At 52.0% G+C, this 70521-nt stretch overlaps 3 protein-coding genes across 9 annotated transcripts in view; 1 reads left to right on the top strand and 2 right to left on the bottom strand.

The window, feature by feature from the left end:
- Window positions 1-29149, bottom strand: part of LOC145339871 (CUGBP Elav-like family member 3-A) — a 35045-nt gene extending 5896 nt beyond the window's left edge. For 2 of the 3 annotated variants that reach the window (XM_080184404.1, XM_080184406.1), the window contains exons 1-9: window positions 28602-29149; window positions 19433-19515; window positions 12300-12348; window positions 7769-7897; window positions 6861-6940; window positions 5393-5503; window positions 4056-4199; window positions 2496-2634; window positions 1-137 (exon numbers count right to left, since the gene is read on the bottom strand). The exon at window positions 1-137 is cut by the window's left edge and continues 4 nt beyond it. In XM_080184404.1, the coding sequence (XP_080040530.1) occupies window positions 1-137; window positions 2496-2634; window positions 4056-4199; window positions 5393-5503; window positions 6861-6940; window positions 7769-7897; window positions 12300-12348; window positions 19433-19515; window positions 28602-28944 (1215 nt within the window). In that variant the 5' untranslated portion in view covers window positions 28945-29149. The remainder of the gene's footprint in view (window positions 138-2495; window positions 2635-4055; window positions 4200-5392; window positions 5504-6860; window positions 6941-7768; window positions 7898-12299; window positions 12349-19432; window positions 19516-28601) is intronic. The other variant, XM_080184405.1, reaches the window with a different exon arrangement.
- A 7395-nt stretch (window positions 29150-36544) lies between these two features.
- On the bottom strand, window positions 36545-45325 carry riiad1 (regulatory subunit of type II PKA R-subunit domain containing 1). Its single transcript, XM_080184409.1, has 4 exons — window positions 45130-45325; window positions 42492-42568; window positions 38362-38408; window positions 36545-36740 (listed from the first exon to the last, which is right to left on the bottom strand). Exons 1-4 carry the CDS (start codon window positions 45232-45234, stop codon window positions 36661-36663), a joined length of 309 nt encoding a protein of 102 aa, XP_080040535.1. The 5' UTR covers window positions 45235-45325; the 3' UTR covers window positions 36545-36660.
- A 118-nt stretch (window positions 45326-45443) lies between these two features.
- Window positions 45444-70517, top strand: LOC145339872 (uncharacterized). 5 transcript variants are annotated; one of them, XR_013886084.1, is made up of 11 exons: window positions 45444-45860; window positions 55189-55303; window positions 57681-57751; window positions 58434-58455; window positions 59396-59435; window positions 63222-63313; window positions 64443-64496; window positions 65108-65185; window positions 66539-66616; window positions 68604-68690; window positions 70426-70444. XR_013886084.1 is itself a non-coding variant. In XM_080184407.1 (9 exons), the coding sequence occupies exons 2-8, from the start codon at window positions 55225-55227 to the stop codon at window positions 65155-65157; spliced, it is 408 nt and encodes a 135-aa protein (XP_080040533.1). In that variant the 5' UTR covers window positions 45444-45860; window positions 55189-55224; the 3' UTR covers window positions 65158-65185; window positions 68604-68683. The 5 variants fall into 5 exon arrangements, 2 of the variants coding, with proteins under 2 accessions (XP_080040533.1, XP_080040534.1); XR_013886085.1 differs by lacking the exon at window positions 64443-64496; XM_080184407.1 differs by lacking the exons at window positions 66539-66616; window positions 70426-70444 and having other exon boundaries at window positions 68604-68683.
- The last annotated feature ends 4 nt before the right edge of the window (window positions 70518-70521 follow it).

Genomic DNA, 70521 nt, shown 5'->3' with positions numbered 1-70521 from the left:
ATAGGAGTGAACACCATTGGTGTAGATTGCCTCGGAGCTGGTCTGTCCGCTGGACGGAGCCACCATGTGACTGTAGCCATTGACAGTGAGGGAGGGGGCAATGGGGGTACTGGGGATACCCGGGGGGGTGCTGGTCCCTGCAGAACAGAGAGAGGGAGAACATCACACATTCCCCATATTCACCCCATCCATCAGCTCACTGTCACCACATCCCGGGGGCTAGAACCAGCAACAGACCCAACCACCACCCGCCCCCACCCCCATCCTGACACACACACACACACACACACACACACACACACACACACACACACACACACACACACACACACACACACACACAGCGTCCACTCTGACACAGGCAGACACAGACAGAGGGACAGGCAGACAGACAGAGACCACCACCGAAAGAGAAAATGAGGCAAAGGGACATAAAGGGATGGAGCGAACAGGACAGAGGGAGACAGAATGATTGAGAGAAAGAGAATCAGAGAGAGAGATAGAAGGAGACAGAGGGAGCAAGGCAAGAGTCACAGTAAACGACAGAAAAGGACAAGGGACAGGAATCATAGAATCCCAACAGTGCAGGAAGAGACCATTTGACCCATCGAATCTGCACCAACCACAATCCCAACCAGGCCCTACCCCCATAAACACATACATTTACCCCAGCTAGTCCCCCGACACTACAGCAATTTATCACGGCCAATGCACCCTAACCTGCACATCTTTCAGACTGTGGGAGGAAACCGGAGCACCCGGAGGAAACCCACGCAGACACGGGGAGAACATGCAGACTCCACACAGACAGTGGCCCAAGCCGGGAATCGAACCCGGGTCCCTGGCGCTGTGAGACAGCAGTGCTAACCCACTGTGTCACCGTGCTGCTGGGAATCGAACCCGGGTCCCTGGCGCTGTGAGGCAGCAATGCTAACCCACTGTGTCACCGTGCTGCTGGGAATCGAACCCGGGTCCCTGGCGCTGTGAGGCAGCAATGCTAACCCACTGTGTCACCGTGCTGCTGGGAATCGAACCCGGGTCCCTGGCGCTGTGAGACAGCAGTGCTAACCCACTGTGTCACCGTGCTGCTGGGAATCGAACCCGGGTCCCTGGCGCTGTGAGACAGCAGTGCTAACCCACTGTGTCACCGTGCTGCTGGGAATCGAACCCGGGTCCCTGGCGCTGTGAGACAGCAGCGCTAACCCACTGTGTCACCGTGCTGCTGGGAATCGAACCCGGGTCCCTGGCGCTGTGAGACAGCAGCGCTAACCCACTGTGTCACCGTGCTGCTGGGAATCGAACCCGGGTCCCTGACGCTGTGAGACAGCAGCGCTAACCCACTGTGTCACCGTGCTGCTGGGAATCGAACCCGGGTCCCTGGCGCTGTGAGACAGCAGCGCTAACCCACTGTGTCACCGTGCTGCTGGGAATCGAACCCGGGTCCCTGGCGCTGTGAGGCAGCAGCGCTAACCCACTGTGTCACCGTGCTGCTGGGAATCGAACCCGGGTCCCTGGCGCTGTGAGGCAGCAGTGCTAACCCACTGTGTCACCGTGCTGCCGGGAATCGAACCCGGGTCCCTGGCACTGTGAGACAGCAGTGCTAACCCACTGTGTCACCGTGCTGCCGGGAATCGAACCCGGGTCCCTGGCGCTGTGAGACAGCAGTGCTAACCCACTGTGTCACCGTGCTGCCGGGAATCGAACCCGGGTCCCTGGCGCTGTGAGACAGCAGTGCTAACCCACTGTGTCACCGTGCTGCCGGGAATCGAACCCGGGTCCCTGGCGCTGTGAGACAGCAGTGCTAACCCACTGTGTCACCGTGCTGCTGGGAATCGAACCCGGGTCCCTGGCGCTGTGAGGCAGCAGTGCTAACCCACTGTGTCACCGTGCTGCCGGGAATCGAACCCGGGTCCCTGGAGCTGTGAGACAGCAGTGCTAACCCACTGTGTCACCGTGCTGCTGGGAATCGAACCCAGGTCCCTGGCGCTGTGAGACAGCAGTGCTAACCCACTGTGTCACCGTGCTGCTGGGAATCGAACCCGGGTCCCTGGCGCTGTGAGGCAGCAGTGCTAACCCATTGTGCCCACTCCAGAGGAAGGAAGATGACACTTGCCCTTTGGCTCTGAAGCCTCCCACTGGTGAACAGCCTCGCAGTGAATGCTCCCGGTGGGTGCCATTGGGTTTCAGAGACCCTGGAGTGCGTGTGGTAAGGGCTGTGTGATGATGGCACGGAGAGGTCCCACCAAACACCAGCCCGGTCGGGGGTGGGGGGGCAGAGGGATTACCTCAAAGACCCCCCCTCTCCCATCCCACTGGGGTACAAGAACCCCTCTGCCCCCTCAAACCATCCCCCAGGGTACAAGAACCCCTCTGCCCCCTCGAACCACCCCCGCCCCCCCAGGGTACAAGAACCCCTCTGCCCCCTTGTCCCGTCCCCCCAGGGCACCAGGACCTTCCCCCTGCCCCTCTGTTAAGCGACAGACAGGCGGACGTACCTGGCGTTGATGTTAGTGGCGCGGCAATGAGATTTCCAGGGTTGATGGTGGGAACTTGCTGTAGGTGGACCGCAGTGGGCATGGGGTTGAGATAGGTGGTCTGAGCGGTGGCCAGCAGCGTAGCTTGTTGCTGCATCAGCTGTGGGAGCGAGAGAGGCAGGAGTTAGAGAAACGTAGGGCAGGAAGGACCCCTTTGCCCAGAGAGAATGGAGACCCCCACCTTACCCAGGAGGGGAATGGGGTCCGCGCCCCCTGTCCATCCCCAGAACCCACCCTTGGAAAGCAGCGAGATAGGAGCATTAGAGGCAAGAGTAGGCCATTCTGCCCCTCTAACCTCTCCCCCCGCCACTTAGTTAAGACCAACGCTGACCTGTTTGTGACCTTTCCTGACGCACTCCCCTCGAGTCCCTTGTCCATTAGAAATCTCACTCCAATGGCCCACAGCTGGCTGGGGATGAGGGGGGGGGAGAGAATTCCGAGGCATTCCCCATCCAAAACAGAATCATAGAACCCTGCAGTGCAGAAAGAGGCCATTCAGCCCATCGACTCTGCACTGACCCAGGCCCTACTCCCACATCCCTACATATTTTACCCACTAATCCCTCTAACCTACGCACCTTTGGACACTAAGGGACAATTTTACTATGGCCAATCCACCCTAACCTGCACATCTTTCAGACTGTGGGAGGAAACCGGAGCACCCGGAGGAAACCCACGCAGACACGGGGAGAACACGCAGACTCCACACAGACAGTGACCTGAGCCGGGAATCGATCCCAGGACCCTGGAGCTGTGAGGCAGCAGTGCTAACCCACTGTGCCACCGTGCTGCTTGGATCACTGTCTGTGCGGAGACTGCACATTCTCCTCGTGTCTGCGTGGGTTTCCTCCGGGTGCTCCGGTTTCCTCCCACAGTCCAAAGATGTGCAGGTTCGGTGGATTGGCCATGCTAAATTGTCCTTTAGTGTCCTAAGGTGCGTAGGTTAGAGGGAGTAGCGGGTAAAATATGTAGGGATATGGGGGTAGGGCCAAGGTGGGATTGTGGTCAGCGCAGACTTGATGGGCCGAATGGCCTCTTTCTATATATTGCAGGGTTTCGATGATTCTAACTCCTTCCCGTGGGAATGAATTCCACAGGCTCACCGGGTGAAGAAATGTCTCCTCACCTCCGTCCTAAATGGTCTACCCCCAATCCTCAGACTGTGACCCCCTGGTTCTGGACTCCCCCACCATCGGGAACATCCTCCCTGCATCTACCCTGTCTAGTCCTGTTAGAATTGTATAAATCTCTATCAGATCCCCCCTCATTTGTCTGAACTCCAGTGAAAACAATCCTAACCTGGTCAATCTCTCCTCATACATCAGTCCCACCGTCCCAGGAATCAGCATGGTAAACCTTCACTGCATTCCCTCGAGAGCAAGAACATCCTTCCTCAGAAAAGGAGACCAAAACTGCACACAATATTCTAGGTGTGGCTTCACCAAGGCCCCTGTATAATTGTAACAACACATTTTGTCTGGGCCTGGGTTCTCAGACCCGGGGTAGTTCGGGATCACGTACCGCCTGGGTGTACGCGCTGTATGCTCCAAATTGGATGGCCATTGGATTGAACATTCCTAGCTGGTTAGCCACTTGTTGCATCCGACGGAGGGTCCGCTCTTTGTCCGTGTCTGCAAACTTCACCACCAGACTCGAGGATGCCCCCTACAGAGCGAGAGAGGTGGAAAAACTTAGCATGAGGGCGTGACCCCTTCTCCCCTCCTCAGAAACAACAAATCCCCTTCCCGTTCACTCCCATTGTACACAATCCTAATCCCAAACCCCTTCCCGTTCACTCTCATTGTACACAATCCCAATGGATCCAAACCCCTTCCCATTCACTCCCATTGTACACAATCCCAATGGACCCAAACCCCTTCCCATTCACTCCCATTGTACACAATCCCAATGGACCCAAACCCCTTCCCGTTCACTCCCATTGTACACAATCCCAATGGACCCAAACCCGTTCTCGTTCACTCCCACTGTACGCAATCCCAATGGACCCAAACCCCTTCCCATTCACTCCCATTGTACACAATCCCAATGGACCCAAACCCCTTCCCATTCACTCCCATTGTACACAATCCCAATTCCAAATCCCTTCCCGTTCACTCCACTGTACACAATCCCAATGGATCAAACCCCCTTCCCATTCACTCCCATTGTACACAATCCCAATGGACCCAAACCCCTTCCCATTCACTCCCAATGTACACAATCCCAATGGACCCAAACCCCTTCCCATTCACTCCCATTGTACAGAATCCCAGTGGACCCAAACCCCATCCCGTTCACTCCCACTGTACACAATCCCAATGGATCCAAACCCCTTCCCATTCACTCCCATTGTACACAATCCCAATGGACCCAAACCCCTTCCCATTCACTCCCAATGTACACAATCCCAATGGACCCAAACCCCTTCCCATTCACTCCCATTGTACAGAATCCCAGTGGACCCAAACCCCATCCCGTTCACTCCCACTGTACACAATCCCAATGGATCCAAACCCCTTCCCATTCACTCCCATTGTACACAATCCCAATGGATCCAAACCCTTTCCTGTTCACTCCCATTGTACACAATCCCAAACCCCTTCCCGTTCACTCCCATTGTACACAATCCCAATGGACCCAAACCCCTTCCCATTCACTCCCAATGTACACAATCCCAATGGACCCAAACCCCTTCCCATTCGCTCCCAGAGTTCCAATTCCAATTAATCAGTCAGCGTCCAAATGGATAGTGTGTTGTCCGCCCCTGATTTCTGTTCCCCAGTGTGAAAGCTTCCTGTGGAAAGCCAGACAGGGTGAGTCAGGGTCAGCAAGAACAGGTTACCAATCTATCGCCTCACCCCATAGCTACTCCTGTCGGCTGTGCAGGCAACAGGGCTGGCCCCGTTGGATACGTAGTCCACATCCTGAGCTGCCCCGACCTCTAGGCTGACGGAGTGAGATCCGGATGCCTTGCAGGAGGAAGAGAAAATGGGAATAAGCGTCAGTCACAAAACAAGGGAAGAGACACCCCCCCGCCCCCAACCCCTCTCGGCAGAACACATTCCTCTTCCCTTTGGACACCTTGGTCACGTACGTCTCCGTCTTAGCTGAACCTGGAAGGCTCCAGGACTACTTCCCCCTCTAGAAACCTGAGGGGAAGAGGAGGGGGGGGGTTTCGGGCTGGCACTCCCAGTGCCGGGCAAGAGGGGGCACTGCTCTGCCTGAGGTGCCATTTTTTAGGTCGTCATCTAACCAAAGCTTAGTTAACGATGCCACTCTGGCACTGGGAGAGCGAGGGCATCTCCAAGAGATTTTCCTCCCACTATACACAATCCCAATGGATCCAAACCCCCTTCCCATTCACTCCCATTGTACACAATCCCAATGGATCCAAACTCCCTTCCCATTCACTCCCATTGTACACAATCCCAATGGATCCAAACCCCTTCCCATTCACTCCCATTGTACACAATCCCAATGGACCCAAACCCCTTCCCATTCACTCCCATTGTACACAATCCCAATGGACCCAAATCCCTTCCCATTCACTCCCATTGTACACAATCCCAATGGACCCAAATCCCTTCCCGTTCACTCCCATTGTACACAATCCCAATGGACCCAAATCCCTTCCCATTCACTCCCATTGTACACAATCCCAATGGATCCAAACCCCTTCCCATTCACTCCCATTGTACACAATCCCAATGGACCCAAACCCCTTCCCAGTCACGGCCAGAGTTCCAGCTCCAGATAATAAGGGGAGGTGATATCCCAGTGGGGTTATCGCTAGATTATTAATCCAGAAACTCAGCTAACGTTCTGGGGGACCCGGGTTCGAATCCCACCACAGCAGATGGTGGAATTTGAATTCAATAAAAAAAATCTGGGATTAAGAATCTACTGATGACCCATTGTCGGGAAAACCCATCTGGTTCCCTTTAGGGAAGGAAATCTGCCGTCCTTACCCCGGTCTGGCCTACATGTGACTCCAGAGCCACAGCAATGTGGTTGACTCTCAACTACCCCTCCAAGGGGCAACTAGGGATGGGTAATAAATGCTGGACCAGCCAGCGACACCCATGTCCCACGAATGAATAAAAGAAAGGTCTGGGCCATGTGGGGACAGTTTTGTCGGGATTTCTGTGCGTCTCTGGGCTGCAGTTTACCGCACGGTGACCGCGAGGGGCTCCAGGGAAGTATCCAGGCGGTAATGGTAATTTTTAAACTCTAAAACTGTGCATTAGCTGAGCTGATTAGAGGGTCTCCCCCCAGACACACCGGGGCAGCGGGGGGATGGCGGGGGTGGGGGGGATTCTCCCTTACCTGTAACTGTCGGCTCCCGTGCAACGCACTAATGGCAGCCTGCGCTTCCGAATGTGTTTTGAATTTCACAAAGGCACAACCTGGAGAAACGGAGAAAGAGTCAGAATCCGGGGAAAAGCTACAGCCCAAACTCCAAAACACTTCCGAGTTCACTTCCCAGTGCAAGGTGAGGGTATCATTGTGTGTGTGTGTGTGTGTGTGTGTGTGACTGTATCTGTGACTGTGTGTATGGGTGTCACTGGGTGTGTGTGTGTGTGTGTGTGACTGTATCTGTGACTGTGTGTATGGGTGTCACTGGGTGTGTGTGTGACTGTATCTGTGACTGTGTTATGTGTGTATGGATGTCACTGGTTCTGTATGTGCGCACACATGACTGTATCTGTGACTGTGTGTGTGTGTGTGTGTGTGTGCACGTGTGACTGTATCTGTGACTGTGTGTATGTGTGTCACTGGCTGTGTGTGTGTGTGCGCGCACACGTGACTGTATCTGTGACTGTGTGTGTGACTGTATGTGTGTGTGTGTGTGTGTGTGTGTGTTGGCTAAATTGCCCCTTAGTGTACAAAGGTGTGTGGGTTAGATGGATTGGCCGTACTAAATTGCCCCTCGGTGTCAGGAGAATGAGCAGAGCACATACACGGGGTTACAAGGGATGGGGGATTGTGGTCAGGGCAGACTCGATGGGCTGAATGGCCTCCAGTAGCACTGCAGGGATTCTCTGGTGAGGTGCTGTTCCTCCAGTTTGTGTTGGGGTTTGATGCAACATTGCAAAGTGCACCAAGAGAGTTCCTCATTCAGAGGGTCAGTATGGACGTGATGGGCTGAGTGGCCTCGTTCGCTGCTTAATAATTTGTTCAAACTTCTGCAATGATTTAAGACCCTGCCCTGCGATCAGGTCCATTCCTGTTACCTTTACTGGTTCCATCAGGTCCCCGCAGAATCGTGCACTCCTCAATTGTCCCGAAACCCTCAAACAGTTTCCGCACATCCTCGTCCGTCTGTTGCTTCCCAAGCATTCCCACAAAGAGCTTCCGGTCCTCTGGAAAACATGGAGTAGACACTGAGAGAGAGAGTAAAGCTCCCTCTACACTGTCCCCCCCCATCAAACACTCCCAGGACAGGTACAGCACAGGGTTAGATACAGAGTAAAGCTCCCTCTACACTGTCCCCCATCAAACACTCCCAGGACAGGTACAGCACGGGGTTAGATACAGAGTAAAGCTCCCTCTACACTGTCCCCCATCAAACACTCCCAGGACAGGTACAGCACGGGGTTAGATACAGAGTAAAGCTCCCTCTACACTGTCCCCCCATCAAACACTCCCAGGACAGGTACAGCACGGGGTTAGATACAGAGTAAAGCTCCCTCTACACTGTCCCCCCATCAAACACTCCCAGGACAGGTACAGCACGGGGTTAGATACAGAGTAAAGCTCCCTCTACACTGTCCCCCATCAAACACTCCCAGGACAGGTACAGCACGGGGTTAGATACAGAGTAAAGCTCCCTCTACACTGTCCCCCCATCAAACACTCCCAGGACAGGTACAGCACGGGGTTAGATACAGAGTAAAGCTCCCTCTACACTGTCCCCCCATCAAACACTCCCAGGACAGGTACAGCACGGGGTTAGATACAGAGTAAAGCTCCCTCTACACTGTCCATCATGAGACACTCCCAGGACGGGTACAATAATCTCTCCCTGTCTACCCCGTCCCTTACCCTGCCCGAGAGGTACCACCCAGCACCAGCCTCAAGCTGCCTGGTTTGGGTCCTAATAGCCACCCCCACTGGAGTGGCACCACCAACTGAGCTGGTCAGGTCTTAAAAGGGTCTGCAGCAGGTAAGGAAGGGACCAACAAGAGGGAATAACATGCTTGATCTCATCCTTACCAATCTGCCAGCTGCAGATGCATCTGTCCATGAGAGTATCGGTCAGAGTGACCACCGCACAGTCCTTGTGGAGACAAAGTTCCCCCTTTACATTGAGAGTAACCTCCATCATACTGTGTGGCGCTACCACCGTGCCAAATGGGGTAGACTTCGAACCGATCTAACTACTCAAGACTGGGCATCCATGAGGCACTGTGGGCCATCGACAGCAGCAGAACTGTACCTCCAGCACAGTCTGTAACCTCATGGCCCAACATATCCCCCACTCAAACATTACCATCAAGCCAGGGGGTCAGCCCTGGTTCAATGGAGAGTGCGGGATAATCTCTCCCTCAATGTCAACAGAACGAAGGAGATTGTCATCGACTTCGGGAAGCGTAAAGGAGAACATGCCCCTGTCTACATCAACCAAGTAGAAAGAGTTGAGAGCTTCAAGTTTTTAGGTGTCCAGATCACCAACAACCTGTCCTGGTCCCCCCCATGCCGACACTATAGTTAAGAAAGCCCCACCAACGCCTCTACTTTCTCAGAAGACTGAGGAAATTCGACATGTCCGCTACGACTCTCACCAACTTTTACAGATGCCCCATAGAAAGCATCCTTTCTGGTTGTATCACAGCTCGGTCTGGGCTCCTGCTCTGCCCAAGACCGCAAGGAACTACAAAAGGGTCGTAAATGTAGCCCAATCCCATCACACAAACCAGCCTTCCATCCATTGACTCCGTCTACACTTCCCGCTGCCTCGGGGAAAAGCAGCCGGCATAATCAAGGACCCCCCCACACACCCCGGACATTCTCTCTTCCACCTTCTTCCATCGGGAAAAAGATACAAAAGTCTGAGGTCACGTACCGACCGACTCAAGAACAGCTTCTTCCCTGCTGCTGTCAGACTTTTGAATGGACCTACCTCGCATTAAGTTGATCTTTCTCTACACCCTCGCTGTGACTGTAACACTACATTCTGCACCCTCTCCTTTCCTTCTCTATGAACGGTATGCTTTGTCCGTAGAGCGTGCAAGAAACAATACTTTTCACTGTATCCCAATACACGTGACAATAATAAATTAAATCTATGTACCATCTCAGTCTCCTCCAGTGGTCTCAGATCCCAGTCTGCAGCCAGTTCGATTTACTCAATGTGACATCAAGAAACAGTTGGAGGCACTGGATATTGCAAAGGCAGCGAGTCCGGATAACATTCCAGCAATAGTACTGAAGACTTGTGCTCCAGAACATGCTGCTCCCCTGGCCAAGCTCTTCCAGTACAGTTACAACACTGGCATCTACCCAACACTGTGGAAAATTGCCCAGGTATGCCCTGTACACAAAAAGCAGGACAAATCCAACCCGGCCAATTACTGCCCCATCAGTCTATTCTCGATCATCAGTAAAGTGATGGAAGGGGTCATCGACAGTGCTATCAAGCAGCACCTGCTCAGTGACGCCCAGTTTGGGTTTCGCCAGGGGGTCATTCAGCTCCTGACCTCATTACAGCCTTGGTTCAGAGGGGCTGAATTCCAGAGGTGAGGTAAGGGCGACAGCCCTTGACATCAAGGCTGCATTCGACCGAGTGTGGCATCAAGGAGCCCTGGCAGCCGTGTGTACCATCTACAAGCACTGCAGCGACTCACCAAGGCTCCTTCAACAGCACCTTCCAAACCCACCACCACTTCCACAGAACAAAGAAAATTCCAGCACAGGAACAGGCCCTTCGGCCCCTCCAAGCCTGCACCGACCATGCTGCCCCACCTGAACTAAAACCCCCTACCCTTCCGGGGACCAGATCCCTCTATTCCCATCCTATTCATGGATTTGTCCAGACGCCCCTTAAAACTCACTATCGTATCTGCTTCCACTCCCTCCATCGAGAAGGACAAGGGCAGCACATACATGGGAACGCCACCACTTGCAAAGTCCCCTCCGAGCCACTCACCATCCTGACTTAGAGTCGCAGAGGTTTATAGCATGGAAACAGGCCATTTGGCCCAACTTGTCCATGCCAACCTTTTTTTTTAAACCCCTAAGCTAGTCCCAATTGCCCGCATTTGCCCCATGTCCCTCTATACCCATCTCACCCATGTAACTGTCTAAATGTTTTTTAAAAGACAAAATCGTACCCACCTCTACTACTGCCTCTGGCAGCTCGTTCCAGACACTCACCACCCTCTGTGTGAAAAAATTGCCTCTCTGGATCCTTTTGTATCTCTCCCCTCTCACATTAAACCTCTGCCCTCTAGTTTTAGACTCCCCTACCTTTGGGGAAAAGATATTGACTATCTAGCTGATCTGTGCCCCTCATTATTTTATAGACCCCTATAAGATCAGCCCTCAGCCTCCTACGCTCCAGAGAAAAAAATCCCAGTCTAGCCAGCCTCTCCTTATAACTCAATCCATCAAGTCTCGGTAGCATCCTCGTAAATCTTTTCTGCACTCTTTCCAGTTTAATAATATCCTTTCTATAATAGGGTGACCAGAACTGTACACAGTATTCCAAGTGTGGCCTTACCAATGTCTTGTACAACTTTAACAAGACGTCCCAACTCCTGTATTCAATGTTCTGACCGATGAAACCAAGCATGCCGAATGCCTTCTTCACCACTCTGTCCACCTGTGACTCCACTTTCAAGGAGCTATGAATCTGTACCCCTAGATCTCTTTGTTCTGTAACTCTCCCCAGTGCCCTACCATTAACTGAGGAAGTCCTGCCCTGGTTCGATCTGCCAAATGCATCACCTCGCATTTATCTAAATTAAACTCCATCTGCCATTCGTCAGCCCACCAGCCCAATTGATCAAGATCCCGTTGCAATTGGAGATAACTTTCTTCATTGTCCATTATTCCATCATTCTTGGTGTCATCTGCAAACTTATTAACCATGCCTCCTAAATTCTCATCCAAATCATTAATCATCTTGGAAGTACATCGGCCGTTCCTTCCCAGCGGCTGAGTCAAAATCCTGGAATTCCCTCCCTCACGGCATTGTGTGTAAAGCAACAGCACGTGGACTGCAGCAATTCAGGAAGGCAGCTCACCACCACCTTCTCAAGGGGCAACTAGGGATGGGCAATAAATGCTGGGCCCAGCCAGTAAATGAATCAAAAAAAAAACCCCACATAGACAGTGACCCGGGCTGGGAATCGAACCCGGGTCCCTGGTGCTGTGAAGTAGCAGCACTAACCCACTGTGCTGCCTGCGCTGTAATACTCCATGGCTACAAGAACGTCCCCATTAAACACTGGGGCGGGGGGGCCAGGATATTCCAGCCACCCCCACCACAAGGCTGGAAATTTCCACCCAAAGTCAACGGATCTTTGCACGGTCTGCCCGTTTCCCCCCGCCCACCCCCCCACCGGCTACGATTCCCTGGAGGGAACACTCTGCCCCTTCCTCCGAATAATGTCCCTGCTACATGACGCCCTCTTGTCAGAGCTTGGGGCAAGAGAGGCTAGCCCTTCAACTACGAGGGCCCAGTTCCGGGGAGGGGGCCATTCCCTGCTGGAACTTATTCGTGGGGGCACAAAGGGAATAGGGAGGAAAGAAAGCGGTTACCTCCTCGGCCCTCACTGTCCGCTGGCTTCACCTGGATCGGCCGGTTCATCTGCAAGATGAGAGAAAGACGGACATGTCAATGAAAGGAAGGAGAAAGTCATTGATTTCAGGAAGCGTAGAGGAGAACACGCTCTTGTCTACATTAATGGGGACAAAGTAAAAAGGGTTGAGAGCTTCAGGTGTCCAAATCACCAACAACCTGTCCTGGTCCCCCCACGCTGACACTATAGTTAAGAAAGCCCCACCAACGCCTCTACTTTCTCAGAAGACTAAGGAAATTTGGCATGTCCGCTACGACTCTCACCAACTTTTACAGATGCCCCATAGAAAGCATTCTTTCTGGTTGTATCACAGCTCGGTCTGGGCTCCTGCTCTGCCCAAGACCGCAAGGAACTACAAAAGGGTCGTGAATGTAGCCCAATCCCATCACACAAACCAGCCTCCCATCCATTGACTCCGTCTACACTTCCCGCTGCCTCGGGGAAAAGCATAATCATAATCCTTCTCTATGAACAGTATGCTTTGTCTGTATAGCACACAAGAAACAATACTTTTCACTGTATCCCAATACATGTGACAATAATAAATCAAATCAAATCAAATGCTCACATAACTTAATTGCAGTGTTAATGTAAGAATACTTGTGACACTAATAAATAAACTTGAAAAGAAGTTCAGAAAGCTTTCCGCAGACAGGACTGTCCCAGAAATGGGCCACGGCTGACAGCGAGCAGGAAATCGACTGCTGGCAGCTTGTTTCATAGAATCCCTTCAGTGCAGAAGGAGACCATTCAGCCCATCAAGTCTGCATGACCACAATCCCACACAGCCCCTATTTCCAAAGCTGCATGCATTTACCCTAGCTCGTCCCCCTGGACACTAAGGGACAATTTAGCATGGCCAATCCACCCTAACCTGCACATCTTTGGACACTAAGGGGCAATTTAGCATGGCCAATCCACCCTAACCTGCACATCTTTGGACACTAAGGGACAATTTAGCATGGCCAATCCACCCTAACCTGCACATCTTTGGACACTAAGGGGCAATTTAGCACGGCCAATCCACCCTAACCTGCACATCTTTGGACACTAAGGGGCAATTTAGCATGGCCAATCCACCCTAACCTGCACATCTTTGGACACTAAGGGGCAATTTAGCATGGCCAACCCACCCTAACCTGCACATCTTTGGACACTAAGGGGCAATTTAGCATGGCCAATCCACCCTAACCTACACATCTTTGGATACTAAGGGGCAATTTAGGAGGGGCAATCCCCCTAATCTACACGTGTTTTGGACTGTGGGAGGAAACCGGAGCACCCAGAGGAAACCCACGCAGACACGGGGAGAATGTGCAGTCTCCACACAGACAGTAACCCGAGCCGGGAATCAAACCCGGGTCCCTGGTGCTCTGAGGCAGGAGTGCGAACCCACTGTGTGATTCCGGGCTACACCTCTGCCTGAGCTACTTGTCACCTTTCCTGACACACGAGGTTCTATTCGGTCTGATCAGGCTGCAGTCACCATGCGAAGGGCACTATATCAATGCGCAGGTTGTTGGCTGTGAGGTGGAGACAGTTGCTCGGGTGTGTCTCTCGGACAGGCCGTCGGAGACCGTGGACATGCCGCTTTCTAAGGCTCAGAGCAGCTTCTAGCCGCTGCCTTTCTGGACAGTACATAACATCATAAGAAATAGGAGCAGGAGTAGGCCATCCAGCCCCTTAAGCCTGCCCCACCATTCAATAAGATCATGGCTGATCTGAAGTGGATCAGTTCCACTTTCCCACTTTCTCCCCATAACCCTTAATTCCCTTATCTATCAGAAATCTATCTACCCGTGACTTAAATATATTCAACGAGGTAGCCTCCACCACTTCAACGGGCAGAGAATTTGAGGGACTCACCACCCTTTGAGTGAAGAAGTTCCTCCTCAACTCTGTTCTAAACTGCACCCCCCCCCCCATCTTGAGGCTGTGCCCTCTAGTCCTGCTGTCCTTTCTAAGCAGGAAGAATCTCTCTACCTCTACCCTATCCATCCCCTTCATTATCTTATACGTCTCTATAAGATCCTCCCTCATCCTTCTAAACTCCAACGAGTACAGACCCAGTCTATTTAGTCTCTCCTCATAGTCCAACCCCCTCATCTCCGGTATCACCCTGGTGAACCTCCTCTGTACTCCCTCCAAAGCCAATATATCCTTCCGCAAATATGGGGACCAAAACTGCACACAGTACTCCAGCTGCAGCCTCACCAGTGCCCTGTACAGTTGCAGCAAGACCTCCCTGCTTTTATATTCTATCCCCCTCGCTATAAAGGCCAGCAGACCATTCGCCTTCTTGATCACCTGCTGCACCTGCAGACTGGGTTTTTGCGACTCGTGCACAAGGACCCCCAGGTCCCTCTGCACCGTAGCATGTTGTAATTTTTCACCCTTTAAATAATAATCCATCCTACTATTATTTCTACCAAAGTGGATAACCTCACATTTGCCAACGTTATACTCCATCTGCCAGGTCCTCGCCCACTCACTCAGCACTCATCCTCTCCCGGTCTCAGGCTCTCTGTGAGAATACTGACGCATCTGCACCCCGCTCCTAATCCACTTTACTCCAAATTCATCCCAACCCCAATCAGCTTGAAAGCACAGACATCGTCCCCCCAACCCCCTAACAATTCCAGCCCTACTCCCACCCCCCAGTGTTGCCCTTTACCCACCTTGATTTGAGATGGGCAGTGGGAACTCTGAGACTGGTGATCACACGGGGCAGTGCGTGTGTCTCCCCCCCCCCACCGGGGATCAGAGGAGATTCCACAAACTGGGAATCTCAGAGTTAACCTCGCTTCCCACTTCCCAACGGGCTATGATGGAGGCCAGAGGCACCGTGACTGATGTGTGCTGACACTCCCACACAATTTATTTGTTTGCTGTTTAGACTAGGCCACCTGTCCCTTCAAGGACGCGTGCGTGCGAGACAGAGAGAGAGGACTGTTACCTGGAAGACTGGAGTTACCTACAAACCCCACAGTTCAACATCAACCCCTCCATCTCCAATAGACACTGACAAACACAGGGCTGCAGCACAGAGACAGAGAGAGAGACGGACAGAGACGGAGAGAGAGACGGACAGAGACAGAGAGAGAGACGGACAGAGAGTGGGAGAGAGACGGACAGAGACAAAGAGAGAGACGGACAGAGACAGAGAGAGAGACGGACAGAGACAGAGAGAGAGACGGAGATGGACAGAGAGACACAGAGAGGGAGAGAGAGAGACAGAGAATGGCAGAAAAAGAGAGACAGAGCAAGAGGGACAGAGAGAGAGCGAGAGAGAGGGACAGAGAGACAGACAGAGAATGGCAGAAAAAAAGAGAGACACAGAGAGAGAGGGACAGAGAGAGAGAGAGAGGGGGGACAGGGAGAGAGCGACAGAGAGAGAGACAGACAGAGAATGGCAGAAAAAGAGAGACAGAGAGAGAGGGACAGGGAGAGAGAGAGGGAGGGACAGAGAGAGAGAGAAATGTTCTCCCTCAGAGGGTGCTGAGTCTCTGGGACTCTCTCCCTCAGAGGATGGAGGGAGCAGAGAGTCTGTGAATATCTTTAACATGTGACAATAATAAATAAAATCTATGTACTCTATGAACGGTATGCTTTGTCTGTATAGCGCGCAAGAAACAATACTTTTCACTGTATCCAATATATGTGTCAATAATAAATCAAATTAAAATTACAAGGGGGGCACAGGTTCAAGGTGAGAAGGGGGACAGTTTAAGGGAGAGGTGGGGGGGGGAAGTTTTTCACACAGACAGGGATGGGTGCCTGGAACGCGCTGCCAGAGGAAGTGGCGGAAGCAGGACACACTTGCAACAGTTAAATAGAGGCATCTGGATGGGTACATGGATAGGGAGGGAATAGAGGGAGACAGACCGAGGAAGGGCAGAAGGGTTTGTATCATTCAGATGGGCAGAATGGCCAGTGCAGGGTGAGGGGGGAAATCGGAGCCTGATCCTGTGCTGTAACTTGCTTTGTTCTTGGAGCTTTGGTTCAGAGTTAAATAGAGGTGAGAATTAATGGCATTGGCCGTTCGTATCCAGGCGAATTGCTAGCTCTGTCGTTCCACTGAGGTCACCACCCCACTTAACAGAGATTAATGGATTCCCGAAAATAACATCAGGATTATTATCCAGATCCATTAACTGAATTAGTTCGGAGAGACAAGTATTTACCCTGGGCCTGGCCAAGCTAGAACCACAGAGACCTCATGGTGCAGGGAGAGACCATTCGGCCCATCCTGTCTGGGCTGGCTGTGGGGCGGCGCAGTGGGTTAGCGCAGCTGCCTCACAGCACCAGGGACCTGGGTTCGACTCCCGGCCTCGGGTCACTGTCTGTGTGGAGTCTGCACGTTCTCCATGTGTCTGCGTGGGTTTCCTCGGGGTGCTCCAGTTCCCTCCTACAATCCCAAAGATGTGCGGGTTAGGTAGACTGGCCGTGCTAAAATTGCCCCTTGGCGTCCTGAGATGTGTAGGTCAGAGGGATTAACGGGTAAATGTGTGGGGCTGGGGCCTGGGTGGGATTGTGGTCGGTGCAGACTCGATGGGCCAAATGGCCTTTTCTGCACTGTAGGGTTTCTATGATTCTATGACTACACCAGGGACACGGGTTCAATTCCTGGCCCTGGGTGCTTGTCCGCACAGAGCCTGCACATTCTCCCCAAGTCTGTGTGGGTTTCCTCCAGATGCTCTGGTTTCTTCCCATAGTCCTAAAGATGTGCTTAGGTTAGAGAGATTAGTGGGTAAAATATGTAGTTATATGGGGGTAGGACCTGGGTGGGATTGTGGTTGGTGCAGACTCGATGGGCCGAATGGCCTCTTTCTGTACTGTAGGGTTCTATGGTTATGTGCAGGTTAGGGTGGATTGGCCATGCTAGATTGTTCCTTAGTGTCCAAAGATGTACAGGTTAGGGTGGAAGTACAGGTTAGGGTGGATTGGCCATGCTAGATTGTCCCTTAGTGTCCAAAGATGTGCAGGTTAGGGTGGATTGGCCATGCTAAATTGTCCCTTAGTGTCCAAAGATGTACAGGTTAGGGTGGATTGGCCATGCTAAATTGTCCCTTAGTGTCCAAAGATGTACAGGTTAGGGTGGATTGGCCATGCTAAATTGTCCCTTAGTGTCCAAAGATGTGCGGGTTAGGGGGACTGGCCATGCTAAATTCTCCCTCAATTGTGTGGAAGGGTGAGCTGTGAGGAGGACATGGAGATAGATACCTCAGCATGATTTGGACAGACTGAGTGAGTGGGCGTATGCGCGGAAGATGCGGTACAATGCTGGATAAACATGAGATTATCCACTTTGGTTGCAATAATAGGAAGGCAGAATATTACAGGCTCCAGGAGATTATTTCATTGCAGTGTTAACGTAAGCTGACTTGTGACACTAATAAATAACCTTCTTCACAAGATAGAAGCTAGCTGTTTATTTCAATCCCGTTTCCCAGCGCCTGGTCCATAGACACACAGGTTCTCATTGTCCAGATACAGATTCAGGGCAGGACTTACACAGTTAATGGTCGGGCCCTGGGGAGTGTTATTGGACAGAGAGACCTAGGGTTGCAGGGAGATACTTCCTTGAAAGTGGCGTGACAGGTAGACAGGATGGTGAAAAAAGTGTTTCGCACACTTGCCTTCAGCAGTCTGGGCACTGAGTACAGAGTCACACAGGTTTACAGCATGGAAACAGGCCCTTCGGCCCAACTTGTCCATGCCACCCCTTTTTTTTAAACCACTAAGCTAGTCCCGGTTGCCTGCATTTGGCCCATATCCCTCGATACCCATCTTACCCATGTAACTGTCTGAATGCTTTTTAAAAGATAAATTTGTATCTGCCTCTTCCAGACACTCACCGCCCTGTGTGTGAAAAAAATTGCCCCTCTGGACCCTTTTGCATCTGACCTTAAACTTATGCCCAGTCTGAGGGAGGGGGGCACAGAGAGCGAGAGGGAGGGGGGCACAGAGACAGAAAGAGAGAGAGAGGGGGGGACAGAGAGAGAGAGAGAGAGAGAGAGGGGCACAGAGACAGGGGGGGGGGGGACAGAGAGAGAGAGAGAGAGGGGGGGGATACAGAGAGAGAGAGAGGGGGGGCACAGAGAGAGAGAGAGGGGGGGGCACAGAGAGAGAGGGGGGGGCACAGAGACAGAGAGGGGGGGGGACACAGAGACAGAGAGGGGGGGGACACAGAGAGAGAGGGGGGGGGCACAGAGAGAGGGGGGGGGGCACAGAGACAGAGAGAGAGAGAGACAGACAGACGGACAGAGAGAGAGAGGGAGAGAGAGAATTACTGGCACACAGTCAGGATAAATAAACGGCTGCATGTCGGAGTCCTGTGGTTTGGGCTGACGGATGCCAGGCTGATATTAATCAGCTCAGAGTGATTCCCTAACAAATGGGATCTCTGAACATCAGGGAGCAAATCAGCACACACAACACCCACAGCTCACCCAGCTGGAACATTAACCCTCTCTGTCTCTATCCCTCCTGTATCTGGGGAGGGCCAATCCCCCTAACCTACACATCTTTGGACACTAAGGGGCAATTTAGCATGGCCAATCCACCCTAACCTACACATCTTTGGACACTAAGGGGCAATTTAGCATGGCCAATCCACCCTAACCTACACATCTTTGGACACTAAGGGGCAATTTAGCATGGCCAATCCACCCTAACCTACACATCTTTGGACACTAAGGGGCAATTTAGCATGGCCAATCCATCTAACCTACACATCTTTGGACACTAAGGGGCAATTTAGCATGGCCAATCCACCCTAACCTACACATCTTTGGACACTAAGGGACAATTTAGCATGGCCAATCCCCCTAACCTACACATCTTTGGACACTAAGGGGCAATTTAGCATGGCCAATCCACCCTAACCTGAACACCTTTGGACTGTGGCAGGAAGCCGGAGCACCCGGAGGAAACCCACGCAGACACGGGGAGAACGTGCAGACTCCACACAGACGGTGACCTGAGCCGGGAATCGAACCCGGGCCCCTGGTGCTGTGAGGCAGCAGTGCTAACCCACTGTGAGACTAACATATAAAAGGAGTGTAAATGGAATGGGCGACTGGTACTTACCCCAGGCAGTGTCTTCTGTTCATGTAACGCAGTCTGTGCTTTCAATGCTGATTCCCTGGCGCAGTACGTGAGGAAGGCACATCCTTTCAGAGGCAAAAATCACAGAACACCAGGGGGTCAGAACAGGCAAACACAGAACCACAAGACACAGGAGCAGAATTAGGCCACTCGGCCCATCGAGTCTGCTCCCCCATTCAATCATGGCTGATATTTTTCTCACCCCCCCATTCTCCTGCCTTTTCCCCATAACCCCGATCCCCTTATTAATCAGGAACCTATCTATCTCTGTCTTAAAGACACTCAGTGACCCGGCCTCCTCTGCGGCAAAGAGTTCCACAGATTCCCCACTCTCTGGCTGAAGAAATTCCTCCTCATCTCTGTTTTAAAGGATTTCCCTTTAGCCTGAGGTTGTGCCCTCTCTGGTTCTAGTTTTTCCTACTAGTGGAAACATCCTCTCCACATCCACTCTATCCAGGGCCTCGCAGTATCCTGTAAGTTTCAATAAGATCCCCCCCTCATCCTTCTAAACTCCAATGAGTACAGACCCAGAGTCCTCAACCCGTTCCTCATCCGACAAGCTCTTCATTCCAGGGATCATTCTTGTAAACCTCCTCTGGACCCTTTCCAAGGCCCGGCACATCCCTCCTTAGATACGGGGCCCAAATCTGCTCACAATTCTCCCAATGGGGTCTGACCAGAGCCTTATACAGCCTCAGAAGTCCATCCCTGCTCTTGTATTCTAACCCTCTCCACATGAATGCTAACATTGCATTTGCCTTCCTAACTGCTGCCTGAACCTGCACGTTAACATGAAGGGAATCTTGAACAATGATTCCCAAGTCCCTTTGTGTTTCTGATTTCTGAAGCATTTCCCCACTCAGAAAACAGTCTGTTAAAGTTTATTTATTAGCATCACAAGTAAGGCTTACATTAACACTGCAATGAAGTTTCTGTGAAATTCCCTCAGTCATCAATCCTCCTAACCCACACATCTTTGGACTTGGACACTAAGGGGCAATTTAGCACGGCCAATCCACCCTAACCTGCACATCTTTGGACACTAAGGGACAATTTAGCATGGCCAATCCACCCTAACCTGCACATCTTTGGACACTAAGGGGCAATTTAGCATGGCCAATCCACCCTAACCCGCACATCTTTGGACTGTGGGAGGAAACTGGAGCATCTTGGGGGGGGGGGGGGGGGGGGGGTTTGGTGCTGGAGAGACTACCAAGGACACACATCAACCTAGTGCTCCCTCTATCCCACTTCCGGGGGAGTCCAGCCACACATGCCCAGTACCTCTCGGGGGAGGCGACGGCCCAGTGATATTATCGCAAGACTATTAATCCAGAAACTCAGATAATGTTCTGGGGGACCCGGGTTCGAATCCCGCCACGGCAGATGGTGGAATTTAAAGTCAATAAAAGAAATCTGAAATTAAGAATCTACTGATGACCCATTGTTGGTAAAACCCATCTGGTTCCCTTTAGGGAAGGAAATCTGCCGTCCTTACCCCGGTCTGGCCTACATGTGACTCCAGAGCCACATCAATGTGGTTGACTCTCGACTGCCCCTCCAAGGGCAACTAGGGATGGGCAATAAATGCTGGCTAGCCTCGGAGCGAGTCCCACATTCTTCCCCCATTCCCCCCCGTGGGAGCAAATCCCACATTCTCCCTGAATTCGCCCCCGTGGGAGCAAATCTCACATAAGAACATAAGAAATAGGAGCAGGAGTAGGCCATCTAGCCCCTCGAGCCTGCCCCGCCATTCAATAAGATCATGGCTGATCTGTCATGGCTCAGTTCCACATTCCCGCCCTCTCCCCATAACCCTTAATCCCCTTGCCTATCAAAAACCTATCAACCCGCATCTTAAATATATTTAGCGAGGCAGCCTCCACCACTTCAACGGGCAGAGAATTCCAGAGATTCACCACCCTTTGAGTGAAGAAGTTCCTCCTCAACTCCGTTCTAAACCGCCCCCCCTTTATCTTGAGGCTGTGCCCTCTAGTCCTACTGTCCTTTCTGAGCGGGAAGAGTCTCTCCACCTCTATCCTATCCATCCCATTCATCATCTTATATGTCTCAATGAGATCTCCCCTCATTCTTCTAAACTCTAATGAGTACAAGCCTAGTTTATTCAGCCTCTCCTCATAGTTCAACCCCCTCAACTCTGGTATCAGCCTAGTGAACCTCCTCTGCACTCCCTCCAAGGCCAAAATATCCTTGCGTAAGTGCAGCAACCAAAACTGCACACAGTACTCCAGCTGCGGCCTCACCAGTGCCCTATACAGCTGCAGTAAGACCTCCCTACTTTTATATTCAATCCCCCTCGCTATGAAGGCCAGCATCCCATTCGCCTTCCTGACCACCTGCTGCACCTGCAGGCTGAGTTTTTGCGACTCATGCACAAGGACCCCGAGGTCCCTCTGCACCGTCGCATGCTGCAGTTTTTCGCCATGTAATTAATAGTCCTTCCTACTATTATTCCTACCAAAGTGGACAACCTCACATTTGCCAACATTAAATTCCATTTGCCATTTCCTGGCCCATTCGCCCAGCCTATCTAGATCCTTCTGCAGACTCTCCACACCCTCCGCACAATTTGCCGCTCCACCAATCTTGGTGTCATCAGCAAATTTCGACACCATACACTCGGTTCCCTCCTCCAGATCATCTATATAAATGGTGAATAGCTGAGGCCCCAGCACCGACCCCTGGGGCACTCCACTAGTCACCAACCGCCAATCCGAATAGCACCCGTTGACCCCCACTCTCTGCCTCCTATTTGACAGCCAATCCTCTATCCACGCTAACACCCTACCCCCAACTCCATGTCCCCTGACCTTCTGTAATAACCTCTTGTGAGGCACCTTATCAAACGCCTTCTGAAAATCCAGAAACACCACATCCACCGGCTCTCCTCTATCCACTGTAATAGTCACATCCTCATAGAACTCCAATAAACTCGTCAGACACGACTTCCCCTTAACGAAACCATGCTGCGTCTGCTCTATCAAACAATTCTCCTCAAGATGCCTCGCTATTTTCTCCTTGATCATGGATTCTAACATTTTACCTACAACAGACGTTAAACTAACCGGCCTATAATTCCCTGCCTTTTGCCTGCCACCCTTCTTAAACAACGGCGTAACATTAGCCATTTTCCAATCTTCCGGCACTTCCCCGGAATCCAGCGAGGTTTGGAAAATAATCACCAAGGCATCCACTATCACCTCCGCCATTTCTTTCAGAACCCTTGGATGCATTCCATCCGGTCCTGGGGACTTGTCCACAATCAGCCCCTCCAGTCTGTCGAGCACCGCCTCTCTAGTAACAATAATGTCATTCAGGCCCTCCACTCCTACCATCTTTCCATCGCTAACACACGGCAAATTATTCACGTCCTCCTCCGTGAAGACTGAAACAAAAAAGTTATTCAAGACCTCAGCCATTTCCCCATCCCCTACCACTGAGTCCCCCCTCTCATCCTCTAAGGGTCCAACGCTCACCCTAGCCAGCCTCTTCCTTTTTATATATTGATAAAAACTCTTGCTATCCTTTTTTATATTAAGCGCTAGCCCAGCTTCATAGTTCACATTCACCCCGAATTCCCCCCCGTGGGAGTAAATCCCACATTCTCCCCACATTCTCCCCCGTGGGAGTAAATCCCACGTTCTGCCCCACTCCCCCCGTGGGAGTGAGTCCCACATTCTCCCCCAACTCCCCCCGTGGGAGTGAGTCCCACATTCTCCCCACTCTCCTGTGGGACTTGCTCAGAGTTTGAATCCTTCCATAAGGACCCTTCCACTTTCTCTTTTCTGGAGAGGGAGTTGAGAGTTTTCTGATCGTTCTATCCTCTCTGTTCACGTAACCCCGGGCTAGACCTTTTCTGGGTCCACCTCCTCCAGTACCCCAACACACTTTTCATAATACAGAGACCAGAACTGCACACAGTCACCCCAGAGGCCAGAATTTTACACTTAGTTCAGCACACACTGGGATCTAGAACAGAAACAGATCCTGCTGGAAAATCTCTGCGGGTCTGACAGCCGCGATGGAGAGGGAATAGAGCCAATGTTTCAAATCCAGATGACCCTTTCGTTCCTGTAGGAGACCCTCACCCTGGAACCCTCGCTCGCGCAGAGACCCTCACCCTGGAACCCTCGCTCGCGCCGAGACCCTCACCCTGGAACCCTCGCCCGCACCGAGACCCTCACCCTGGAACCCTCGCTCGCGCAGAGACCCTCACCCTGGAACCCTCGCTCGCGCCGAGACCCTCACCCTGGAACCCTCGCTCGCGCAGAGACCCTCACCCTGGAACCCTCGCTCGCGCCGAGACCCTCACCCTGGAACCCTCGCTCGCGCCGAGACCCTCACCCTGGAACCCTCGCTCGCGCCGAGACCCTCACCCTGGAACCCTCGCTCGCGCCGAGACCCTCACCCTGGAACCCTCGCTCGCGCCGAGACCCTCACCCTGGAACCCTCGCTCGCGCCGAGACCCTCACCCTGGAACCCTCGCTCGCGCAGAGACCCTCACCCTGGAACCCTCGCTCGCGCCGAGACCCTCACCCTGGAACCCTCGCTCGCGCCGAGACCCTCACCCTGGAACCCTCGCTCGCGCCGAGACCCTCACCCTGGAACCCTCGCTCGCGCCGAGACCCTCACCCTGGAACCCTCGCTCGCGCAGAGACCCTCACCCTGGAACCCTCGCTCACGCCGAGACCCTCACCCTGGAGCCCTCGCTCGCGCCGAGACCCTCACCCTGGAACCCTCGCTCGCGCAGAGACCCTCACCCTGGAGCCCTCGCTCGCGCCGAGACCCTCACCCTGGAGCCCTCGCTCGCGCCGAGACCCTCACCCTGGAACCCTCGCTCGCGCAGAGACCCTCACCCTGGAACCCTCGCTCGCGCAGAGACCCTCACCCTGGAACCCTCGCTCGCGCAGAGACCCTCACCCTGGAACCCTCGCTCGCGCAGAGACCCTCACCCTGGAACCCTCGCTCGCGCAGAGACCCTCACCCTGGAACCCTCGCTCGCGCAGAGACCCTCACCCTGGAACCCTCGCTCGCGCAGAGACCCTCACCCTGGAACCCTCGCTCGCGCAGAGACCCTCACTCTGGACCTTTTGCTCTGGAACCCTCACTCCCAACGAGACCCTCACTCTGGAACCCTGACTCCCATTGAGACTCTCACTCTGGAAAGGACGGTGGGGGGGGGGGATAGAGGGAAAGGTGGGGGGAACAGGGGAGGAGGGGGGAAAGGGTGGGGAGAGAGGGAATGGTGAAAGGTGGGGGAGAGGTGGAAGGTGGAGGGGGGGGAAGAGAGAGAGAGGGGGAGGGCTAGAGGGAGAGGGGGTGGGAGAAGGGCAAGGGAAGACAGGGAGGGAGAGAGGCAATTAATTGGTCTGGGGATTATCTATCAATAATACTGTACACAAATATAAAGTGTAACACACACAAACAAAACAGGCCAGAGTGGCAATGCATTGGTGGGGTGGGGGTTTTAGAGGAGGGAGGTGGGGGAAGGTGGTGGGTTTAGTGGGATGGTGGAGTGATGTTTAGTGGAGGGATGATGGGGGACGGGTTTTAGTGAGCAGGGGCAGTGGGGGAGGTGAAGGGAGGATGGGGGAGGTGAAGGGAGGATGGGGGAGGTGAAGGGAGGATGGGGGAGGTGAAGGGAGGATGGGGGAGGTGAAGGGAGGATGGGGGAGGTGAAGGGAGGATGGGGGAGGTGAAGGGAGGATGGGGGAGGTGAAGGGAGGATGGGGGAGGTGAAGGGAGGATGGGGGAGGTGAAGGGAGGATGGGGGAGGTGAAGGGAGGATGGGGAGGTGAAGGGAGGATGGGGGAGGTGAAGGGAGGATGGGGGAGGTGAAGGGAGGATGGGGGAGGTGAAGGGAGGATGGGGGAGGTGAAGGGAGGATGGGGGAGGTGAAGGGAGGATGGGGGAGGTGAAGGGAGGATGGGGGAGGTGAAGGGAGGATGGGGGAGGTGAAGGGAGGATGGGGGAGGTGAAGGGAGGATGGGGGAGGTGAAGGGAGGATGGGGGAGGTGAAGGGAGGATGGGGGAGGTGAAGGGAGGATGGGGGAGGTGAAGGGAGGATGGGGGAGGTGAAGGGAGGATGGGGGAGGTGAAGGGAGGATGGGGGTGTTTAGTGGGGAGAGGCGGGTGAGGGGTTTACTGAAGGGAGGATGGGGGGAGGGGTTGTGGGGCTTAGTGAAGGTAGGATGGGGGAGGGAAGGTTAGGGGGAGGGCAGTGGAGGGAGGGCGGTGTCAGTTAATGGGGGAGAATAGGGTTTGGGGTTGGGGGGTTTTGTTGGGGAGGGGGTGGGGAGCTGACCCCAGCTCACTCAGATACTTCTATGGGGCCCGGGGCAGCTCTCTGCGCTGAAGCTGCTCTGTCAGCTCAGTGTAGGGGAAACCACCCCCCCCCCCCAACCCCCCCCCCAGCCTCTGCTCTGTCCCATTCCCATCAGCTGTCCCCCCCCCACCCCTCCCCTAGCAATCCCCAAACCAGCTGAGAGGCTGGAGACGGAGCCAGGCACTGATACATCACCCCCTCCCCACCCCTACCCAATCTGCCACCCCCTCCCCACCTCTCCCACCCCCTTCCCTCCCCTCTCCCCCCTACTCCCTCTCCCCAGCTGCTAGCTCTGAGAGAGAACAAAATTGTTCATGGAACACAGCACATGGGGAAAATGGAATCCCTCTCTCTCCCTGAATCTCTGTCTCTCTCTCTGTCTGTGTCTGCCTCTCCCCTCTCTCTCTGTTCCTCTTTCTCTCTCTCTGTCCCCCTCTCCCTTTCTCAATTTAGTGACACTCACACCTATTTTCCTTTGTGTGTGTGTGTGTGTGTGTGTGTCTGTTCCGAAAATGACTAATCCTGAACGAGGTGTTTTACCATGTGGAAACAAAAGGGAGAGAAAAATAACACAAAACCCCTCCTGCTGGGATCTTACTAAACATTGTGCGTGTGTGTGGGGCTGTTTCAGAGGATGTGCATGTGTGTGGGGCTGTTTCAGAGGATGTGCATGTGTGTGGGGCTGTTTCAGAGGATGTGCGTGTGTGTGGGGCTGTTTCAGAGGATGTGCATGTGTGTGGGGCTGTTTCGGAGGATGTGCATGTGTGTGGGGCTGTTTCAGAGGATGTGCATGTGTGTGGGGCTGTTTCAGAGGATGTGCATGTGTGTGGGGCTGTTTCAGAGGATGTGCGTGTGTGTGGGGCTGTTTCAGAGGATGTGCATGTGTGTGGGGCTGTTTCAGAGGATGTGCATGTGTGTGGGGCTGTTTCAGAGGATGTGCATGTGTGTGGGGCTGTTTCAGAGGATGCTGGAGACACTTCCCCTTCCTCAAGCTGACTGTATTTAATTCCTAATTCACAGAGAACCTCAACTCTTACACACACACACACACAGTGGCCATTTCTGCAAATAAGTATTCTCCTGAACCTGTACACTCACCCTTCTCCCCCCTGCCTATTTCATCATTACAATTTCCAGCCTGGCCCTTCGTCCAAATTGATGTTTAACCAGCCTAACTCTCTCTTCCCCCACCCCCCACCCCAATCCCTATCACAGATGTCCAATTTCTTTGTTCAGATTTTTTTTCCCTTCCAGTTCAAACACCCTTTCCCCTCCCCCCCCCACTGTTTCTACACAGATAGATAACACACAGACCAATTCATTGCCTCTCTAGCCTTTTTTTTGTGTGTTAAACTTTGCATCTGTACACCGTATCATCATAGAATCCCCACAGAGGCCATTCCGCCCATCGGGTCTGCGCCGACCACAATCCCACCCAGGCCCTATCCCCGTAACCCCATGCATTTACCCTAGCTAGTGCCCCTGACACTAAGGGACAATTTAGCATGGCCAATCCACCTAACCTGTACATCATAGTGGCAATACGGTAGCTCAGTGGGTTAGCACTGCTGCCTCACGGCGCCAGGGACCCGGGTTCGATTCCTGGCTCGGATCACTGTCTGTGCGGAGTCTGCACGTTCTCCCCATGTCTGCGTGGGATTCCTCTGGGTGCTCCAGTTTTCTCCCACAGTCCAAAGATGTGCGGGTTAGGGTGGATTGGCCGTGCTAAATTGCACCTAGTGTCGGGGGATAGTACTGTAAAATTGAGGGGTTATGGAAATAGGGCCTGGGTGGGACTGTGGTCGGTGCAGACTCGATGGGCTGAATGGCCTCCTTCTGCACTGTAGGGATTCTATGATTCTATTCCGTGATCTTTGGACACTAAGGGACAATTTAGAATGGCCAATCCACCCAACCTGCACATCTTTCGGACTGTGGGAGGAAACCAGAGCACCCAGAGGAAACCCATGCAAGACACAGGGAGAATGTGCAGACTCCACACAGACATTGACCCGAGGCCGGGAATCGAACCCGGGTCCCTGGCACTGTGATGCAGCAGTGCTAACCAGCTGTGCCACCCTTTTGTACACAGTATTATTGATAGAGAACCCCCTGACCAATTATTGCTTTTCTAGCCTATGTGTGTGTGTGTCCCTTAGACTAATTCATTACCTCTCTAGCGTGTGCGTGTGTGTGTCTGTCTGTCTCTCAGATTAATTCATTACCTCTCTAGCGTGTGTGTGTGTGTGTGTGTGTGTGTCTGTTCCTCAGACTAATTCATTACTGCTCCAGCCTGTGTGTGTGTGTGTCTGTCTCTCAGGTTAATTCATTACCTCTCTAGCCTCTGTGTGTGTGTGTGTGTGTGTGTGTGTGTGTGTGCGTGTGTCTGTCTCTCAGATTAATTCATTACCTCTCTAGCCTGTGTGTGTGTGTGTGTGTGTGTGTGTGTGTGTGTGTGTGTGGGTGTGTGTGTGTCTGTCTGTCAGATTAATTCATTACCTCTCTAGCATGTGTGTGTGTGCGTTTGTGTGCAAGTGTGTGTGTGTCTGTCCCTCAGACTAATTCATTACCTCTCTAGCCTGTGTGTGAGTATGTGCGTGTGAGTGTGTTTTAAAACAGTGCTATCTGAGACAACTCCTTTTCTGTACAGTATCTTATCCACCCCTCCCGTTGCCTTGCTACCACTGTTTGTTAGTAGGGAGGTGGGGTGAAATCCATCTAACTCTTTCTTAATGTGCAATGTCCTTTTCCTCTTGTTATATTTGAAGCTTCCCCCACACATTCCCTCCTTCCCTCTGTCCTTACCTTTGTGCATGCCCGTGTACCTATCCTTCAGCACCGTTAACTCGTAGATCTTCCCGAAGCTCTCGAAGAGGGGCTTGAGGTCTTTCTCCTCTAGGTTGCGGGGGATCTGTCCCACGAAGAGTTTGACCGCGTCCTGGTCCTTCATGGGCTCAGCAGTGGCCAGGACGGGGCTGGCCCTGGGGCTGGGAGGGTGATTATTGATCAGATTATTGATCCTGCTGCTGCTGTTCTGGCTGCCACAGAGGGAGTTGCTGCTGCTGGCGGGAGCCTCTCTGGTGGCCGGGGCTGTGCTGGGAGAGGGGGTGAAGTCTCCTCTCTTCTCTGCAGCCATTCCAGTCAGCATCAGACACCGAGAGAGGGAGGCAGGGAGGAGAGAGAGAGAGAGATACTGACATCACCCGTAACCCTTTCCACTCCGGCTCTGACAAAGACTGGAGCCCTAGCAACAAGACTGCATCCTTTAAACCAGGAATTCCCACTCACCATCACCCGGCTTTCAACACATGGCAATTTCTCAGAATATCAGTTCCAGAGCACAATGTCTGCACACATGAATTCTAGACATGTCAATTTCTGCACATATCAGTTCTAGACATGACAATTTCAGCACACAACGATTTCACACGACAATTTCAGAGCATAATTTCAGCACGTGACAATTTCCTGTACATGACAATTTTAGGCATGACAATTTCAGAGCACAATTTCTGCACACGTGACAATTTCTGATCACAATTTCAGCACGTTCAGAACCTGTCATTTTTAGCACAGGCAGGACATGTCAATTTCCAGTCATGACCACTACACCACGTGAGAATTTTATATGTAACAATTAACATGGTTCAATTTGAAGTGTTAACTAACAATTTCGGTGAGTAGCCCAGACTCAAGGGATGCAGCAATTTAGAAACGATTCCCAAAAACAACACAGGCGCCAATCTCAAATTTCCAAAATAAGCTTGGAATTAAAAAGACTCCCTTTGCAATACATTCACTAATTGGACACGTGCACACGCCACTTAGCGCACACCTCACTGGGAAATCACCCCTCTGCCTGTTTGTGACAACTTGAGGAGGGCAATGTGGAAAAAAAAACCAGGCAGAGCACGGGCAGGGTTGGCGTCGGAGGCAATGGAGGGGGATTGAAGCAGTTAAAGCTTTCAGCATGGAGAAAAGACAGGAAAGATCAAGCTGTACACTTGAGCTTGGTAATGAACCCTGCCGCCTGGGACAACAGCCCTCCCCAGGTCCCAGGACAGCTGCACGGGTTTCGTCTCCAAGCCGGCATCTGGCATTTTAAACAAAAAAAAATAACTTCTAATTGCATTTCTCCCATCAGTTCTCCCCACACGCAATGTCAAAACAGCAGTGCACTCTCTCCAGCAGTTAGAACAGAACATTTACACTCGCAGTTTACACAGACTGGACATGCGTGTTATCGACTCCCTTTGTCTGGCAACTGTTATAAAACCTTCTCGATCTAAGTGTCATATATTCCACAGTGCAGAGAGGCCATTCAGCCCATCGAGTCTACACTGACAACAATCCCACCTAACCCCCTAACCCTATGTATTTACCCTGTTAATCCCCCTGAGACTAAGGGGGGCAATCCACCCTAACCCGCGCATCTTTGGACACTAAGGGACAATTTAGCATGGCCAATCCACCCTAACCCACACATTTTTGTACTCTAAGGGGCAATTTAGCATGGCCAATCCACCTAACCTGCACATCTTTAGACACCAAGGGGCAACGGGCATCATGTTGGCACAGTGGGTTAGCATTGTTGCCTCACGGCACTAGGGACCCAAGTTCTGCTTGGGTCACTGTCTGTGTGGAGTCTGCACATTCTCCCCATGTCTGCGTGGGTTTCCTCCAGTTTCCTCCCACAGTCCGAAAGACGTGCTGGTTAGGGTTGCGTCGGCCGTGCTAAATTCTCCCTCAGTGTAACCCGAACAGGAGTGTGGCGACTAAGGGGCTTTCACAGTAACTTCATTGCAGTGTTAATGTAAGCCTAAATAAACTCAAGTAATTCAGCATGGTCAATCCACTTAACCTGCACATCTTTGGACACTAAGGGTAATTTAGCACGGCCAATGCATCCTAACCTGCACATCTTTGAACACTAAGGGGTAATTTAGCATGGCCAATCCATCCCAACCTGCACATCTTTCGGACTGTGGGAGGAAACCGGAGCACCCGCAGGAAACTCATGCAGACACGGAGAGAACGTGCAGACTCCATACAGACAGTGACCCCAGCCGGGAATCGAACCCGGATCCCTGGGGCTGTGAGGAAGCAGGGCCAACCCACTGTGTCACCATGTAATCAATTCCCATAATCTATGCGTGTTATGTATGTGTGATGTGCAGGTGATAAAATTAAGATGCTGGAAAATCTCAGCAGGTCTGACAGCATCTGTGGAGAGGTTATGGAGGCAGCAGATGCTCTGAAATGTGTTTTTTTGGGGGATTTTCTCTTTTTGTTTCTGATTCCAACACCTGCAGTTATTTGCCTCTATGTTAAAACTACGACTTGATGATGCCTGGATGAGCGTGGCTCCAACAACACTCAAGAAGCCCCACCAACGCCTCTACTTTCTTAAAAGACGACAGAAGATTGTCATCGACTTCAGGAAGCGTAAAGGAGAACATGCCCCTGTCTACATCAACGGGGACGAAGTAGAAAGGATCAAGAGCTTCAAGTTTTTAGGTGTCCAGATCACCAATAAACTGTCCTGGTCCCCCCCATGCCGACACTATAGTTAAGAAAGTGCTTAAGAAGTGGTTAAAGTACTTTGACCCGAACAGCCACCAGAGTGTGGCGAATAGGGGAATTTGACACTAACTTCATTATGTTAATGAAGTTACTGTCAACCGGCTTGTGACGCTAATAAATAAAGTTTAAACAAAAACAAAAGTCTGAGGTCACGTACCGACCGACCCAAGAACAGCTTCTTCCCTGCTGCTGTCAAGACTTTTGAATGGACCTACCTCGCATTAAGCTGATCTTTCTCCACACCCTCACTGTGACTGTAACACTACATTCTGCACCCTCTCCTTTCCTTCTCTATGAACGGTATGCTTTGTCTGTATAGCACACAGGAAACAATACTTTTCACTGTATCCCAATCCATGTGACAATAATAAATCAAATCTATGTACTCTATGAATGGTATGCTTCGTATAGCACGCAAGAAACAATATTTTGAATCAAATCAAAAAATCCAAGTTCAACATCAAGCAGGACAAATAGAACAGAATCATAGAATCCTACAGTGCAGAAGGAGACCATTACACCCATCGAGTCTGCACCACAATCCCACATAACCCCATGAATTTACCCTAGCTAGTCCCTCTGTCACAAAGGGACAATTTAGCATGGCCAATCCACCTAACCTACACATCTTTGGACACTAAGGGGCAATTTAGCATGGTCAATCCACCTAACCTACACATCTTTGGACACTAAGGGGCAATTTAGCATGGCCAATCCACCCTAACCTACACATCTTTGGACACTAAGGGGCAATTTAGCATGGCCAATCCACCTAACCCGCGCAAGTTTAGTGTATGGGAGGAAACCGGAGAACATAAGAAATAGGAGCAGGAGTAGGCCATCTCGCCCCTCGAGCCTGCCCCGCCATTCAATAAGATCATGGCTGATCTGAAGTGGATCAGTTCCACTTTCCTGCCTGCTACCCATAACCCTTAATTCCTTTGTCTATCAGAAATCTATCTACCTGTGACTTAAACACATTCAATGAGGTAGCCTCCAACACTTCAATGGGCAGAGAATTCCAGAGATTCACTACCCTCTGACAGAAGTTCCTCCTCCTCTGTTCTAAACTGACCCCCCCCGCGGAGCAAACCCATGCAGACACGGGGACATTGTGCAAACTCCTCATTGACAGTGACCTGTGCCAGGAATCGAACCAGGGTCCCCGGCTCTGTGAGGCAGCAGTGCGAACCACTGTGCCGCTATGCGTGCGCCATGGGTGGGATGGGACTGGGGGGTGGTTGATGGAAGGGGGCGGTTGGGGGAGTCAATGACGGGAGTTGGAGGGTTGATGGCAGGGGGAGGGTTGGGGGTATTGATGGCAGAGTGTTTCGGAGGCCGATGACGGGGTGGTCGATGGCAGAAGGCAGATGGGTTGGGGGGGTCAATGGCACAGAGGGTTTGAGGTGGGGGTCGATGGCAGAGGGGTTGGGGGGGGGGTCGACAGCTGGGAGGTTGGGAGTTTGATGGCGGAGGGGTTGTAGGGTCGATGGCAGGGGTTTGGGGGGGGGGGTTCGATGGCGGGGGATTGGTGGGGGGGGTCGATGGCAGGGTGTTGGGGGGGTTTGATGGCTGGGGGTTGATGGAGGGGGGTCGACGATGGGGATTTGCAGGGGTTGATGGTGGTGGGTTTGGGGGGTCGATGGCGGGAGTGGTTGTGGTGCTCAATGGTGGGGAGGTCGATGGCGGGGGTTTGGGAGGGTCGCTAGCGGGGGTTTGGGAAGGTTGGGGGGTCAAGGCAGGGGGGTGGAGGGGGTCGATGGTGGCATTTGGGGGTCGATGGCAGGGAGGTTGAGGTGGTTGACGGCTGGGGATTGGAGTGGGGGGGGGAAACGATGGCTGAGGGTTGGGGGGGTCGATGACAGGGGGGGTTGGGGGGGGTCAACGACAGGGGGGTTGGGGGGGGTCGACGACAGGGGGGTTTGGGGGGGTCGACGACAGGGGGGGTTGGGGGGGGTCGACGACAGGGGGGGTTGGGGGGGTCGACGACAGGGGGGGTTGGGGGGGTCGACGACGGGGGGGTTGGGGGGGGTCGACGACAGGAGGGGTTGGGGGGGTCGACGAGAGGGGGGGTTGGGGGGGGTCGACGACGGGGGGGTTGGGGGGGGTTCGACGACAGGGGGGGTTGGGGAGGTCGATGACGGGGGGGTTGGGGGGGTCAATGACAGGGGGGGTTGGGGGGGGTCAATGACAGGGGGGTTTGGGGGGGGTCGATGGCGGAAGGATTGGGGGGACCACCCCCCCGGTCTCCCCCCCAATGGCTGCAAACTTCGACTGCGACTGTGACTCTGAGAGTGACTGTGGGATCTCGCTGTGCACAAAATGGCAGTCAAGCTTGGCCAGTTTGGTCCATCATGGGGAAGGGGAGGGATGCAGCCCCTCTCCAGGGGGCCTTTCGGCAACTGTCGCCATGGCAGCTGTCCCCGGAGACCCGCCTCCCACCCTACCCATTGGTTAACCGCGCACCACGTGCCTCACCCAAGCCTGGTCCCGCCCCCTCTTCCCCGCTGTCAATCACAGGCTCCGGCACTGCGCCTGCGCAAGCACTCACCCGGCCCGGCTTTCAAACAATACCTTCCTCAAAGCGAGGCCCCGCCCTCACCGGCAATGAGCATGCGCAGTCAAACCCACAGCCCTCACTCTCCGGTATTGCGCCTGCGTATTCACGTCCACAGCCCACTCCGGCCTTGCAAGTTCCGGTACTGCGCCTGCGCAATCATTCAGTCCGAAGCCCCGGGTTTCGCTGCCAAGGGGCTGCAACTGAAGCTGGAGGCGGATCCGCAGCTCCCAGTGCCCATTGAGCCTGGGGTACTCGATGGCTCCGCCAGTCCAATCCATAGTTTCCCAGTCCCGTTCCCTACAGGGCTGAGTGCCTTAATAGTCAGCCAGCCCCCTGCCGAGGTCGTCATGGCGACGGTGGCGTGCCAACCAATCAGTTCGCGAGGAAGACTGATTGACAGAATGTTCGACCAATCAGAGATCGGGGGCGGGGCTTTCCTATTTAAAGGGGCAGGCACCCCCTTGTCCAACTGGATGGAGCTGTTCAGATTGCTCCATGGTGGGGGTGGTACAGGAGGCAGCCAGCAATCTTACAAAAAACAATTAAAATTCAAATAATCAATAACATTACATTACAGGAATCAAAAATATAACATTGCTACCTCACAGTGCCAGGGACCTGGGTTCAATTCCCAGGTTGGGTCACTGTCTATGCGGAGTCTGCACATTCTCCCCGTGTCTGTGTGGGTTTCCTCCGGGTGCTCCAGTTTCCTCCATCAATCTGAAAGATGTGCAGGTTGGGTGGATTGGCTATGCTAAATTGCCCCTTAGTGTCCAAAGATGTACTGGTTAGGGTGCATTGGTCATGCTAAATTCTCTCTCAGTGTACCCGAACAGGTGCCAGAGTGTGGGGACTAGGGGTTTTTCACAGTAATTTCATTGCTGTGTTAATACAAGGCGACTTGTGACACTAATAAATAAACTTAAAATTTTAGAATTGTGGTACGCTGTGTTGGTGGAGGAGTTTTTTTTAAGTTTAAAGTTCGTTAGTATTTAGCATAGCCAATCCACTTAACCCACAGATCTTTGGCTACTAAGGGGCAATTTAACACGGCCAATCCACCTAACCTGCACATCTTTGGACACTAAGGGACAATTTAGCATAGCCACTCCACCTAAACAGCACGTCTTTGGACACTAAGGGGCAATTTAGCTCGGCCAATCCACCTAACCTGCACATCTTTCGGACTGTGGGAGGAAGCTGAAGCACCCAGAGGAAACCCATGCAGACACGGGGAGAACATGCAGACTCCACACAGACAGTGACCCGAGCCGGGAACCGAACCCGGATCCTTGGAGCTGTGAGGCAGCAGCGTTGACCCACTGTGCCACCCGGTTATGGGGTGAAGGCAGGAAAATAGGGATGAGGGGCATATCTGTATCTGATATTTATGATGTCAACCACGATCAAAGGGCGGAGTGGACTGTTCGGACTGAATGCTGCTCTTATATCTGATGAATTTACGAACCTTAAGAAACACGGAGGCACTTCCCGAAAGTGCTAACGACCAAATTATACTATCAATCCCGATATTGCAATGTGGGGGGGAAGTTATGGTATGTGGTGTGTGTGTGTGTGTGGTGTCTTGCGCAGGGACTGTGGAATGTGGAACAGTGCGAGGGGGTGACACAGTATGAAGAGGGGGTTACACTGCAAGGGGCTATGATGGGAAGGTGAATGGTGTGAGGAGCGTAGAGTCTGAGGTTCGATGCTGCCCCATCAGGAGAACTGGGGCACTCTCTCTATGCTCTCAGGTGCTCCTGTTTCAGTCTGACATTTTTATAGGTGGAATCAAACACACGATGCTCCACAAGGTTGTGTTCTCAGCCCCCTCTGCTATACTCCTTGTACAACTGTGACTGTGCGGCCAAATTCTCCTCCAATTCGATTTTGCAGTTTGCTGACGATACCACCGCAGTGGGTTCGGATCTCAAATAATGACGAGACAGAGTCCAGGAATGAGATAGAGAATCTGGTGAACTGGTGCAGCAACAACAATCTCTCCCTCAATGTCAACAAAATGACTATAGTTAAGAAAGCCCCACCAACGCCTCTACTTTCTCAGATGAAAGAAATTCGGCTTGTCCGCTACGACTCTCACCAACTTTTACAGATGCCTCATAGAAAGCATTCTTTCTGGTTGTGTCACAGCTCGGTCTGGGCTCCTGCTCTGCCCAAGACCACAAGGAACTACAAAAGGAATCGTGAATGTAGCCCAATCCCATCACACAAACCAGCCTCCCATCCATTGACTCCGTCTACACTTCCCGCTGCCTCGGGGAAAAACAGCCGGCATAATCAAGGACCCCCCCCACACACCCCGGACATTCTCTCTTCCACCTTCTTCCATCGGGAAAAAGATACAAAAGTCTGAGGTCCCGTACCGACCGACTCAAGAACAGCTTCTTCCCTGCTGCTGTCAGACTTTTGAATGGACCTACCTCACATTAAGCTGATCTTTCTCTACACCCTCGCTGTGACTGTAACACTACATTCTGCACCCTCTCCTTTCCTTCTCTATGAATGGTATGCTTTGTCTGTATAGCATTCAAGAAACAATACTTTTCACTCTATATTAGTACATGTGACAATAATAAATCAAATCAAAAAGGGAGGGATTTTTAATAGATAATCGGATTACAGCTATACTGTTAGCTGTGCCTTGACTTTGGAGCCTGTATCGAGCGAGGAGGACACGCTCCAGTAGTGGACAGATCTTGTTCAGTTCTGAGACATTTTGCTCGCTCTCTCGCTCAGCTTCTTTTGAATCATTCCCGGCAACTTGGCATCCGTGTAGTATTCTGCCGGAGAGAAGGGACACAGAGGGTCAATTCCGAATTGCGTCCCACTTCCACAGCGCCACGTCGCATCAGCCAAAATCCACCTTAAATCAGACAGCATTCCGAGGAATCCTGCACCGTTCATCTGTCAACATATTAACCTCAAATGTATCTGTCCCCAGTCAGCCCAAATCTAACACCTTCTCTACCACCACTCTGTATCTAACCCTGTGCTGTACCCGTCCTGGGAGTGTTTGATGGGGACAGTGTAGAGGGAGCTTTACTCTGTATCTCACCCCGTGCTGTACCTGTCCTGGGAGTGTTTGATGGGGGGGACAGTGTAGAGGGAGCTTTACTCTGTATCTAACCCCGTGCTGTACCTGTCCTGGGAGTGTTTGATGGGGACAGTGTGGAGGGAGCTTTACTCTGTATCTAACCCCGTGCTGTACCTGTCCTGGGAGTGTTTGATGGGGGGACAGTGTAGAGGGAGCTTTACTCTGTATCTAACCCCATGCTGTACCTGTCCTGGGAGTGTTTGATGGGGGACAGTGTAGAGGGAGCTTTACTCTGTATATAACCGCGTGCTGTACCTGTCCTGGGAGTGTTTGATGGGGGGACAGTGTAGGGGGAGCTTTACTCTGTATCTAACCCCGTGCTGTACCTGTCCTGGGAGTGTTTGATGGGGACAGTGTGGAGGGAGCTTTACTCTGTATCTAACCCCATGCTGTACCTGTCCTGGGAGTGTTTGATGGGGGACAGTGTAGAGGGAGCTTTACTCTGTATCTAACCCCGTGCTGTACCTGTCCTGGGAGTGTTTGATGGGGACAGTGTGGAGGGAGCTTTACTCTGTATCTAACCCCATGCTGTACCTGTCCTGGGAGTGTTTGATGGGGGACAGTGTAGAGGGAGCTTTACTCTGTATCTAACCCCGTGCTGTACCTGTCCTGGGAGTGTTTGATGGGGGACAGTGTAGAGGGAGCTTTACTCTGTATCTAACCCCATGCTGTCCCTGTCCTGGGAGTGTTTGATGGGGGGACAGTGTAGAGGATGCTTTACTCTGTATCTAACCCCGTGCTGTACCTGTCCTGGGAGTGTTTGATGGGGGGACAGTGTAGAGGAAGCTTTACTCTGTATCTAACCCCATGCTGTACCTGTCCTGGGACTGTTTGATGCGGGGACAGTGTAGAGGGAGTTTTACTCTGTATCTAACCCCGTGCTGTACCTGTCCTGGGAGCGTTTGATGGGGACAGTGTAGAGGGAGCTTTACTCTGTATCTAACCCCATGCTGTACCTGTCCTGGGAGTGTTTGATGGGGGACAGTGTAGAGGGAGCTTTACTCTGTATCTAACCCCATGCTGTCCCTGTCCTGGGAGTGTTTGATGGGGGGACAGTGTAGAGGATGCTTTACTCTGTATCTAACCCCGTGCTGTACCTGTCCTGGGAGTGTTTGATGGGGGGACAGTGTAGAGGAAGCTTTACTCTGTATCTAACCCCGTGCTGTACCTGTCCTGGGAGCGTTTGATGGGGACAGTGTAGAGGGAGTTTTACTCTGTATCTAACCCCGTGCTAACTGCTACAATAAGTGATGGGATATTCCTTTAGGCTGATCCTTGATTTTGGAACCAACAGGCTGTCAACTCACCAGATGCGAATTCACGAATATCTTCCGGTCGCTTGAGGAGCACAGACCTGGAAAAGAAACAACACAAAGGTTAGGGTGGATTGGCCATGCTAAATTGCCCCTTAGTGTCCAAAGATGTGCAGATTTGGGGTACTTAAAGTTTATTTATTAGCATCAGATGTAAGCTTACATTAACACTGCAATGAAGTTACTGTGAGAATCCTCTTGTCACCACACTCCTGTCTGGATTACTCCGGAGGGAGAATTTAGCACGGCCAGTGCACCCTAACCAGCACGTGTTTCAGACTGTGGGAGGAAACCAGAGCATCCGGAGGAAACCCACGCAGACACGAGGAGAAGGCGCAGATGCCACACAGACAGTGACCCAAGCTCGGCATCGAACCCAAGTCCTTGGTGCTGTGAGGCGGCAGTGCTAACCACCGTGCCACCCTGCCATGGCCCAGGTACATGGGATTATGGATGGGTAAGATGCTCTGTCAGAGAGGTGGCACAGATCTGATGGGCTGAATGGCCTGCACTGTAGGGATTGTGTGGTTCTATTCTGTGACACAGCTCGAATTTCCTGCGGACAGAAATCTCTCACGTGTAAAGGCAGTGTTGCTGGAGGGAACAGGGTGTGAAGTAATCACAGTGGTGGTTGTGAAGCAGGGGGATCAGGTGGCAGGTCGGGATGTTATTCCAGCGGATTACCACTCCTGGGAGGCATTCTTACCTCCTGTAAACACCTGTTACCCGAGAGCTGTTTACCTTTCTAACCGCTCCCACCCTCTGTGATATACAACACAACCAATTCTCATAGCAACACCAGGGCAGGGGGAGCGGCCATTCAGTGCCTCTGTTCTCCTCTCTCCTGCCACTCGAAGATCATACCCAAACAGCAACCTGACTCCAGATTCCCCCCCCCCCCCGTCCCTCCTTCGGGGGTGGGGGGAGGGACAGGATTCCAGTTTGAAGACTCACGGTTCCAGAATCACTTGGTATTTGCAGCAGGGAGTTCCAAATCCCTGCCACCCTCCTTCCCATTGGCACTCCTGATGCCAATGTTTGCATTCAGTTCCCTCGCTCCAGACTGTCAAATCAGCAAAAATAATCTCTCTCTGCCCCCTCTCACTCTCTCCCTGCCCATCTCACTCTCTCTCTGCCTGCCTCTTTCTCTCTCTACCCACCTCACTCTCTCTGTGCCTCTCTGTCTGCCCCTCTCTCTCTCTCTGCCCATCTCACTCTCTCTGTGCCTCTCTCACTTTGTCTCTGATTGTCTCTCCCTCTCTCTCTGCCTGTTCCCCCCCCCATCTCTCTCTGCCTGTTCCCCCCTCTCTATCTCTCTCTGCCTGTTCCCCGCCATCTCTCTCTCTGCCTGTTCCCCCCCTCTATCTCTCTCTCTGCCTGCTCCCCCCCCGTCTCTCTCTCTGCCTGTTTCCCCCCCCCCGTCTCTCTCTCTGCCTGTTCCCCCCCGCCCGTCTCTCTCTCTGCCTGTTTCCCCCCCCGTCTCTCTATCTCTGCCTGCCCCTCTCTATCTCTCTCTCCGCCTGTTCCCCCCCTCTCTATCTCTCTCTCCGCCTGTTCCCCCCTCTCTATCTCTCTCTCTGCCTGTTCCCCCCTCTCTGCCTGCCCCTCTCTGTCTCTCTCTCTCTGCCTGCCCCTCTCTGTCTCTCTCTCTCTGCCTGCCCCTCTCTGTCTCTCTCTCTCTGCCTGCCCCTCTCTGTCTCTCTCTCTCTGCCTGCCCCTCTCTGTCTCTCTCTCTCTGCCTGCCCCTCTCTGTCTCTCTCTCTCTGCCTGCCCCTCTCTGTCTCTCTCTCTCTGCCTGCCCCTCTCTGTCTCTCTCTCTCTGCCTGCCCCTCTCTGTCTCTCTCTCTCTGCCTGCCCCTCTCTGTCTCTCTCTCTCTGCCTGCCCCTCTCTGTCTCTCTCTCTCTGCCTGCCCCTCTCTGTCTCTCTCTCTCTGCCTGCCCCTCTCTGTCTCTCTCTCTCTGCCTGCCCCTCTCTGTCTCTCTCTCTCTGCCTGCCCCAAGATTATTTTTTATTAGTGTCACAGGTAGGTTTACATTAATACTGCAATAGAATTACTGTGAAATTCCCCGAGTTGCCACACTCCGCACCTGTTCGGGTAGCTCACCTACACATCTTTAGGACTGTGGGAGGAAACTGTGTACAGTTCTGGTCACCCTATGATGGAAAGGATATCATTAAACTAGAAGGAGTGCAGAAAAGATTTACTAGGATGTTTGATGGTTTGAGTTAGAAGGAGAGGCTGGATAGACTGGGACTTTTTCCTCTGGAGTGTAGGAGGCTGAGGGGTGATCTTATAGAGGTCTATAAAATAATGAGGGGCACAGATCAGCTAGATAGTCAATATCTTTTCCCAAAGGTAGGGGAGTCTAAAACTAGAGGGCACAGGTTTAAGGTGAGAGGGGAGAGGGTCCAGAGGGGCAATTTTTTTCATACAGAGGGTGGTGAGTGTCTGGAACGAGCTGCCAGAGGCAGTAGTAGAGGCGGGTACAATTTTGTCTTTTAAAAAGCATTTAGACAGTTACATGGGGAAGATGGGTATAGAGGGATATGGGCCAAATGCGGGCAATTGGGACTAGTTTAGGGGTTAAATGAAAAAAAGGGGCAGCATGGACAAGTTGGGCTGAAAGGCCTGTTTCCACGCTGTAAACCTCTCTGACTCTATAAAACCGGAGAACCTGGAGGAAACCCACACAGACACGGGGAGAATGTGCAGTCTCCACACAGTGATGCAAATCCCTGTCGCTGTGAGGCAGCAGTGCTAACCACTGTACCTAAGGGCAATTTCCTTCCCAAACGGGGACATTAGATATCCAGATGGGGTTTTGTTTTAAAATGACAATGGTTGATAAGTTGTCACGGTCGCTATTACCGAGACTAACTCTCACTCCCAGATTTTATTCATGACTTAAGGAACAATAACTCTCCCCCAGAAAGACTGCTGCTGTCCCTATCATTTGGAAACGACCCTGTTCAATCCTGGTTGGAGGGCCAGGCTGGACGTCCTCACATTTGTCCAGTGAAATATGTCTGCCACAGCTTTGCCCCATTGCTGATTCATAGTGCAGAAGGAGGCCATTCAGCCCATCAACTCTGCACCAACCATAATCCCACCCACGCCTACACCCATAACCCCATGCATTTACCCTGCTAATGCCCCTGACACGAGGGGGCAATTTAGCATGGCCAATCCACCCTAATCTACACATCTTTGGACACTAAGGGACAATTTAGCATGGCCAATCCACCCTAACCTGCACATCTTTGGACACTAAGGGACAATTTAGCATGGCCAATCCAGCTAACCTGCACATCTTTGGACACTAAGGGACAATTTAGCATGGCCAATCCAGCTAACCTGCACATCTTTGGACACTAAGGGACAATTTAGCATGGCCAATCCAGCTAACCTGCACATCTTTGGACACTAAGGGACAATTTAGCATGGCCAATCCAGCTAACCTGCACATCTTTGGACACTAAGGGACAATTTAGCATGGCCAATCCCCCTAACCTATATATCTTTGGACACAAAGGGGCAACTTAGCACGGCCAATCCACCCTAACCTGCACATCTTTGGACAATAAGGGACAATTTAGCATGGCCAATCCAGCTAACCTGCACATCTTTGGATGGGAGGAGGAAACCCACGCGGACACAGGGGAGAGAAAGTGCAGACTCCACACAGACAGTCACCCAAGGCTGGAACTGAACCCAGGTCCCTGGTGCTATGAGGTAGCAGTGGTAACCACTGTCCCGCCCACTGGCTGTCTGGATTTTAATCTGCGCTGTTTATAACACTGCCACTCTCTGTGGACATCGCACTGATACCCGGGATAAACTGGGATAGCCGTTCCCTCATTCCCCACAACAGTATCCAGAGGGGCAATTTTTTCACACAGAGGGCGGTGACAGTCTGGAACAAGGCAGTAGTAGAGGTGGGTACAATTTTGTCTTTTAAAAAGCATTCAGACAGTTACATGGGTACAGAGGGATTTGGGCCAAATGCGGGCAACTGGGACTTGGAAAGGGGCAGCGTCGTACAAATAAGATTCATTCTCCCGATTCTAATTGCCAATCTGTGGCATGAGTACATTTAATAACTAGTCAATCCTCATTATTCACCTGAGAAACTCCTTCAATAGTAGTTCCACCTCGGGATGGTTCCTCAAGTAATATTCATTGTCCATTCGTGTATGGATCTGCAAATGAGTTTTAAAGAAAGTACACATTTACTCATCGTAAATGTCCCGGCAGAAGCAACTTTAAAACGGTTGGGACAAAGTGAACCTGCCTGAGCATCGATCCACACGCACTCGTTGCTCAGGACAGGCAACCTATTGGACTCACTGCGAGGATACTGGGGAGGCAAGTGACACACAGCATTTTAAACTAAAACTTCCCACTTCTCTGATTAACTAAACCTTTGGTGGCAGTTCAGTCATGATGTGGAGATGCTGGCTGGGGTGGGCATGGCAAGAAGTTTCACAACACCAGGTTAACGTAAGACAGCCTTATTTGGTATCAAGATCCCGTGTTGTACCTGTCCTGGGAGTGTTTGATGACAGTCATGATATGGAGATGAGGTGTTGGACTGGGTTAAACATAGTCAGAAGTCTCACAACACCAGGTTGGACTTAAACCTGGTGTTGTCAGACTTCTTAGTGTTTGATGGGGACAGTGTAGAGGGAGATTTACTCTGTATCTAACCCCGTGCTGTACCTGTCCTGGGAGTGTTTGATGGGGGGACAGTGTAGAGGGAGATTTACTCTGTATCTAACCCCGTGCTGTACCTGTCCTGGGAGTGTTTGATGGGGGGACAGTGTAGAGGGAGCTTTACTCTGTATCTAACCCCGTGCTGTACCTGTCCTTCTCCATTCACCTGACGAAGAGGGTAACCCCTCGAAAGCTTGTGAGAATATTATCAAATAAATAGGTTGGACTAAAACCTGGTGTTGTCAGACTTTTTACTGTGTTTGATGGGGACAGTGTAGAGGGAGCTTTACTCTGTATCTAACCCCGTGCTGTACCTGTCCTGGGAGTGTTTGATGGGGGGGACAGTGTAGAGGGAGCTTTACTCTGTATCTAACCCCGTGCTGTACCTGTCCTGGGAGTGTTTGATGTGGGGGACAGTGTAGAGGGAGCTTTACTCTGTATCTAACCCCGTGCTGTACCTGTCCTGGGAGTGTTTGATGGGGGGACAGTGTAGAGGGAGCTTTACTCTGTATCTAACCCCGTGCTGTACCTGTCCTTCTCCATTCACCTGACGAAGAGGGTAACCCCTCGAAAGCTTGTGAGAATATTATCAAATAAATAGGTTGGACTAAAACCTGGTGTTGTCAGACTTTTTACTGTGTTTGATGGGGACAGTGTAGAGGGAGCTTTATTCTGTATCTAACCCCGTGCTGTACCTGTCCTGGGAGTGTTTGATGGCGGACAGTGTAGAGGGAGCTTTACTCTGTATCTAACCCCGTGCTGTACCTGTCCTGGGAGTGTTTGATGGGGGGGACAGTGTAGAGGGAGCTTTACTCTGTATCTAACCCCGTGCTGTACCTGTCCTGGGAGTGTTTGATGGGGGACAGTGTAGAGGGAGATTTACTCTGTATCTAACCCCGTGCTGTACCTGTCCTGGGAGTGTTTGATGGGGGGACAGTGTAGAGGGAGCTTTACTCTGTAACTAACCCCGTGCTGTACCTGTCCTGGGAGTGTTTGACAGGGGGACAGTGTAGAGGGAGCTTTACTCTGTATCTAACCCCGTGCTGTACCTGTCCTGGGAGTGTTTGATGGGGGGACAGTGTAGAGGGAGCTTTACTCTGTATCTAACCCCGTGCTGTACCTGTCCTGGGAGTGTTTGATGGGGGACAGTGTAGAGGGAGCTTTACTCTGTATCTAACCCCGTGCTGTCCCTGTCCTGGGAGTGTTTGATGGGGGGACAGTGTAGAGGGAGCTTTACTCTGTATCTAACCCCGTGCTGTACCTGTCCTGGGAGTGTTTGATGGGGGGACAGTGTAGAGGGAGCTTTACTCTGTATCTAACCCCGTGCTGTCCCTGTCCTGGGAGTGTTTGATGGGGGGACAGTGTAGAGGGAGCTTTACTCTGTATCTAACCCCGTGCTGTACCTGTCCTGGGAGTGTTTGATGGGGGGGACAGTGTAGAGGGAGCTTTACTCTGTATCTAACCCCATGCTGTGCCGGTCGTGGGAGTGTTTGATGGGGGGACAGTGTAGAGGGAGCTTTACTCTGTATCTAACCCCATGCTGTGCCGGTCGTGGGAGTGTTTGATGGGGGATAGCAGATTAAAGTTGTCCATGTGAGTCTGCAGACATAATACGCCCACCTGTTGCCCTATTGGCTATACGGCTGCCACTCATACCTTTCTCTTCCCTGATTGGCTAAACCTTTCTGCAGCTGATTGGACAGTTCCCCCGCACACTCCCGGTCGCTGATTGGTCATCCTTCAAGTCACTCAGCGCTTTGCGCCCTTTGAGTGGTCATTTCCCCTATCCGTTATCACCCTGTGCCCTGTGATTGGTCCGATGGCTCTACGAGCTCCTCATTGGTCCATTCCGCTCCCACCCCGAACACCTCGCAATATGATTGGCCTATTCCTAATCCCGCCTCCACTTTTCTGATAGGCCAGCCCGCCTGTCACTCTAGGCCACCCCGCGTTCTGATTGGCCAACCCGCCGCCGGAAGACGCGTCGCCCTGACGACGGGGCTGAGGAACAACAATCCCGGCCGGGTGTTTACAAAGCCGCCGCTACCTTGAACCGCCAGAGCCGCTCCTGCTGCTCCCCGCTCAGCGCTCCCAGGTCGTATGACTCCATGCCCTCGGGCGATGGGACCGCGGGCCGCTGCGGTTCCGACATCTTCAGCACCGCCGTTTCGAGGCGTCCGGGTAGAGGAGAAGACGAACGACTACGCAGGCGCGGCGATCGGCTGTGCCGAGCTTCGTCATTGCGCAGGCGCAGAAACCCGAGCCGGCCTGCCACTGTGCAGGCACCGTTACAGAGTGGGCGTGGTTAGACGGAAATCAGTGCGCAGGCGCGGCTGCCTTTTGGGAACGTTAACTGCGCAGGCGCAGTGCTCGATGGAGCCTCTCCTTGGCATCCCGATTGCGCAGGTGCAGCGCCGGAGTCGGCTGGGAAGACTGACGGCGCAGGCGCACTCCCGGAGTCCCTTGGCTGATGGACTCGGTGGCGCGCTGATGGAGGAGAGCGTGTTCCGTGGAGAAGTTAATTGTGCTCATCACAGACCCGGCGGTGTTGATTGACTGTGCAAGCATGGTGCCGGAGCCGGCTGTGTTGATTGACTGCGCAGGCGTGTTGCCGGTGCCGGCTGTGTTGAGTGAGTGCGCAGGCGTGCTGATGGGTAGAAAAACGTGTCGGCGAAGCGACTGCGCCGGCGCACTGCTGGAGCTGGCTCGAACGATTGAGTGCGCAGGCGCACGGCTGGACAGGGCGTGGTCTTGGAATACTGAGTGCGCAGGCGCGAGGTAAGTGCCTGTTCCTGCGCTGGCTGTTGTAACTGCGCAGACGCCGGAGCCGTCTGGGCGTCTGGAGTACGCAGGCGCGGGGCGGGAGGTATTGATTGGGCAGGTGTCCCTCCTTTGAGCCTGGCTGAGTGAGACTGGCACCCCCAGGGGAAGGTTTGGCTCACTCTGTGCAACCCCCCAACGCCTTATTGTTTCATTTAAAAAGTTTTATTTATTAGTGTCAGAAGTCTGCTCACATTCACACTGCAATGGAGTTACAGTGAAAATCCCCAAGTTGCCACACTCCTGCGCCTGTTTGGGTACACTTGAGGGGCAGTTTAGCATGGCCAATCCACCTAACCAGCACAGTCTTGGGACACTAAGGGACAATTTAGCATGGCCAATCCACCTAACCAGCACAGTCTTGGGACACTAAGGGACAATTTAGCATGGCCAATCCACCTAACCAGCACAGTCTTGGGACACTAAGGGACAATTTAGCATGGCCAATCCACCTAACCAGCACAGTCTTGGGACACTAAGGGACAATTTAGCATGGCCAATCCCTCTAACCTGCACATCTTTGGACACTAAGGGACAATTTAGCATGGCCAATCCCCCTAACCTGCACATCTTTAGACACTAAGGGGCAATTTAGCATAGCCAATCCACCTAACCTGCACATCTTTGGACACTAAGGGGCAATTTAGCACGGCCAATCCACCTAACCAGCATGTCTTTCGGACTGTGGGAGGAAACTGGAGCACCCGGAGGAAACCCAGACGGATACGGAGAGAATTTGCAGACTCCACACAGACAGTGACCCGAGCTGGGAATCGAACCCGGATCCCTGGCTGCAGTGCTAACCACCGTGCCGCCCCTCTGGGGAGGATGTTACTTCACTTTGTGTCCTCGTCCCTCTGGTGTCTAACAGCCCTGGCGAGGATAGCTTTGTGTTCACATAGCTGAGCCAGTGTTTGCAGTGGAAAAACGTGAGGATGTCGATATGTGCGTGAGCGCGCGTGTCTTTGCGTGTCTGCATACTTCCCTCGCATCACAACAGTGTACCCCCCCACTTCCCCCACATCGTAGCTTGCCCACGCTGCACTGTGCTGGGTGCTGAATGTTTAACCTCGACGCAAACACCACGGATTGGGGGGGGAGGGTGAAATCCTGAATTTATATAGCACCTTTCACAACGCTGCAAATCAACTCTCAGCTCCTGAAAAGCCCCTCAATTTGAAATGTCATCCAGGTACAGCTGGAGGTCAAAGCTATGTCCTAGTGTACGAACCGTTCCGAATGCTGCATATCAGCCTTATTCCTACGAATCCTGCGCCCTGGGGACTGGGACGGGCCACCTCGGTTCGGGGAACGGGGTGGCCACCCCTGCCCAATGGTCGCCATATCTCTGCCTCTCTTCTCACACGGGGGGGTGGGGGGAGCCGTCAGTGTAAAGCCAAGCTGGGCAGGATGGGCCAGTTCAGCATCTGCGGCCTGACAATGATGTTCTCGGAAGCCATGTTGGGATCGATGATGTAGTCGGGCCTCCAAGGCTTCCGAATGGTGATCCCGGTAGCCTCAGTGTTCCTGAGACATCCAAAAGGAAAGAAAAAGCCTCAGACTTGCGAGCGACGGTTCAACTCTCATATCGACAAGTATAACTTTCCCGTTGGACAGCACGATGGATAAATGAGGGATTATTAGAGGGAAATTTGAATTGTTGCAATGCAGGAGGAGGCCATTCGGCCCGTCAGGTCTGCACCAACTCTCCGACAGAGCATCCCACCCAGGCCCTATCCCCGGAACCTCAAATACTTACCCAGCTAATTCCCCTGTCACCTAAGGTGCAATTTAGCATGGCCAATCCCCCTAATCTGCACATCTTTGGACACTAAGGGGCAATTTAGCATGGCCAATCCACCCTAACCTGCACATCTTTGGACACTAAGGGGATAATTTAGCACGGCCAATCCCCCCTAACCTGCACATCTTTGGACACTAAGGGACAATTTAGCACGGCCAATCCCCCCAACCTGCACATCTTTGGACACTAAGGGACAATTTAGCACGGCCAATCCACCCTAACCCGCACATCGTTGGACTGTGGGAGGAAACCGGAGCACCTGGAGGAAACCCACACAGACACAGGGAGAATGTGCAGACTCCACACAGACAGTGACCCGAGCCGGGAATCGAACCTGGGTCCCCGGCACAGTGAGGCAGCAGAGCTAACCCCACTGTGCCACTGCCCCGTGTTGCAGTGTCTGTCTCTTAAAAACCTGTGGGTGGAATCGTGTGTCGCAGAAACACATTAGAAACACCTGAATTTCCAGCTCACCTCGCTCGCCAGCACTTGTGCCGTAGCCCTGAATGTTATGACGTGGCGAGTGCTCATCCGGGTACTTTGTGGGGCATTCCGCCACCAGCACCCTCCCAGGCAGCGTGTTCCAGACTCGCAGCCGAGGGTCCCTGGGTGATGCTACCCCCCCCTCCCCACCCCCCCACTGCCACCTACTCATAAATCTGACGCAGTACATCACCCGGCTTCGCGGTCGGGTCCTTGGGGGGGTGTTCCGTGGCCATTTTCAGCTGCCTCTCAAAGGTCTCCTTCCCAGCTGTCACTCTGCCCAGAAACCTGGCGACAGTTCTCTTCTCTGGTGGGGTGGGCGGGCGTGGGAGAGAGAGAGAAAGAAAGTTAAAGGCTGAATCAGCACTCTCCGTTTAGAAGTCTCACAACATCAGGTTAAAGTCCAACAAGTTTATCTGGAATCACGAGCTTGTGCGTGGGTGAATGAGTGAGTGTGCGTGGGTGGGTGCGTGTCAGTGTGTGTGTGTGCGAGCATGTTAGTTTGTGTGGGTGCATCAGTGTCATGGTGTGTGTGTGTGCGTCAGTGTCAGTGTGTGCGCACGCGTCAGTGTGCATGTGGGTGCGTGGTTGGGTGCGTTTCAGTGTGTGCATGTGGGTGCGCGAGCGTGTTCGTGTGTGCGCGTGCGAACTTGTTAGTGTGTGTGTGTGTTTGCAGAGCCTTTCCTTACCAGAATCGGATGCTCCCGTGCACCAGCGACGAAAGCTGCAGTCTGTCACTCTGTGCCAGTCACGGCGGAAGTTGCGCCCCAAGCAGGAGTCCGTGCCCGAGCTGGGGGTCGAACCCGTCCCCTGGGTGGCGCAGTAGGAGGGCATGGAGGCGGCCACAGGCCTCGGGTGATGGGTCTGCTTGAGGGCGCAGTCCACGGGCATCGTTCGGGGAAACTTGGGTCTTCACTGACCGCCACACTCCCAATGAGCAGTGCCCCAGAGGGCGATGTGACCAGTGCCAGCCTGCTAAACAATCACAACCACCCCTATGATGAGGTCAGGAGGCACCAGCCCCCATTGTGCGATCACAATCGTGCCCTCAATATCCCTGGGGGCCAACCCCTCACTCGCCCCAGTGTCAACCAGCCCAGTGATGGGTGGCCCTGCATTGCTATAGCGCCTTTCACGTCCTCGGGAGTTCCCCAAAACCCTGACACTGATGATGACCTTCCAAAGAGATCAATTTTATTTATTAGCGTCAACAAGTCGGCTTACATTAACACTGCAATGAAGTTATAGAGTTCGTAGAGGTTTACAGCACCCAAACAGGCCTTTTGGCCCAACTTGTCCATGCTGCCCTTTTTTTTTTACACCCCCTAAGCTAGCCCCAATTGCCCGCGTTTGCCCTCTATACCCATCTTACCCATGCAACTGTCTAAATGCTTTTTAAAAGACAAAATTGTACCCACCTCAACTATTACCTCTGGCAGCTTGTTCAATGGTGTGGAGGTGTTGGCGTTGGACTGGGGTAAACACAGTAAGAAGTCTCACAACACCAGGTTAAAGTCCAACAGGTTTATTTGGTAGCAAAAGCCACTAGCTTTCGGAGCGCTGCTCCTTCATCAGTGGGAATTCCATTCACAAACAGGGCATTAGCTCGTTCCAGACACTCCCCACCCTCTGTGTGAATAAAATGTCCCTCTGGATCCTCTCCCCTCTCACCTTCAACCTCTGCCCTCTAGTTTTAGACTCCCCTACCTTTGGGGAAAAGATATTGACTATCTAGCTGATCTGTGCCCCTCATTATTTTATAGACCCCTATAAGATCACCCCTCAGCCTCCTACACTCCAGAGGAAAAAGTCCCAGTCTATCCAGCCTCTCCTTATAACTCAAACCATCAAGTCCCGGTAGCATCCTAGTAAATCTTTGCTGCACTCTTTGTAGTTTAATAATATCCTTTCTACAATAGGGTGACCAGAACTGTACACAGTATTCCAAGTGTGGCCTTACCAATGTCTTGTACAACTTCAGCAAGACGTCCCAACTCCTGTATTCAATGTTCTGACCGATGAAACCAAGCATGCCGAATGCCTCCTTCACCACTCTGTCCACCTGTGGCTCCACTTTCAAGGAGCTATGAACCTGTACCCCTAGAGCTCTTACTGAGTTACTGTGAAAATTCCTTAGTTGCCACACTCCAGCGCCTGTTTGGGTTTCACTGAGGGAGAATTTAGCACGGCCAATGCACCCTAACCAGCACGTCTTTCAGACTGTGGGAGGAAACCGGAGGAAACCCACGCAGACACGGGGAGAATGTGCAGACTCCACACAGACAGTGACCCAAACAGGGAATTGAAGCCGGGTCCTTGACACTGTGAGGCAGCAGTGCTAACCCACCGTGCCATCCCATAATTGAATGGCATGATATGATTGAGGGGCCGAATGGCCACTTTGCCGCCTTGTATTATGGGGAGAGGCAGGAAAATGACCTGGAATAGATCGGCATTCAGGGTTAAAATCCCCGAATTCTCTCCCTAACAGCACTGTGGGTGTACCCACCCCACACACGGGGGACTGACTGATGTCCAATAACAATCCCGGAACTCCCTCCCTAACAGCAGTGTGGGTGTACCTACATCACATGGGATTGCAGTGATTCCAGGATGGCGACTCACCCACCACCCTCTGAAGGGGCAATTAGGGAAAGTGTGAGGTAGTGTGTTTGGGGTAGGCAAGCAAAGACAGGGAATTCTCAATAAATGGGAAGGTGTTCAGAGGGACAGAGGAACTGGTGAAGCAGGAGAGGTGATGGCCCAGTGGTATTATTGCTAGATTATTAATCCAGAAACTCAGCTAATGTTCTGGGGGACCCGGGTTCGAATCCCACCCACGGCAGGCGGTGGAATTTGAATTCAATGAAAAAATCTGGAATTAAGAATCTACTGATGACCCATTGTCGGAAAAACCCATCTGGTTCCCTTTAGGGAAGGAAATCTGCCGTCCTTACCCCGGTCTGGCCTACATGTGACTCCAGAGCCACTCAGCAATGTGGTTGACTCTCAACTGCCCCTCCAAGGGTAACTAGGGATGGGCAATAAATGCTGGACCAGCCAGTGACACCTGTGTCTCAATAAAATTAAAAACTATGTACAGTTTTGGTCTCCTTACTTGAGAAAGGATATACTGGCACTGGAGGGGGTGCAGAGGAGATTCACTAGGTTGATTCCGGAGTTGTGAGGATTGGTTTATGAGGAGAGACTGAGTGGACTGGGGCTATACTCATTGGAATTCAGAAGAATGAGGGGAGATCTTATAGAAACATATAAGATTATGAAGGGAATAGATAAGATAGAAGCAGGGAAGGTGTTTCCACTGGTGAGTGAAACTAGAACTAGGGAGCATGGCCTCAAAATAAGGGGGAGCAGATTTAGGACTGAGTTGAAGAGGAACTTCTTCACACAAAGGGTTGTGAATCTGTGGAATTCCCTGCCCAGTTGAGGATCCCTCATTGAATGTTTTTAAGGCAAGGACAGATAGATTTTTGAACAGTAAAGGAATTAAGGGGAGTGGGCGGGTAAGTGGATCTGAGTCCACGGAAAAGATCAGCCATGATCTTATTGAATGGGGGAGCAGGGGTCGAATGGCCCACTCCTGCTCACAGTTCTTATGTTCTTATAGAATCCCTGCAGTACAGAAGAAGGTTATTCAGCTCATCGAGTTTGCACTGACCACGATCCCACCCAGGCCCTATCCTGTAATCCCACACCTTTACTCTGCTAGCCCTCCTGATGTTAAGGGACAATTTAGCATGGCCAATCCACCCTAACCTGCACATCTTTGGACACTAAGGGACAATTTAGCACGGCCAATCCACCCTAACCTGCACATCTTTGGACACTAAGGGACAATTTAGCACGGCCAATCCACCTAACCTGCACATCTTTGGACACTAAGGGACAATTTAGCATGGCCAATCCACCCTAACCTGCACATCTTTGAAGTGTGGGAGGAAACCGGAGCACCCAGAGGAAACCCATGCAGACATGGGGAGAACGTGCAGACTCCACACAGACAGTGACCCAAGCCGGGAATTGAACCCGGGTCCCTGGTGCCGTGAGGCAGTAGAGCTAACTAATATGTCACCGTGGTGCTCAATGGGCTGAATGGCCTAATTCTGCTCCCGTATCATCTTGTGGAAGAACGTAGAACTGAGACGGTGGTGGGGCATCTGTTTAAAAATAAGGGGGGGTCATTTCAAATGGATATTGGGGGGAATGTTCTCTATCAGAGGGTGCTGAATCTCTGGGATTCTCTCCCTCAGAGGCGGGAGGGAGGAGAGAGTCTGTGAACATCGTCACAGCTGAGCAAGATAGATTCTCGACTAACGGGGCGGGGGTGAAAGGTTATCCGGGGGTCGCCAGGAACTTGGGGTTGAGGTGACAATCGGATCAATGGCCCTATTGAATGGGAGAGCAGGGATTGCGGGGTGGGGGGTGAGAATGGCCTCCTCCTGCTCCGGGTCGCAGAAGACAGCGCCGTTGGTCCGATCTCTCAATTCTGACTGACTGGCCTTCTCCTGACTTTAGGCAAGAATTCGACTTCCAGTGGTAGCCTTCTGTAACTGGTGATTAAATCTGAATGCCCGCGGTTAACTGAATTGGTTACTTAGTGATTAGTAAATGCACTGACGTACACACCCACCCACACAGAGTCTCGGCTTTCAAGGTTGTGTTGAATTACTGGATCCCTCCTCCCACCCAGTTGGCCATTCTTAACTGCCCCTTAGGATCCAAAGATGTGCAGGTTAGGGTGGATTGGCCATGCTAAATTGCCCCTTAGTGTCCAAAGATGTGTAGGTTAGGGTGGATTGGCCATGCTAAATTGCCCCTTAGTGTCCAAAGATGTGCCGGTTAGGGTGGATCGGCCATGCTAAATTGTCCCTTAGTGTCCAAAGATGTGTAGGTTAGGGTGGATTGGCCATGCTAAATTGTCCCTTAGTGTCCAAAGATGTGTAGGTTAGGGTGGATTGGCCATGCTAAATTGCCCCTTAGTGTCCAAAGATGTGCAGGTTAGGGTGGATTGGCCATGCTAAATTGCCCCTTAGTGTCCAAAGATGTGTAGGTTAGGGTGGATTGGCCATGCTAAATTGCCCCTTAGTGTCCAAAGATGTGTAGGTTAGGGTGGATAGGCCGTGCTAAATTGCCCCTTAGTGTCAGGGGGATTAGCAGGGTAAATCTGTGGGGTAATAGGGATAAGGCCTGGGTGGTGTGGACTCAATGGGCTGACTGACCGGCCTCCTTCTGCACTGTAGGGATTCGTTGATTATGTGAGTCTGCCCTGCCGCTCTGAATCCGGGTTCAAGACAACTGTTGCCAGCAGAGAGTGGAGACTAATCCATCATTGAGCCAGATTTACACCATAAGACATGGGAGCAGAATGAGGCCACTCGGCCCATCGAGTCTGCTTCCCCCATTCAATCATGGCTGATATTTTTTCTCATCCCCCATTCTCCTGCCTTTTCCTCATAACCCCTGATCCCCTTATTAATCAGGAACCTATCTATCTCTGTCTTAAAGACACTCAGTGACCCGGCCTCCTCTGTGGCAAAGAGTTCCACAGATTCCCCACTCTCTGGCTGAAGAAATTCCTCCTCATCTCTGTTTTAAAGGATCGTCCCTTTAGCCTGAGGTTGTGCCCTCTGGTTCTAACCTCTCCCACTGATGACAACATATGCACAACGATGATAAATATCCCAATACACGTGACAATAATAAATCAGATCTGTGTACTCTATGAACGGTATGCTTTGTCTGTATAGCGCGCAAGAAACAATACTTTTCACTGTGTCCTGATACACGTAACAATAAATCAAATCTGTGTACCCTATGAATGGTATGCTTTGTTTGCATAGCGCGCAAGAAACAATACTTTTCACTGTATCCCAATACATGTGACAATAATAAATCAAATCCTCTCCATGTGCACTCTATCGAGGGCCCCCCAGTAGCCTGTAAGCCCACTCCCCACCCTGTTCTGTTCCCCACCCCACCTTGGCCAAAGAACATACTTGCTTTCTATTAAATCTATTGTATTTTTTAATCCGATTCAACAGGCCAGTTATACGATACAACACAATACTAATTGTACTGTGCACCTCTGCATTCAAGGAGGCATAGGTCTATTCTGCCGCGGGCATGTTTAGCACTTGTGATGGAGAATGGTACAGAAACTAACACAGTCCCAACAAAACATGAGGAAGGGACTGGATATGTTGCCGGGATCAGCTAACAATCAGTCGCTGGAGGACGGTGAAATGGGATACCTTACCACCCAGCCGGGTCTCTGGCACGCAGAGCTTAGTACACATTCAGACCCCCCGCGAACGTTTGATGTATCACGCCCACTGAGAAACAGTTGCCGAGGGAACCGTGCGCGTCCGCACGCGCCCACTACTAATACTGACGTCAGTGCAACAGTCAAAAGGTGTCCACTCACATTTCCCGGGATACAAGGGACGGCTGCGGGATACGGGGTGGCCTGTACGCGGTCCAGCGAGGGGCTGCCTTAGAGTACAGATCATCGCGGATCCGTGGACAGGTGAGATAATATCCCTCAGCCTGGGAATGTTTCACCGGGACAGTGCGGAGGGAGCTTTATTCTGTATCTAACCCCGTGCTGTACCTGTCCTGGGAGTGTTTGATGGGGGGACAGTGTAGAGGGAGCTTTACTCTGTATCTAACCCCGTGCTGTACCTGTCCTGGGAGTGTTTGATGGGGGGGACAGTGTAGAGGGAGCTTTACTCTGTATCTAACCCCGTGCTGTCCCTGTCCTGGGAGTGTTTGATGGGGGGGACAGTGTAGAGGGAGCTTTACTCTGTATCTAACCCCGTGCTGTACCTGTCCTGGGAGTGTTTGATGGGGGGACAGTGTAGAGGGAGCTTTACTCTGTATCTAACCCCGTGCTGTACCTGTCCTGGGAGTGTTTGATGGGGACAGTTTGGAGTGAGCATTATTCCCTGTGAGTTTATTTTTGTTTCCTCTGGTTCACAGGGTGAAGAAATCCATTGATGATTTGAGGATAAATAAATGACAATGAAGCTTCTGGCAATGACACTTGGAATGAAGAATTGTTTAATAGTCTTGACGCTCTGTGGACTGTGTTCAGGTACGCATTCTGGAAGCAAGGAATGGAGTGTGTGTGTGAGAGGGAGAGATGGACAGAGAGGGAGAGGGAGAGGGAGACGGGGAGGGAGAGGGAGACGGGGAGGGAGAGGGAGAGGGAGACGGAGACGGGGAGGGGGAGGGAGAGGGATGGTGAGAGGCACAAGGAGAGAGAGGGAGGCAGAAACAGGGAGAGGGAGGCAGAGGGAGCGAGGCAGTGTGATGCAGTGAGAGACAGAGAGAGTGCGAGAGACTGACAAGGAAAGAGGGAGAAGAGAGGACAGAGACAGACAAAGCATACTGTTCATAGGATACAAAGGGGAGAAGGAAAGGAGAGGGTGCAGAATGTAATGTTACAGTCACAGCGAGGGTGTAGAGAAAGATCAACTTAATGTGAGGTAGGTCCATTCAAAAGTCTGACAGCAGCAGGGAAGAAGCTGTTCTTGAGTCGGTCGGTACGGGACCTCAGACTTTTGTATCTTTTTCCCGATGGAAGAAGGTGGAAGAGAGAATGTCCGGGGTGTGTGGGGGGTCCTTGATTATGCCGGCTGCTTTTCCCCGAGGCAGCGGGAAGTGTAGACGGAGTCAATGGATGGGAGGCTGGTTTGTGTGATGGATTGGGCTACATTCACCACCCTTTTGTAGTTCCTTGTGGTCTTGGGCAGAGCAGGAGCCCAGACCAAGCTGTGATACAACCAGAAAGAATGCTTTCTATGGGGCATCTGTAAAAGTTGGTGTGAACCGGAGCGGACATGCCAAATTTCCTCAGTCTTCTGAGAAAGTAGAGGGGTTGATGGGGCTTTCTTAACTATAGTGTCGGCGTGGGGGGGGAGTGTTGGATGGCCGGTAGGTCGATACTGAAGTGTATTGACCCCGTTGTGCACCCACTTTCCTCGGCCACCAGGTCGTGAGCTGGGAGTCAAACTCGGAGCTTCTGCTCAGAGGCAGGGTAGCTATCCCACTGCGCCCGAGACCTGCCTCAAATCACGAGGTGGCAATGATTCTGTGGGAAAAGGTGATGCAAAAGATTTGGCTCCTGGTGGGTCGGATCTCAAACAATGACGAGACGGAGAACAGGAATGAGACTGAGAATCTGGTGAACTGGTGAATGGCGACAATAATCTCCCTCAATGTCAACAAGACGAAGGAGATTGTCATCGACTTCAGGAAGTGTAGAGGAGAACATGCCCCTGTCTACATCAACGGGGACAAAGTAGAAAGGGTCGAGAGCTTCAAGTTTTTCAGTGTCCAGATCACCAACAACCTGTCCTGGTCCCCCCCAGGCTGACACTATAGTTAAGAAAGCCCCACCAACGCCTCTACTTTCTCAGAAGACTAAGGAAATTTGGCATGTCCACTACGACTCTCACCAACTTTTACAGATGCCCCATAGAAAGCATTCTTTCTGGTTGTATCACAGCTCGGTCTGGGCTTCTGCTCTGCCCAAGACCGCAAGGAACTACAAAAGGGTGGTGAATGTAGCCCCAATCCATCACACAAACCAGCCTCCCATCCATTGACTCTGTCTACACTTCCCGCTGCCTCGGGGAAAAGCAGCCGGCATAATCGAGGACACCCCCCCCCCCCCCCCCCCCCCAACGCACCCCGGACATTCTCTCTTCCACCTTCTTCCATCGGGAAAAAGACACAAAAGTCTGAGGTCCCGTACCGACCGACTCAAGAACAGCTTCTTCCCTGCTGCTGTCAGACTTTTGAATGGACCTACCTCGCATTAAGTTGATCTTTCTCTACACCCTCGCTGTGACTGTAACACCACATTCTGCACCCTCTCCTTTCGTTCTCTATGAACAGTATGCTTTGTCTGTATAGGGCACAAGAAACAATACTTTTCACTGCATCCCAATACATGTGACATTAATAAATCAAATCTATGTACTGTTTGAATAGTATGCTTTGTATAGAGTGCAAGAAACAATACTTCTCACTGTATCCTAATACATGTGACAATAATAAGAACATAAGAACATAAGAAATAGGAGCAGGAGTAGGCCATCTGGCCCTTCGAGCCTGCCCCGCCATTCAATAAGATCATGGCTGATCTGTCGTGGCTCAGTTCCACTTTCCCGCCCTCTCCCCATAACCCTTAATCCCCTCTCTTATCAAAAACCCATCAACCCGCTTCTTAAAAATATTTAGCGAGGCAGCCTCCACCACTTCAACGGGCAGAGAATTCCAGAGATTCACCACCCTTTGAGTGAAGAAGTTCCTCCTCAACTCCGTTCTGAACCGCCCCCCCTTTATCTTGATAATAAATCTAATTAAATCAGGGAGGGGTTATTTTTTGGACTGGAGGGGGTAGATGGAAATTTGATTTCCCGGAGAAACCTGTTTAATTTTTTTTGAACCCTCTTTACGGACAGGTTATCCCAAAGGATGTTTTGTCAATTTCTACAACTTGACTGGCCCGTTGAGGATGATGGCAAAACACGTGGTAAGATTTCAGACACATTCCCGCCACCCCTCCTGCGAAAAGACTGCTGTTGGAAACACAATCTCACAGGTTTCCGTCTGTACGTTCTGACCGAGGCACAGGGGAGAGATTTGAGTTCACTTTCTCAACACAGAGGGAGATTAGACCCTGAAATGGATTGTGACGGGGAATGACAGAGGAAGACATGACCGCACCTTCTTAGGGAGTGTTACATTGTACCCTGTGCAAGATACAGGGGAGAGAGAGAGTGGGGCAGTGGGATTAGTTTGGGGATTGATACAGGGCTATGGGGAGAGAGTGGGGCAGTGGGATTAGTTTGGGGATTGATACAGGGCTATGGGGAGAGAGCGGGGCAGTGGGATTAGTTTGGGAATTGATACAGGGCTATGGGGAGAGAGCGGGGCAGTGGGATTAGTTTGGGGATTGATACAGAGAGAGTGGGGCAGTGGGATTAGTTTGGGGATTGATACAGGGCTATGGGGAGAGAGCGGGGCAGTGGGATTAGTTTGGGGATTGATACAGGGCTATGGGGAGAGAGTGGGGCAGTGGGATTAGTTTGGGGATTGACACAGGGTTATGGGGAGAGAGTGGGGCAGTGGGATTAGTTTGGAGATTGATACAGTGGACAGTTTATTTATCACATTAAGTAATGTTCCAGTAATCACACTGTTTTCTTTTACAGTTGTCAGAATGTCGCAACACAGGTAAATATTCACATGATTTCAATTTAACCCAAATACTAACCCACATCTAACCCCGTGCTGTACCTGTCCTGGGAGTGTTTGATGGGGACAGTGTAGAGGGAGCTTTACTTTGTATCTAACCCCGTGCTGTACCTGTCCTGGGAGTGTTTGATGGGGGGGACAGTGTAGAGGGAGCTTTACTCTGTATCTAACCCCGTGCTGTACCTGTCCTGGGAGTGTTTGATGGGGGACAGTGTAGAGGGAGCTTTACTCTGTATCTAACCCCGTGCTGTACCTGTCCTGGGAGTGTTTGATGGGGGGACGGTGTAGAGGGAGCTTTACTCTGTATCTAACCCCGTGCTGTACCTGTCCTGGGAGTGTTTGATGGGGGGACAGTGTAGAGGGAGCTTTACTCTGTATCTAACCCCGTGCTGTAGCTGTCCTGGGAGTGTTTGATGGGGGGACAGTGTAGAGGGAGCTTTACTCTGTATCTAACCCCGTGCTGTACCTGTCCTGGGAGTGTTTGATGGGGGGACAGTGTAGAGGGAGCTTTACTCTGTATCTAACCCCGTGCTGTACCTGTCCTGGGAGTGTTTGATGGGGGACAGTGTAGAGGGAGCTTTACTCTGTATCTAACCCCGTGCTGTAGCTGTCCTGGGAGTGTTTGATGGGGGGGACAGTGTAGAGGGAGCTTTACTCTGTATCGAACCCCGTGCTGTACCTGTCCTGGGAGTGTTTGATGGGGGGGACAGTGTAGAGGGAGCTTTACTCTGTATCTAACCCCGTGCTGTACCTGTCCTGGGAGTGTTTGATTGGGGGGGACAGTGTAGAGGGAGCTTCCCAGGTCTATCTAATGAGTCACTCTTATTTGAGCCTTACCTGTGACCATGCAAATTTGATGACTTTCTGGGAAGGAGAAATTTCTGCTGATTCATTGAGACATCTCTTCCTCTCTTTCCAGATTTCCGGACAGCTGATGGGTTTGACGGTTTCCTGATGAGGTAATTTTGCAACGGAACCACCTTGTGTCACTCAGGCCTACTCAGGACAGGCCTACACAGGCGAGGAGGCTCCTTGGGTCCAGATCGCTGCCATGGTTCCTACATTTCCAAGACAATGATCATTCAAAGAGGCGATGGCCCAGTGATATTATCGCTAGATTATTAATCCAGAACCTCAGCTAATGTTCTGGGGGACCCGGGTTCGAATCCCACCACGGCAGACGGTGGAATTTGAATTCAATAAAAAATATCTGGGATTAAGAATCTACTGATGACCCATTGTCGGAAAAACCCATCTGGTTCCCTTTAGGGAAGGAAATCTGCCGTCCTTACCCCGGGGTGGGATTGTTGTCGGTGCAGACTCGATGGGCCGAATGGTCTCTCTCTGCACTGTAATGATTCTTGGTGAGACCACATCTGGGGTTTGGGCCTCCTTATTAGGGGAAGGATTTTCATAGAATCCTACAGTGCAGAAGGAGGCCATTTGGCCCATTGAGTCTGCGCCAACCACACAGCCCCACCCAGACCTTATCCCAGCATATTGACCCACTCATCCCTCCAACCTCTGCATCCTGGGACACTAAGGGGCAATTTGGAATCAGCCGAGGATGTGATGGTGTTGGAGGCAGTTCAAAGGAAATCATTGAACCAGAGAACCCGACAGTGCAGAAAGAGGCCCTTCGGCCCATCAAGTCTGCACCAAACACAATCCCTACCCCCATATCCCTACATATTATACCCACTAATCCCTCTAACCTACACATCCCCGGACACTAAGGGACAATTTCTTAGCACGGCCAATCAACCTAACCCCCACATCTTTATACTGTGGGAGGAAACCGGGGCACCCGGAGGAAACCCACGCAGACACGAGGAGAACGTGCTGACTCCACACAGACAGTGACCCGAGCCGGGAATCGAACCCAGGATCCTGGAGCTGTGAAGCAGCAGTGCCAACCCACTGTGCCACCGTGCCGCCCAGATTGATTCCAGGGATGAAAGGGTTGACATAGGTGGGGAGAGATTAACCAGATTGGGGCTAGCCGGAGTCTACAAGGATGAGAGGGGGATCTGATCGAGGGACGTGAAAGGGATTGATCGAGTTAACGCACGCCGAATGTTTCTCCCTTGTGGGGGCAATCTCGAACAGGAGGTCAGAGGGTGTCGGTGGAGAGGCGGTAGATTTAACACTGAGGTGAGGGGGAGCGACTTCTCGCTGTGGGGGGGGTGGGGAATGAATTTGTGGAACTCGCTGTCCCATCGCGGTGGAATCTGAATCATTGAATGGTTTTGAGAAGGAGGTGGATATATTTCTGATTAAATAACAGGTTAAAGGGAGATGGGGAACAGGTGGATTGGAGACCAGGGAGAGATCAGCCATGATCTGATCAAATGGCAGAGCAAGCTCAAAGGGGCTGAATGGCCTTCTCCTGCTCCTAATTATATATTTTATATTCATTCCTGGGACATGGGCGTCGCTGGCTGGTCCAGCATTTATTGCCCATCCCTAGCTCCCCTTGGAGGGGCAGTTGAGAGAGAACCACATTGCTGTGGCTCTGGAGTCACATGTAGGCCAGACTGGGGTAAGGACGGCAGATTTCCTTCCCTAAAGGGAACCAGATGGGTTTTTCCGACAATGGGTCATCAGTAGGATTCTTAATTCCAGATATTTTTTATTGAATTCAAATTCCACCGTCTGCCGTGGTGGGATTCGAACCCGGGTCCCCCAGAACATTAGCTGAGTTTCTGGATTAATAATCTAGTGATAACACCACTCGGTCATCGCCTCTCAACAGCCCTTAGAGTCAGAGGGGTTTACAGCATGGAAATAGGCCCTTTGGCCCAACTTATCCATGCCGTCCAGTTGTTACCACTAAGCTAGCCCCAATTGCCCGCATTTGGCCCATATCCCTCTATACCCATCGTACCCATGTAACTGTCTAAATGCTTTTCAAAAGACAAAATTTTACCCGCCTCTCCTACTGCCTCTGGCAGCTCGTTCCAGACACTCACCTCCCTCTGTGTGAGAAAATTGTCCCTCTGGACCCTTCTGTATCTCTCCTCTCTCACCTTAAACCTATACCCTCTAGTTTTAGACTCCCCTACCTTTGGGAAAAGATATTGACTATCTAGCTGATCTGTGCCCCTCATTATTTTATAGACCTCTATAAGGTCACCCCTCAGCTTCCTACACTCCAGAGAAAAAAGTCCCAGTCTATCCAGCCTCTCCTTATAATCAACTATCAAGTCTCGGTAGCATCCTAGTAAATCTTTTCTGCACTCTTTCTCATTTAGTAATTTTGCTGTTACTAGGGGGCATAACTATAAGGTTCATGGTGGGAGATATAGGAGGGATGTCCGAGGTAGATTCTTTACCCAGAGAGTGGTTGGGGTGTGGAATGGACTGTCTGCTATGATAGTAGAGTCGGACACTTTAGGAACTTTCGAGAGGTTATTGGATAGGCACATGGAGCACTCCAGAATGATGGGGAGGGGATATCTTGATATTGGGATTGGACAAAGCTCGGCACAACATCGAGGGCCGAAGGGCCTGTACTATGCTGTAATGTTCTATGTTTTATGTTCTAGAACGTAGAGAAACTACAGCACAAACAAGCCCTTCAGCCCATAAGTTGCACCTACCAGGCCTATCTATAACCCTCAATCCCATTAAATCCCATGTACTCATCCAGAAGTCTCTTGAAAGACCCCAGCGAGTTCGCCTCCACCACCACCGACAGCAGCCGATTCCACTCACTCACCACCCTCTGAGTGAAAAACTTACCCCTGACATCTCCTCTGTACCTGCTCCCCAGCACCTTAAACCTGTGTCATCTCGTAGCGACCATTTCAGCCCTGGGAAATAGCCCCTGAGAATCCACCCTATCTATACCTCTCAACATCTTATAAACCTCTATCAGGTCACCTCTCAACCTTCGTCTCTCCAGGGAGAAAAGACCGAGCTCCCTCAACCTATCCTCATGAGGCATGCCACCCAATCCAGGCAACATCCTTGTAAATCTCCTCTGCACCCTCTCAATAGCTTCCACATCCTTCCTGTAATGAGGCGACTGAGCACAGTACTCCAAGTGGGGTCTGACAAGGGTCTTATAAAGCTGCAGCATTATCTCTCGACTCCTGAACTCAGTCCCTTGATTGATGAAGGCCAGTACACCATACACCTTCTTGACCACATCCTCCATCTGCGAGGCCGATTTAAGAGTCCCACGGACACGGACCCCAAGGTCCTTCTGATCCTCTACACTGCTAAGAGTCCTACCCTTGATATTGTACTCCTTCACCCCACTCGACCTGCCAAAATGGACCGCTACACATTTATCCGCCCAGTCTTGCATTCTATCACTGTCTCGCTGCAACTTCTGACATCCCTCCACACTATCTACAACACCATGTAATATCCTAATATTCCATGTAATATCCTTTCTATAATAGGATGACCGGGACTGTGTACAGTGTGGCCTTACCAATGTCTTGTACAACTTCAACAAGACGTCCCAACTCCTATATTCAATGTTCTGACCGATGAAACCAAGCATGCCGAATGCCTTCTTCCCCACTCTGTCCACCTGTGACTCCACTTTCGAGGAGCTATGAACCTGTACCCCTAGATCTCTTTGTTCTGTAACTCTCCCCAGTGCCCTACCATTAACTGAGTAAGTCCTGCCCTGGTTCGATTGCTTTTCCTTCATCTGATGGCGATGACCGCGATGGATTAGCTGCTGAAACGCGATCGGTGTTTAACTTTCTGCTCTGATTCTCTCCCAGAATTGCACAGCACCACAACAAACTGATGGCTGAGTTCAGAAGGAATGGCACCTCCCTATATGGATCCTCCAAACCCATCCAAGCCTTCGCTGGTAAGGAGCTCCTATCGCTGAAACCTCCCCCTCCTCGCTGGCCCCTTCATAGCTCAGTGGGTGCAGGCGACTGGGAGAATCGTAGTGCTGAAGGAGGCCATTCGGCCCATCGTGTCTGCACCGGTCACAATCCCACCCTATCCCCCATAACCCTATGCATTTACCCTAGCTAGTCCCCTTGACACAATTTAGCACGGCCAATCCACCTAACCTGCACACCTTCGGACACTAAGGGACAATTTAGCATGGCCAATCTCCCTAACTCACACATCTTTGGACACTAAGAGGCAATTTAGCACGGCCAATCCACCCTAACCTACACATCTTTGGACACTAAGGGGCAATTTAGCATGGCCAATCCACCCTAACCTACACATCTTTGGACACTAAGGGGCAATTTAGCATGGCCAATCCACCCTAACCTACACATCTTTGGACAGTAAGGGACAATTTAGCATGGCCAATCCACCCTAACCTGCATATCTTTGGACACTAAGGGGCAATTTAGCACGGCCAATCCACCCTAACCTACACATCTTTGGACACTAAGGGACAATTTAGCACGGCCAATCCACCCTAACCTACACATCTTTGGACACTAAGGGACAATTTAGCATGGCCAATCCACCCTAACCTACACATCTTTGGACACTAAGGGACAATTTAGCATGGCCAATCCACCCTAACCTACACATCTTTGACAGTAAGGGACAATTTAGCACGGCCAATCCACCCTAACCTACACATCTTTGGACACTAAGGGACAATTTAGCATGGCCAATCCACCCTAACCTACACATCTTTGGACAGTAAGGGACAATTTAGCATGGCCAATCCCCCTAACCTGCACATCTTTCGCCTTTTGGACTGTGGGAGGAAACTGGAATGTCCGAGGAAGCCCATGCAGACACGGGGAGAATGTGCAGACTCCGCACAGACAGTGACCCGAGCCAGGAATCGAACCCGGGTCCCTGGTGCTGTGAGGCAGCAGTGCTAACCCGCTGTACCAGCGTGCCGCTCTATCCCTGAAGTGGGACAATGGGGGACGGATTGGTCGGCAAAACTTCCTCCCTCTTCCTGCTTTCAGCTTCCGAGCTGACCCTTGGTGTAACTCCGTCTTTCTTCACAGGAGCCCGTGACGGGTGCTGGGACCAAACGCCAAAGCTTCGTGGTCCAAACAATGGTAAGAACAAAGGGATACAAAGGTCACAAGTGCAGAGGTCAGGGTTATGACAGTGGCAGTGATGGCAACCCCGTTCCTCCAGCCTATTAAACCCTAACATCTTCATTGATCTGCTCTTAGAGAGTGAGGGGCAAGGCAGGAAGGAGAGATGTATTCAACATGGTATCAAAGTGATAACCTTGTACACACTCTGGCGTAGAGTTTTATACCCAGCGTGCGGCCTTTGGCTCCCTTCCCCTCGGATATCTAAACGAGAGGGTTCCACTCTTCGATTCCCAATCCAGAAAGGAATGTAGGTCTTGTATGCCAACGCGGTTCTATGGGAGTGCCGCACTGCGGGAGGGTCGGTGCCGAGGAGCGCCGCACTGCGGAGGGTCGGTGCCGAGGGAGCGCCGCACTGCGGGAGGGTCGGTGCCGAGGGAGCGCCGCACTGCGGGAGGGTCGGTGCCGAGGGAGCGCCGCACTGCGGGAGGGTCGGTGCCGAGGGATTTGTGAGTGTGTTCCATGAGCTGTACAGTTTTCTAAGTGCTGTGTGAATCTCAGTGATTGCTGAGTTGTTTTCCTGTTCTGTTTTGGAGCTGACCTGTGTAATAAAATGTGTCTTGCTACAGATTCCCATGTCGCGTCGTGTAATCTGGAGTACCGCACCTTCCAGACTTGACTCATCAGAAACTGGCAGCACTCCAGAGGTAAGGGCGCAGAGGTCACCGTCTCCCAACATACACGTCTCCGTTTCAACTCCTTTCCCCTTAACTCTCAGGGAGGAAGAATGAATTTATAAATTCACGAGATATCGGAGCGGAATGAGGCCGTTCAGCCCATTGAGTCCACTCTGCCATGGCTGATATCCTCCTCACCCCCTGATCTCATTGTCCTGAGACCTCTCGTCCTGGAATGTCCCCACCAGAGGAAGCATCCGCTCCCCGTCTACTTTATCCCGACCTTTTACCACCCTGTAAACCTCAATTTGATCTTCCCCCATCCTTCTAAATCCCAGGGAGTGTGGGGCTAAACTGTTCAATCTCTCTCCACACAACAAACCCCTCATCTCTGGAATCAATCGAGTGAACCTCCTCTGAGCTGCCTCCAATGCCAGAGTCAATGGATGGGAGGCTGGTTTGTGTGATGGGATTGGAGCTACATTCACCACCCTTTCGTAGTTCCTTGCGGTCTTGGGCAGAGCAGGAGCCCAGACCGAACTGTGATCCAACCAGAAAGAATGCTTTCTATGGGGCATCTGTACCTTTCTATGGCGAGCGGAACTGTACACGGCGCAGCCTTACGGGCGCATAAACCTCTCCCAAACTTTGTCCTGACTCTTTATCAAATCAAACTTCTACCGCAGGAGCCCGTGGTGGATTCAGGAACTGAGCGGGCTGATGGAGCCATTGGAAGCAAAGCAACGGTAGGAGCAAAGATGGTGCAAAGGTCAGGGGTGAGAGGTCGCTGTAATGTTCCACAGCCCATTGTGTCCAAACCAACCCCCTCCCCTCCCCTAACCATCCTCATCTGTGACCCCCTTCAAGGGTGATCAGTGAGGTGGGCGAGCCATGATGCTGTTGAGTTTTGAATGTCCTTGACAGCTGGGTGTAGGTCAGGTCGCCTTGCTATCCGCTGTTCCGACTACACAGGATGCGACTTCCCTCCCGCGTGTGCCTGAGGGAGTGTGGTTTAGGGCCGGTGCGATCAGGGAAGGGGAAACCGGACTTTCCACCTCCCATCTGACCGGCACATCTCACCGAGAGTCAGGCAGGACAAGGCTATAAGATCGCAGTGTTAAATCAGGGCCATCTGAGCCATTGTCACCTTGTGTGTGGGAACTTGCTGTGTATCTAGCTGCTTGTGTGGCCGTGGGTGTGGGTGTGGGATCTGGCCTTGTGTGTGTGTGTGTGTGTGTGTGTGTGAGAGATCTGGTTGTGTGTGTGTGTGTGTGTGTGTGTGTGTGTGTGTGGGTATCTGGTGAAGGAACGTCGATCGAGGCAGTTCTGACCTGAGATATCTTCCTCCTGTCCTCACTATTCCAACCCCATCTCTCACCACAGCCACCGACTACACGTTCTGGCACCAGCAAACCCAGTCACGATGGGCAGCTCTGGGAGACCACGCTGAGAAAAACTAAGGTGAGGGGGTGGGGGGTGGGGGTGGGGGGGGCAACAGTCACAGGTCAGCGGCCGGGTCAAAATCCTGAGGGTAAGAGAGCCAGCGACGCATCAAAAACCCTGAGTCCTTACTCATACCCTGTGTGAGGGCAATCGCAGAAAACGCAACAGGGGGGCAGCAGTGTCACTGACTTACACTTTGTACTAATGGGGACCAGCCCTGGCATCTCTCATCCCTGTCACCCCAATCAATCAGTGAGTAGCTCGCTCCTCACACACCAAAGAAATAACAATGCAAAGCACAACAGGCCCTTCAGCCCATCAAACCTAACACCTTCCTATCCCTCCCTGAACCTCCCATTCACTTGTTTACTCGTGTCGCAAGTAGGCTTACATTAACACTGCAATGAAGTTACCTTGAAAATCCCCCTAATCCCATTCAGGATTACACACTGAGGGAGAATTTTGAGTTTCTAATTTTATTCATTAGAGTCACAAGGCTTACATTAACACCGCAATGAAGTTACCGTGAAAATCCCCAGTCGCTATACCCCGGCACCTGTTCGGGTTACACTGAGGGAGAATCTTAAATTTCTAGTTTTATTTGTTAGTGTCACAAAGCTTACATTAACACTGCAATGAAGTTACCGTGAAAATCCCCTAGTCGCCACACTCCCCGTTCCGGGGTTCATTGAGGGAGAATTTTGAGTTTCTAATTTTATTCATTAAGGTCACAAGGCTTACATTAACACCGCAATGAAGTTACTGTGAAAATCCCCCTAGTTGCCACACTCCGGCACCTGTTTGGGTTGCACTGAGGGAGAATTTAGCACGGCCAGTGCACCCTAATCAGCACCAGTGCTGTAATATGGGGATCAAAACCAGGCAGAGTGAACTGGACTGTGGGAGAGAACCGGAGCACGGGGAGAATGTGCAGACTCCACACAGACAGTGAGCCAAGCTGGGAATTGAACCCGGGTCCCTGGTGCTGTGAGACAGCTAACCCACTGTGCTACCACCCAGTGCTAGCATTATTACCATGTGTCTATCAGGATACAACCTGAATGTGCCTGCTTCTTATCGCCTCCTCTGGCAGCGTGTTCCAGACACCCCACCACTCTCTGTGTGAAAAACTTACCCCACACATCTCCCATAAACTTTCCTCCCCCTCACCTTTAACCTGTGCTCTGTCACCTTTCCACCCTGGCCAAACGCCCAACCATCTAATGATATTGTAGACGCCTATCAAACGTTTCTGACCTGGCTCATTCTGGAGGCCAGGCACAGAACCTGCGTTCGCAATCCTCGTGTTAGTGCTGAGGGAGCGCCGCACTGCGGGAGGGTCAGACCAGCAGCACAGTGGCACAGTGGGTTAGCACTGCTGCCTCACAGCACCAAGGATCCAGGTTCAATTCCAGTCTCGGGTCACTGTCTGTGGAGAGTTTGCACGTTCTCCCCTGTGCCTGTGTGGGTTTCCTCCGGTTGCCCTGGTTTCCTCCCACACTAAATTGTCTCTTACTGTCCAAAGATGTGTAGGTTAGGGTGGATTGGCCATGCTAAATTGCCCCTTAGTGTCCAAAGATGCATGGGTTGGGGGGATTAGTGAGGATAAATACATGTATCTGGGTAAGGATGGCTCTGTTGAAGAGTTGGTGCAGACCTCGATGGGCCGAATGGCCTGCTTCTGCACTGTATGGTTGTATGAGGGGTGGGGTGGTATCAGTGCACTATGCATGTGAAAGTGCAGAGGTGAGGAGCGAGCCAAGACTGTTATATCTCCCCGAGCGTTGTTGGGTATGTCAGTCAGGCTGACAGACCCTACTGGCAGGAATCGATTGGAGTGTGATGTTTCAAACCCTGTCAGGGGCACTGCGAGCAGGGGCTAAATTGAGCGCGGTGGGGGAACGGGACTGGACCAGACTCCAGCTCTGGCACCATGACCTTATGTCTGACTTTAGACTCAGTGAAACACTTGCCGTTGATGTTTTGCCTTCATGTCTCCGTACAGCCAACGACAACCCCAGCGTGGATTAGTTACCCGGTTAGGAAGTTGAATGTCACCAGTTTCCTGATGCTAATGCACCAGCTGTCGATGGTGAGGAACTTTGAAGCGGCAATGACTCTCCGTCTCTCTCTCTCTCCCTCGCTCCCTTCCTCCGTTCTCCACTTCCTTCCCTTGGGGTAACACAGCCACTCTCTAATGGGGAGGCGAATTTTGATTGGTTTTATTATTGTCACATGTACTGGGATACAGTGGAAAGTATTGTTCCTTACGCACTATACAGACAAAGCATACCGTTCATAGAGAAGGAAAGGAGAGGGTGCAGAATGTAGTGTTACAGTCACAGCGAGGGTGGAGAGAAAGATCAACTTAATGCGAGGTAGGTCCATTCAAAAGTCTGACAGCAGCAGGGAAGAAGCTGTTCTTGAGTCGGTCGGTACGGGACCTCAGACTTTTTCCCGACGGAAGAAGGTGGAAGAGAGAATGTCCGGGGTGTGTGGGGGGTCCTTGATTATGCCGGCTGCTTTTCCCCGAGGCAGCGGGAAGTGTAGACGGAGTCAATGGATGGGAGGCTGGTTTGTGTGATGGATTGGGGCTACATTCACCGCCCTTTTGTAGTTCCTTGTGGTCTTGGGCAGAGCAGGAGCCCAGACCAAGCTGTGATACAACCAGAAAGAATGCTTTCTATGGAGCATCTGTAAAAGTTGGTGAGAGTCGTAGCGGACATGCCAAATTTCCTTAGTCTTCTGAGAAAGTAGAGGTGTTGGTGGGGCTTTCTTAACTATAGTGTCGGCGTGGGGGGACCAGGACAGGTTGTTGGTGATCTGGACACCGAGAAACTTGATTTGATTTATTATTGTCACATGTATTAGCCAAAAGTGAAAAGTATTGTTTCTTGTGTTATGTACAAACAAAACACAGATGGCCCAGTGGGGTTATCGTTAGACTATTAATCCAGAAACCCAGCTAATGTTCTGGGAGACCGGGTTCGAATCCCGCCCACGGCAGACGGTGGAATTTGAATTCAATAAAAAATATCTGGAATTAAGAATCTACTGATGACCCATTGTCGGAAAAACCCATCTGGTTCCCTTTAGGGAAGGAAATCTGCCGTCCTTACCCCGGTCTGGCCTACATGTGACTCCAGAGCCACTCAGCAATGGGGTTGACTCTCAACTGCCCCTCCAAGGGGAGCTAGGGATGGACAGTGTAGAGGGGGCTTTATTCTGTATCTAACCCCGTGCTGTACCTGTCCTGGGAGTGTTTGATGGGGGGACAGTGTAGAGGGAGCTTTACTCTGTATCTAACCCCGTGCTGTACCAGTCCTGGGAGTGTTTGATGGGGGACAGTGTAGAGGGAGCTTTACTCTGTATCTAACCCCGTGCTGTACCTGTCCTGGGAGTGTTTGATGGGGGACAGTGTAGAGGGAGCTTTACTCTGTATCTACCCCGTGCTGTACCTGTCCTGGGAGTGTTTGATGGGGACAGTGTAGAGGGAGCTTTACTCTGTATCTAACCCGTGCTGTACCTGTCCTGGGAGTGTTTGATGGGGGGACAGTGTAGAGGGAGCTTTACTCTGTATCTAACCCGTGCTGTACCTGTCCTGGGAGTGTTTGATGGGGGCACAGTGTAGAGGGAGCTTTACTCTGTATCTAACCCCGTGCTGTCCCTGTCCTGGGAGTGTTTGATGGGGGACAGTGTAGAGGGAGCTTTACTCTGTATCTAACCCCGTGCTGTACCTGTCCTGGGAGTGTTTGATGGGGGGACAGTGTAGAGGGAGCTTTACTCTGTATCTAACTCCTTGCTGTCCCTGGGGGGGTGTGTTACAGGACGATAAGTTTAAGCCGGGACTACAGATGTGCTTGGAGAAGAGTCGCAGTCCTGCGATGGCGTGGCGAACCCTTGTGTCCCAACCTTCCCGACTT

This window comes from Carcharhinus amblyrhynchos, unplaced genomic scaffold, assembly GCF_965287045.1.
Source record: "Carcharhinus amblyrhynchos unplaced genomic scaffold, sCarAmb.v2.hapA scaffold_715, whole genome shotgun sequence".
NCBI lineage: Eukaryota > Metazoa > Chordata > Chondrichthyes > Carcharhiniformes > Carcharhinidae > Carcharhinus > Carcharhinus amblyrhynchos.
This window is presented reverse-complemented; position numbering and strand designations above follow the sequence as displayed.

Bases quoted from the DNA above. Each gene is read 5' to 3' on its own strand.
- riiad1 (XM_080184409.1), bottom strand. From the start codon at position 45,234: ATGTCGGAACCGCAGCGGCCCGCGGTCCCATCGCCCGAGGGCATGGAG. The intron at 42,569-45,129 runs GTAGCGGCGGCT...ACTCATTTGCAG, and splicing joins AGCGGCTCTGGCGGTTCAAG to ATCCATACACGAATGGACAA. The intron at 36,741-38,361 runs GTGAGTTGACAG...TCTCTCCGGCAG, and splicing joins TATTCGTGAATTCGCATCTG to AATACTACACGGATGCCAAG.
- LOC145339872 (XM_080184407.1), top strand. From the start codon at position 55,225: ATGACAATGAAGCTTCTGGCAATGACACTTGGAATGAAGAATTGTTTA. The intron at 55,304-57,680 runs GTACGCATTCTG...CTTTACGGACAG, and splicing joins GCTCTGTGGACTGTGTTCAG to GTTATCCCAAAGGATGTTTT. The intron at 57,752-58,433 runs GTAAGATTTCAG...TTTCTTTTACAG, and splicing joins GGATGATGGCAAAACACGTG to TTGTCAGAATGTCGCAACAC.